The following is a 59,933-nucleotide window of genomic DNA, read 5'->3' on the forward strand; positions in this document are numbered from 1 at the left end:
GCAAAAAAAGCCACTGAATAATAAAAGAGAAACAAAAATATATAAAATAATTTATTCAAGCATAATTCAACTGAGACATAATACTTATGCCAAAAATAATTACATTGTTCACGAACCAATATATCTGAAATAAGTATCGGGAACACTGTCAGAGATTAACAAGCAACACAACCTTAATGATATATAATCATCAAGGGAAAATATGAATTCTCATTCTAGGAGGAAAAGACAAAACAAACATGAAATTCATAAAATTAACGTCATATCAAAAACTTTGATTTATTATACTGTAAACATTTTTCAAAGTTCAGAGGAAATTGAATTGGAAATGAGAGTATTCTCGTAGAGTTAACTTTTCATCCTTATGATTGAATAAAAAGACAAGAAAACTAAAATGGAAAGAAAAATATATAGGAAAGAGTAAATTTAGGTGTTGGAATAGAAATACACAATTAAAGTGCGCTAAAATAGAAAGGCACAATTAAGAAATGTTGAAATGAAAGAGTAAATTTAGGTGCTAAGTTGAATATATATAATTTAAAATTTTGTAATTATCCTATAGGGTAACGGGTATGAAATAGCTATTATCCGTATCCTTACCCATTTGGCTAATGAAAGAAAAATCTTACTCATATCCATACCCAATAAGTTATCGAAAATAAAATCTTACCCATACCCGTCTTATCGAATACGATACGGATCGGGTAAACGGCTAAAAAGGTACCATTGACACCCCTAATCACCATCACAACACAACTAACTATGTTCTACAAAACTACAACCAAGCAATAAAAGTTGCATGCATTTGCAAAACGTGATGGCCCCATTTGCAAGATTCACAACTAATTTGCTTCATGAGCGTGTATCAAATCGGATTTAGTAATTGAGATAATCATAGCGCTAGATCTTAAATAAAAGTGTGATGGCTGCATTTGTAAATAAGTTGAGAATGCTAATAATATAATATATTCCGATGTACATATATTAGAAAAAAATGTTGTTGGAATGTGGGTAGGTTGTAAGTTTTTAATTTCAAAATCATCAATAATTTAATCAATTTTTACCTGAACCAAAATTTATGTATAAAAGTAAATTCAAGATAAAAATTACTACTATACTAAAGAAACAACGCAAATGGAAACAATTTTTGAGTCTAACAACAAATCTCACATAACCTTCCTTCGTCTTGCTTGTGTGTCAGATGTGTACGACAATAGCAACCTCACCTCTACTGGACAAGAACATCATGGACAAAACTATAAAATTGAGATGGCGAAGGGCCAGATAATAGGTGTCAAGTAATTTTCTTTTATGAGAGGGGCTACTAATAATAATTTTTGAAGTAAAACAGACAAGTGCACTAGTTTGTTACTTGTTGCTACGCTTTACAATAGCGTCCCCATTGTGCGACCCTATTATTAAGGACACCTCCACACCTCCAATTTTTGAAGCTATGAGGGAGGCTAATAATAATAATTTTTAATCTTTCTTAAGAAGCACTTGTTTGTTTGCATATAGGATTAAAAATAAAGTGTAAAATATATGTTATAAAATGTAAATACCTAAATGCCCTTACATATTTTCTTCTTCTCATGATTTGTTTGCTAGGAACAGTAACATTTGTAACATTTATAAATTTGGTCTTTTCATTTTTTAGTTGAAAATTATATGTTATAAGTAGATAATTTTACAAATGCACAAAATTAGGCGGACAACCCCCCCTTTTTTTTATAGTGAGTTTGTAACAGTGCAGTTTATTTTATACCATTAATTTGCTACAAATGCACAAAAATGATAATTTTATATTTGTTACATTTTCAGCTTAGTTAATTTTATATTTTTGATAAAAAAAGCTTTGAAATCTAATTATCTTCTAATCTAAAACTTCAATTTCAAATATATATTCTGCACGTTTCCATGTGTCAAGTTAACCGTTGTACTGAACCTTAGCTAGAATGTATAGTTGCAATTATTTTCTTTTCTTTTTTAGGAAAAAATGTAATGCTATGTAAATAGGAATATTATATTAAGTTACGATGAAATTAATTTATATATATTTTAATTATTTTCTTTCTTATTTACATAGCTTAATATAATAAGAATGCAAACTAGCCATCTTGAAAATATTTTGATTGATGCTCGTACAATTGGCAGTTATTTTAAACGAATCAATTTGGCAGTGAAAAACCCAATCAATGAGAATCAATGGTTTAAATAGCGTTTATCGCGAAATAGCGTACGGGTTAAAAAAATCGCGCTATGCTCAAATAGCGGCGCTATAGCGCGGAATAGCGCGCTATAGCGGCGCTATTTGGGCATAGCGCCATAGTTTTTTTGGTCGGAAAACGCTATAGCGCGCTATTTAAAACACTGATGAGAATTGATCTCAAATTGATGAATTAATAACTCCCACAAAAAATAACCACCATGTAACCGTAGATAGCGTCTATTCATCTGACAACTCCTATTAAATTAACAACTTGCATAATTAAAAGTTAAAACCCATGGGTCACGTCTCTCTCCCTGCTTTCTCACAGAAGTTAATTACCATCTCTCTCTCCGCTTTCTTCACAGAAGGAAAGAAAAAGCAAAGAGAACTCTACATATTTTATTCCATTTTCCTTTCTAACTCTCATGGAAACCCAAGCCAAGCCGTTCAAATTAAGGTATTCCAATTTTATATTTAATTCGGGCTTGGTAAGTAGATTAGATAATTTCTTGTATATAATTAGTTGATAAAGATTCCTAAAAAGTTATTTATTTAATAAGATTTCTTATATTTATTTATTTGTTAATATCAAGGTTCTAAATAGCGTTTATCGCGTCATAGCGGGGAGCCTCCAAAAAAAGCTATAGCGAATAGCGACGCTATAGCGAAAGCTATTCCAAATAGCGTTTTTTATTTTTATAAAAATTATATTATATATTTGTACTAAATATCAACATTATTTAGTCTCATAGAACAATAAATAATATCAAATTGATTAAAAAATTATAATATCCATATTGAACCAATACAAAGTCCAAATTGCGACTCAAAATATCTATAGTAATACTAATATCATAAACTATCGATCTTTTTCTATTTAAAATATCTTCAACATCATAACATAATTTATCTTTTTTCTATTTAAATTTCAAAATAACCTAGAAATTGAAAAGAAAAAAAAAATCATACTTCTAGTAAAATAAACAGATGATCCTTGAAGAAATTCTTGTTAGTCCCTAAAATTTTCATAATTTAGCAATTATTTATTTGATTTATCATCAGTTAAAAAAAAACCAAGAGCAAAATGAAAAAATTATTATAGCGGACTTGAATTTGATATAATGTAATATTCATCAAAATTAAACAATATCTTCACCATTTATTTATTTGTTCTCAAAATGCTCCCAAAATTACAAAAAAAAAATTGTCGGAATAAATTTCTTTGTTAATTTTTCTTTTATTAACATTTGTATTAATTATGACAATTAATTATAACAGATAAGGGAGAGAGAGCACAAGGACCAAATAGGTATTTAAAAAAATCTCTCAATTCTCAAAATCACAAATGATGCCCTTAATTAGTATAGCACACTCTCCATAATTTATTGTATTAATTAATATCATCACCCTCATTTTTCTCTCTTTTTCTTGTCCTCACAGTTTGGAAATTAGGGAATTATGTGCATATCGAAAAATGGTTAGCCACAGATCCAATATGTTAAATGCTTATATAATCCTTTAGGTCAGTTTTTTCAAAATCACAATTTTCCAAAATAACCAAATGAATATGGAGAGCATAGAAAATGAACTCCAGAAATAAATCAATCAACTGTCGAATTTGATCCATGATTTATGTTGTCAAATATATATAGCATATTGATCTATAATGATTCAACTATATATATTTAATTTTAGAAATTAACATATATTAATCTTAGCTCATATAAAGTTTATGAGGATTAATTGAAACTTCAAGACGACTTACCAATGAACCGATTAAAAACAAAAGAAAGAGATCAAATTAAAAACCTTAATTAAACCAAATGAAAGTTGCGGAATAAATTTTTCTCAAAATGCACTACTTTCGTAAGCTTATCATATGGCATTACATTAGAAAGAAAGTAAAATCATAAAATTAATCACCTTAATAACAATATCTTAGTAAAGAAATTAACAAGATTGATTAATCCCACAAGGGATCACAAAAGCCTTGCTCTACATACTCTCCAGTACCATAGTAGAAAGAGTTGCATCCTTTTCCTTCAATCTGCCATTGATGATCTATAAGGCTGCTCGGTAAATCCATGCCGATATCCATCTCCACCCAATCGAGCAAATCGTCAACAAGGTATGTCGAAGAAACTGAACACTCATGGACATCTAGACTATACAAAATGTCGTCCAAACTACAATCCTCGCAATCTTCGTGAGCATGTATCGTGTCGGGATTTAGTAATGCACATGCATTGCTGAAAACCAGAAGTTGGTCACAACAGCTGTTCTCTTTCTCGAAAGAACCAGTCTCTGATACGAGTGTTTCTTCCTCTTCGGTGTCGTCTAACAACTCCATGAGGAGATCATTATCGATCTCCGGAATGTCTGTGCATTCATTCACTTTGGAATCCATTGATTGTTCAAGAGAAATGGACTGGAGTTGTTGTCTTGTATGTAGTTTTGTATCCATTTATTAATTGTCCAAATGGTACAAGTTTGTGAAATGGGTGACATGAGGAGATAGAAATGATGGCTTTAAATATAAGGAGGTGATGAGGGTGAAACAGCCGTAAATAAAAAATAACTTTAAGAATGGTAAAATTGCTTTGTTTTTTAAAAACAAATTAATTGGCTAAATTATTTTGATAATGCTATGATTTCTTGTAATTCTTGATTTTTTTTTCTCCAAATAAGTTGAAACTTGTTAAAGGAACTATGATAATACACCACCTTTTTTTTTTATAAACCGTAATAATACTATTATTCTAGTCGAATTAGGGTATTTTTTTAAGAGCATACCAAGTCCTTATTTGATAAGGTTAAGTTCTAAATTTATCATATTAACTTGAAATTAAAAATTCAAACCGTTGAATCAAACTACATCTCAATTGTTGTATTTACATGCAAATCTATAAATTATTGAAATAATTTAGTATAAAGTTAAGCAATATAAAGATGAGAAATGAGGGGCATTAAATTAACATATAAATTCTTTTATTTTACCGATTAACTTTATACTACATTATTTGTGAAGTAAATTGATTTTAAGAATCTAAATTCTTTATTTGAAAGTTAATTTGAAGTTACACTCATCCAGTGTTTTAAAATGCAGCTGCATATGCATATGCAGTTGGCAGCTGTGCTCAAAATGTCATGCAGTCCCTCCTATGCAGTTTTGAGCATGCGGCCACATATGCAGTCCAAATATGCGGATTAAAAACGTAATATGCAGTGCATGTAATTAAAGTCCATATGCATTATGCGGAGTTTTACTATCTCATTCCAAATTATTGTATTTTTTATATACAATAAGGCACTCTTCGTATTGGTTATATGAAAATAAATTCAATTATATGAATATGAATATATATATACATGAATTTTTATTTTAAAATCCGCATATATAGATCCTTATTAAAATCCGCATGCATAAACAAAACCGCATTTAAATCACTGCATTCATCATCAAATGACTTGATGTGCATAAGAATACTCTAGTTCTACGTACTTCTATTATATCATCATAAATAATCTTATTCATTCCTTAATTTTTCTTGTTTAAGCCATCAAAATAGAAATTTGTTTGTCTCAATTTTTAGGAAGGGGTAGGTTTAAATTGATTAATTAATTAGTATAGTGTCGCAACTAATATCATGTGCAACTAACGCTACTTGCACGTCCCACGTGACTGGACCAGGGAACCCTGTAATTAGTAATGTTATCATAGACTTAAGGACATTATATTATACTATATTCTACTGTAATGTACATGTACTGATCGGAAAAGTAAACAGTATATTTGGTAGATTTTCTGTTGTCATTTTGTTGTAGTCAAGACGTAGGATGGATATAATTAAATAGATTAAAAGATAAAATAAAAACTAACATATAGTATAAATTACACTTGAAGTGAGACAAATATGAAAATTCGAACTTTTTAATAAGTCCTGAATGAAAATTTTCGATTTAGACATCTAATTATTTGAGACCTAGAGGTACGATTGAAAATTGGAGCATACAGTTCTTGAAAATCTAGTATGTCAAACTTCTATCGATAACTTAGAAATACATTAGTTTTTATTCCTAATTCTCCTTTCTTTTCTTTTTCTAAATACATTTTTTATTCTAAATCTCTTTGTTCTTTTGGAAGATATGTTGAAATTAAACAGTCAAACGTTTGTACCTTTATCACTTTAATTTTTTTTTTTTGAAGTAGATAAATATTATTCTTGACACCACATTCTTTCCTCTGATGTCAAGGATTTACCATATCAGATCCTGATAGAGAAAGAGGAAGCTGTGTCACTCCTCATGTCCTTAGCAGCCACAAAGGAAGAGGGTTCGGATGTTATTGCTACCATATAGGAGCTTGCTGGGGAGATGGCAATACAGGTCCAATGTCTAGAAGCGCTCCGAGCAGCGAAGAAGATGTGAATTGGAGCGATATAGAAAACTAATTTTATGAGTGTTTTCAATTAGAACAATTATATTAGTCCCCCCCATTCCATCCCCCCACCATCCCCCCACTCTCTCTCTCTTCAAATTAGTTTTTATCGCATTTCAATCTCATCCATATTTCTAATGATCTATGATGAATTTTGCGAATCTAAAACCATGAACGTCTTCTATATAATTTTCTCTTTCAAATGAGATCCATGATGACATACTTTCGGGCACGTTGTTACACATGTATTTATCCACCATTGTGCAAGTATTTATAACTATACTTGCAAATATTTTTTACATATGACAGTTACTGACATATGAAAGTATTAATATCAAGTAATATAAGTATTTATACTGACATATAAAAGTATTAATATCATGTATTATAAGTATTTATACTGACATATGAAAGTATTACTATGAAGTATTATAAGTATTTATCCCTCATTGTGCAAGTATTTATTACTATACTTGCAAATATTTTTTACATATGACAGTTACTGATAGATGAAAGTATTAATATCAAGTATTATAAGTATTTAGAATGATATATGAAAGTATTAATATCAAGTATTATAAGTATTTAGACTGATATATGAAAGTATTAATATCAAGTATAGGTATAAATACTTGCATGATGAGGGATAAATACTTCTGTAACGACTTGCCCGAAAGTATGTCATCATGGATCTCATTTGAAAGAGAAAATTACGTAGAAAACTTTCGTGGTTTTAGATTCGCAAAATTTATAATAGATCGTGAGAAATGTGGACGAGATTGAAATGAGATAAAAAAAAACCATCTCTAAAAAAGTACATGGTCCCCCATGTGATTTGAGATTCCCCCCACCCTCCATGAAAAAAACATGCATGGTCCCCTAAATACTTTCGTGTTTAGGGATAAATACTTTCGTTCGTGGAGATAAATACTTTTGTATGTAAGTATTAATACCTTATGAAAAAAAAATGACAGCTGGAGTTTTTTGGCATTTTGTGCGGGGTTAATTGCGGGGATGGTTTTGCGGGGTTAATTATCACCGTCCTTTCAATTATGCTGTCGTTTTGCTATTATGCCATCTAACTGTTATTTTTGTTATCTCTGACTTTTATGTAGTTGGCTTTTATAGTTTCAACTTTTGCAAGTAAGAACAGATGTAAGAACATGTGTCCTTGTTTTTAGGTATTCTTTTTGGGTACCTTGACAAGTGCTTTCATGGTTATCGGTGGAAATCTCCACTTTTATAAAAAAAAAATATATATATTATTGACATCATTTACCATTTTCACAAAGTACATTTTGAAATAATATTCAATTCCAAACAAATTCACCTGGTGTACTGTGGAAAGTCATGAGTTCAAAATCCGGATGGAAAAAAACTTGTATTATAATAAAATAGTAAGAGTATGAAATTTAAAGACTTTACCTCCATTTTTTTTTATAAAAGAAAAAAATTCACTTGTACTTCAATTTAGAATTAGTAGGTAGATTGAAGCCAGATGGGTATCAAATCAAATTCGGTTCAATGTCCGGTCGAATCCATTCGATTTGCATCAAAATTTACATGAACAGCTTGGTGATTTATTTAGATTAAGTGTATGCACGGATTGAACGGCTCTGACACTACTCTGGCATAGTGGTAGGCCTAGTCTCTCTAACAGCAATAATGCCACAGCCAGGGACGCACAGAAGCCTGGCGCTAAAGACAGAACAGCCTGGCAAAGCACAAGTGTTTCTGTGGGCAAATTCTGGTAGGAGAAATAAAAACAAAAGTAAAGAAAAAAAAATGTGGGGTTTGGAACACATGGACGCATGGAGGAACAAGAGACAGGAAGGATTCCTATTCATTAAATTGTGGGTCACTTGTTTGATAGAGCGGGGATCGATTGAAATTCAGACCAATTAAGCTATCTGATCCCATTAGGACTGTTAGTATCAAGAAATTAAGAGTGAAAGATTAAGAAACTAAGCACTAAGAAATTGATATTTGAGTGTTTTCTGTAGGTGAAAATTCAAAAAGCTAAAGAAAGAAGTATAAATGTCTTAAGATCCTAGCAGAGAATTATGATCCAAACAAAAGTTGACTAAAGGAAGTGATCTTAATCCGAACTAAATAACCAGTGTCCGGTAGAATTATGCCGCTAAGGAAGCTAAATGAAGTGGATTAAGCTTTAAAAAAACTTAATTCCTTAACAGAATAATATCTTGTGCTTGTGCTCATTTTACACGAGCATGGAATGTTTTTTGTTCACAGATTAGTTGTCAAGACATAATCAATAATTGAGGAATATAAAATCTCTAGTTGACGAATGAATGCTTGACTGATTTTATGTTCATTTTAAAAACATTTTGTCGGTTAGACCTATGACTCAAATATCTATGTAGGTAATTAGATTAAGCAGCAAATGAGCAAACAATAATGCTTCATAGATAATTAGACAGCACAATAATACACAATAAAATTCTCAAATGGATAACGTTAGAAAAATCCATGGATTTATTGAAGTTCTTGCTAGGATAAAATCACCATGAAAGGCGGTCTAGTGTTTCCTTTTTTTATTTGCCCAATTTACCCTTTAGGCGTTTATGTCTGATAAATTTCTTTTGATCTGGTAAATAGTTTCTGTTGATGCTGTAAACTCTTGTGACTTGAAAATAACTTTTAAAACTATTCTAAAAAATAAAATAAAATAAATAATCATGATTATGTTACTAACAGGAATAATCAGATTGCACTTAAACTTCTCAGGATCTCGCTATCATATGCTGTACTTAATAAAAGAAAATTACACCTGCAACATGAAATCACCAAGACTAAAACTTGCATGAATATGAAAATCAATAACATTTTTAGGCTACTGGCCTTCACCACAAAGCAAAAAACATCAATGCCACCAGCATGTTCTCTTATAACACTTACCTTTTAGTGTACACTTTCTAGCATAGAATGTATTTTTATCTAAAATAGTTACCCCTTGCTCAACCAAGGATAACCTTTTGGTAAATATTAGATTAAATATTTTCACCTAACTCATCGGTAACCAAAATAATAATCTAATATCTTTTTAGTAAGGGGATTATTAGATTTAATATTTTGATCTAAGAAATTAAATATTACATTAAATATTTTTGCCTTACCCAACCAAACCCAACCAAACGCACCCTAAGCCATCAGTAACCCACCTAATCTAATATGTTTGCCTTAACAAAAAATTACCTTTTCCTTTAAGCAACTTCTTTATGTAATCATTGTCAATCATCTAATAATTTCATTTTGAATAATTTTGTTTGTTCGTGTTCATGATGAAATTAAGCCAACGTATCCAGCAAGTAAAGCCAGGAAGCATGAGAGAACATAGGCTCCACCAACAATTACTGTGTCTTTAAATCCAAATAATTTCAAGCGACTGTGAATGGATCCCACATGAGAAAAGTCCCTTGTATACCAAAAAGCCCTTCGTGTAATCCTCAAGTAAAATACCTGAAAAAATGAAAAATATTTATATTCAAAGGGAGATGGAAATAACATGCTGGTTGAATAGAAAATTTCTTAATTCTTTTTCTTCTATTCAAGTTTGTTTCCAATAGGCATTTTCTGTTGGTTGATTTCATAATTAGGTATGAGGTCAAGTTTAAGTACCATAAAACCTAAATTGTGTTTACTTACAAGTATTACCCATCAGAACCGAACAAAACAAACCAAAGGAGGACTTTAACATTACGAGATGAAAGGATTAAGAACTTAATCTCTGCCAAGGTGGACGCGTTCTACAACTAGGTTTAAGGAATGATGGCTTTTAAGGAGGAAGCTTAGTTAAGGAAAGCATTAAGAAGCCTTGAGGAGGACGTTTGCGGTAACGAAAGGGGCTGGGAATTCATATCAACTAAGGTAACTCAAATTTTGAGTTTAAATCCAGACCGTCTGATCTGCTTTGGCACGAATATTAAAGTGGCCCCGTGCATTCCACCTCAGGCCAAATTGGCCCAGATTCTGATTGGACGGTCCTGATTCAAACTCAAAATTTGAGTTACTCCACGGGGCTGGTGCTTAGGATTGAGCAAAAGGATTTCCTGTTCATCCTGCCCAAGGTGATTAACAGACTATGGAGGCCTATGGATACTTAACTGGAACCCGACCCACCCCGTACCTGACAAACAAAAACTTTTCAACATCCAAACAATCGCTCTGAACCATTCAACATGATCTCCATATGAAAATGTACTTGCAGATCAAATTTTACAATTTTTAGAATTTTTTTACTGTCTTTTTAGATAGGTAGAAAATCACTTGATATAAAAATTCTAGACGACTCGAAAGTAGTGATTTTCTACCCATCTAAAAAAATTTGAAAAAATATTAAATTTAGCCTACAATTACATTCTCATATGGAGATGATGTTGAACGATTTAGATCAATTATCTATACTTTGAAAACGAAAATATTGATCCGTAGTATGGACCAATCCGCGCTATGCACAGTACCATAGCCTCACTCGTGTGAATCTAGCAGCTGAAAACAAGACCAGACCCAAGCCAGTTCCGATGAATTGAACCTGACCTAGAACCTTAACCACATATGAGTAGAAACCTAAACCCAACCCAATAAGACCTCAGCTGTACCTCTGAACAAATTTAGTCAGGATAAGAATCAAAAGACCCAACATGACTATAACAAATATGAACCACCCTGCATAAAACTCTAATAGCCCGAGAAAATAACCTAAAAAATGGAAAAAATGAAGCAAGAGCTTAAAGTTTAAACAACCAAATTTGATCTGACTGAACAGATCCACCAGTTTGCCAGCTGTGAAAATTAAGATCTGGTAAACCTATATGCAACCCAATTACACTGTTGGTTGTTAGCAACAAAAAAAAGGGAACCCCCAAGTTACATGACAGTGCTGAAAAACCATTTGTTTTCATTACTTGCAAAAATGTCCCTGCATGTTAGCTAAGAATTTTAGTACAGAAATATTAAAAATATGACCTCAAACTCAAGAAATTTCTTGATCGTCATTAGAAGCAAAGCATTATGAGAAGGCATTAATTTAATTCACCTTTTACAAGACAAATTGAAGGGACTTTCTCGTAGTCAACAACATGAAAGTAAAATAGCAACCGTCTCATATATCTAATAACAACAGATTTGCAATAGTTTCTTGAGAAAGCAGGGATCTTCTAGCAAATAACGAAAAATAAAGGGCATTACCAATTAATAAAGAAAAAGTACCTGAAATACTATTGAAACTAGTCCAATAACAAAAAGGCCAGTAGCAACAAAGAGAGGAAAGAACATTCCAGAACAAGAAGCCATAGCAGCGAGCGCTGCACCTAGTGCCATTGACCCGGTTTGACCCATTACAACAGAGGCCTTGTACCTGTTGTGAAAGAGAAAACCTATGCACCCTCCAGCCATTGATGATCCAAAAACAGCTAACTCTGCGAGAACAAATGAAAATTAAATAACACTAACATGCTTTCGTAAGAATTTGCTTCCAATTTCTTGGATTGTTCTGCTCCTACAAAAAATTCAAATCACATATGTAACCCTTCCCAAAATATGCCTTTCTCGCCCTTTTATTACACAAAGTAACGCACTTTGGGTATCATTAAGAGAAAATGGGAAACAAGGGAAAACAGACTATGTTATGATTCTAGCATTGAAAGAATGAAGCTATGGTGCTCTGCATAGTACGGATTGGTCTGTACTATGGAACAATATCTCCTCTTTAAACGTCCAAACAGTCGATCTGAACTGCTTAACACAATCTCCATATGAAAATGTACTTGCAGACTATGTTTTACATTTTTTTTAGAATTTTTTACTATTTATTTAGATAGGTAGAAAATCACTACTTTTGATGGTCTAGAATTTTTAGATCAAGCGATTTTCTACCTATCTACAAAAATAGTAAAAAAAATCTAAAAAATAAAAAATTTGATCTACAAGTACATTTTCATATGGGATCGTGTTGAATGGCTCAGATCAATTGTTTGGGCGTTGAAAGACAAGATTCCTTGGCTTAGTATGGCTTGTATGATTTTTCTTGCATAGGCACTCATGAAAAATCCACCAAGCAAAAGAAAATGATACGCGCCTAAAATGCTTGTGTTTATAATGAAAAATAAACTAACCAGGAGACAAAGCAAGGACAGCCCCAGACATTCCCAGAAAGGCAAGAGCAGCAGTTCCAGGGGCCAAACCGTCAATGTCATCCGTCACAGTAACCCCATTAGCCATTGCAAGAAAACAAAATATTGTTGCAATGAAATAGAAGCTTCCAAGGTACTGAAGCCCAAATGGGGAAGGCAGAGGAATCAAATATTTCCTTCAATCGTGAAGAATTAAGATACATGTTAGTAATTTGTAATATGTAATCACAACCTTAAACTATACTATATACACATTCGGTATTCATTTGAATAGAACAACTGACATTTTGAATGCTTACATTTCTCATCCATAATCTTAAACAGTTGGGAACAGTTTAGATATTCCGGGCTTGATTCAATTAATCATAGTCTAAAAACAAAAGGCATTTTACAAGTAGGGTACAAGAATGAAAAATGCTGATGTTGCATACAAACATGCGAAAACTTAGTGTAATTCACAACAGGAAACAGATCTTAAGTTCACATTCTTAAAATTTTCACCATTGTAAACACTATCAGAAACTGTGCATTTTTTGACTATTTTAATATTATTTTCATACAAATTATGAGGATGTACATTGTGTACGGTGTCAACATACTTGCAGAATCGAACCAATAGCAGAAACACAATCCTACAGCCACCTGTTAGCCAAATTGGAAACAAAATTTATTAGTACCATAAAGGATTGCCGTATCAAAAACCAATACCACACATGTAGGTACATACTATAAAAAATCAACGCTGCAAGAAACCTTTTTAAAATATTTTGGAAGTGAGGCTATGGTACTTTGCAAAGCGCACATCGATCCGTACTATGGATCCATATCTTTCTTTTAAACTCGACCTAAATGTTACCACAAGAATACTTACTTGTATTGTTAGCTTTAGCCATCCTGGGAAACCAACATGCCTCCCAGCACCTCTCAAAACATCATCAAATAATCCAACGGCACCAAATGCAAGAGTTGCAATTATAGAACCATTTACCGGTTCTGATGATTTACCTATCAAAACTACACTAACAATTACTCCAATAGGAATAACAAATAAACCACCCATTGTTGGTTTAACCTTATAGGAAAATTGCATATTTGACCTTTCTTTCATTGTAACTCTATGGATCTTCAAAGTCTCCAGCAAAGGAGTGTACAGGAAACCAGAAACTGCTGAGATCACAGTTGAGATTACAAATGGTTGTGTCAGAAATAGAGGTTTGAGAGGAAGTCTGACAATGCGCCATGAACACCAGTCAAACCATAGAAGAAACAATCCAATGAATGTAATTAAACAAAGGTTTAACATCATCCCTTCTCGGATTCTGATAAAAAAGAAAAAGAAAAGCAAAGCAATAACATTTTTACCTGCTGAAACTTGAGCAAGAACCTTTGTGCAAAAATATAGATAAAACAACTTTACGAGATTTGTTGAAGGAACCATTTCCATTTCACCTTTTTTTTAAAATTTAAAGGTGGTTCCTACATTAAGATGATTTATAGCTTGACAAGGACAATATAAATAACAAGAATTAACTGATGAACACGTTTCGAAAAAATGTGGCTCTTGTGAGTTCTTTGGTTATATTGTTAGCAATTGATATTTTGAAATAATGGAATAATAAATTGATGAATTCCATTTTGTTATTTATAGTAATTTTTGATGATTTCGAATGAAGAAAATCAAATGCTGAAAACCCAACTCATAGAAGAAGCTTAATTTTGTACTCCAATAATAAGTATTTTTTTTTTAATTGATGGAAAAGCAGGGATCACTTCTGCATGTGTTGACAATATATATTTTGCCAGTACCCTTTTTTAGACAAAACTGGTAATTTATTCACCTTCTCCTTTTATGGCCATGTTGGTTCCCCCTGAGGCTATGTACTGTCGCTACTAAAGCAGCATCAGGAAATCGTTCTTTTTTACTGGCCGGTAAATCAACATCCATGTAGGGATTGACATAGTAGTCATCATCACTTTCATCTCCATCACTTGTTGAAGTCTGACGGAAAGCGGTTGAAAAATCTGGCTCGTCTTCAATCAATGAAGGGTAATCATCAAAGCACTAGATTTTAAGATCAAATGTCAGAGCACAGTATAATTTCTTATCTTGGAATTGATGATAATGTACAGTGAATGTACCAGTAGTACTGCCAAGCACCAGAACTTATCATTGTTGGCATGACCGCATGAGCTTATACCATATAGCATAAGTCATGATTAATTGATTTACAACTACAGAAGCGTTAACTGTTTTCACAGGCTAATCTGAAAAATTGATGACTGATTGATAAATAATAGGGAAGGAGAAATTAGCATACATCGTCAATTAGTTGAACCTTAACCGAACGGCGGTGATGCGGTTTAAATGGCCAACGATCGAGTTTAAATCCTGACAACTACAAAGAGAAAAACGCGATCAAAATATAGCCTTGATAATCACTACTAATATCTGATCAATTGCTGAAAGAAACACAGTTGGAGTAGGAGAAGCAACCTGAGACCTCGACCTGACATGAGAAACAGAAGTTGATGGTTGTCGCGATTTTAATCGCCTGAGCTCTAGACGGAGGAGGGGGAGACGGCATTGGGAAGCGAGGGAAGACATGGTCGCATTGATAGATTCGCAAATGATCTCGATTGGAGTTGAATATTAAATGCGCGCTAGATTTGATATTTAGTCGACGGAGTATACGAGATTGCGACTGTTAACAGTATTTGGAATTCTTTTTCATCGGGCAAATAGCAAATAGGCCTGTAGGCGTATAAAATTTATTTCACCCAAGGTAACTCAAATTTTGGGTTTGTATCGGAACCGTCCGAGCTGTTTCGGCATGAATATTGAAGGATTCCATGCATTTTACCTCTGATTATTTTGATCTGAATTCTAGTGGACGGTCCAGATATAAACTCAGAATTTGAGTTACTTCAGAGGAGCCAGACTCAGGTTATCAGGTGTATATGGAAGTCGCTAGTTCGGAATGACAATAATAAATTTTTTTTTCCTTCTAATTGCTTATAATTCGTGACTCATTCGTAGTTTGTTAATTAAAAATTTATTAATAACTCGCTTAAATTTACTTATTATCAAATCGTCCGTTATCTTAATGAGCTAAGCATGAGCATACTCTAACTTGCTCATAATTCGCTCACTAAAAATTTGTCACATTCAATCCCTGCCACATTCAATTTCAAATAAATCAATGAATCAAGTTTCTTTAGCACTAAATGAAGTTTCGTTGCCTCATGTCGCTTAAAATTTGAGTAAATGATACGATAAAATCACCAAAACCTAAAAACCGGCATACCAAATTACCAACACCTAAAAACCTAAAGTGCTTAATATGTAACGAAATCTTCTTTTTATGAGAAACTTTGTGAACTTCTATCTCTATGCTATTACAGATTTTTACTTTAAAAAAAAAAGGATTAAATAAATTATGACAATTTGTTAAATTCTGTAGCTCATTACTTGTGACTTGCTTATTAAAAATTTATTACTAACTCGCTCATTAATTTAATGAGCCGAGCATAAGCATACCTCAACTCGGTAGCTCATGCTCACTCATTAATCACCCCTACTTCTATCCAGTTTTTATACGCCTAGGTTAGCAAACAGGCCCGTAGGCATGTATAATTCATATCACCTATGTTTTCTTCTTGTCTTCTATCCAGTTTTTTAAATGGACAACAATAATATTTTTTTTTTCCAAATTCAAAAAATTAAATTTATTTGACTGGCCGTAAAATACATTATAAATCTTCAATTTTTTTACTATAATATACAACAGAAATTATGTCTAATATATTAGATTTGAAATTTAACCAAGTTTATATGAACAATTTGAGTTTTTGAAATCATAACAATAGAATAATGATGACCAATTCTCAACTTACGGAATCAGAAATGCATCATCATTTGTTCAATAATGCATTGATTTACCATAGACCATTGTACTTTGTAAAAGAAAGAAAGTTTTAAATATTTTTTAAAACATGTCTAAGGTAAATTTAGTCATGTAAATTATTTGATCTTCCAAATGTACTTAAATCCTGCACAGTAATCAGCAATTGATTTTCTGGTAATATTTGTTTTTATTGTGAAGGAATCAGCAATTGATTTTCTGATAATATTTGTTTTTATTGTGAAGTTACATCCGTACATGTACAATCTGATTGAAGATGAAGGAAATAATCTGGCTGGACTGGATTTATTTGCTTTATACTGCATATTGAAAAGGTGTGTTATTCAAGAGGTTGGCAAAAAATAGCAAAAAATAGTAGAGGAGATAATGATATTATTCTCTTGCTATATTATACTCATCTTTAAAAAGTCCATAAAAGCCCAAATTATATTATAATGTTGCAAGTTGCAACACACATTTCGGGCCTGTTCGGACGAATCACTATATTTTCAACACACATTTCAATTGAATTTTTTTTTCTACGGAAACAGTATTTTTTAGTTCAATTCCCTTGCCCGTGCCCATTCCCATTTGTTGGCCGAATAGGCCCTTCATAAGCACGTCTCTTTTGGGAAATTTTCCGACACGCATATTGATGCAACAATCCATAGAGATTGCGAACTAACGCATCAGGCCCAATATTTATTTTAACAGACCTAATCTAATAAAAGGCCCAAATATACAAACTTCTCTAGACAGGGCCTTGGGCCTGTTGAATTGCACTCATGATATCGATTTCATTTTGCTACAGTGCTATCAAGATTATAGTTAGCACATTATATTGCTTACCAATCGTTTTTTTTTATAGGGAAAATTCGTGCTAAAGGAAGTGTCGCTGAGAAGACAAATAAGATATTAATATGATGAACTTTTACATCGAGAAATATAATCTTAAAACTAGCACATTGTACCAGTAAAACAAGCAAAACCGTCGTGATAATCGCTTGTCGAACAATCCTTATATTCAACACCTGACAAATGAAACTATTTTTGTTTATGATAGGCCTTTACAATTGGAAAATACATATGCTAAATAAGCAAAAATTGTTTACTAAACAAGGGCTTAAATATCAAAATACGAAGAAGCCCAACAATAGCAGCCTAGAAATTGCAACATGAAACTCAACTAAAAATAAAAAATAAAAATTGTACATCAAACAAAGACAACTTCAGAGAAGAATTGCACCATCCCCCAAAAGTCAAAATGAAAACTAATAGCCTGGGAATAATTCACATCCTCTAATTGAACAAATTGCAATTTCCTAAAGCTATTATACTACAAAGGTAGACATGCAAGATTTTAACTACTAAAAACAACATTGTAAGATCATAGAACTATACTTGCAATAAAAGATAAAAGAAAGGAGTGAACTTCACTGATAATTGCATAAGCAGTTTGTAACAATGCATTATGGGCTTAATCGTTAGTCGAACATGGTAAAATGCCTCTGTTCAGAGCTGAGTTCAGAAACTAATGCTAGATATTATTTAATAAGAAAATTAGGGGTTGGTATGGTTATGCTCCCCTTTGTAGGTCACTGTACACATCATGGGGTCTTTCGGGTCACCATTGACATACTTTCTTACATTGCAGCTCGGCATCTTGCATGAATAGTACCTCCTGTCCATAAATCAAACAGGAGACTTATATGTGGTAATTCAACATCTGATGAAAAAATAAAAAGAAAATTGGGAAGAATTAAGCATACCCTCACTAATGAATAATTGTTTTTAAGAGGCTATGATACTATGCATAGCGCACATTGGTCCTTACTATGGATGTATATCTCTATTTTCAAAGTTCAAACAGTCGATCTTAACCGCTCAACATGACTTCCATAAGAAAATGTGCTTGGATACCAAAATTTACATTTTTTAGATTTTTTTTATTATTTTCTTAATAGATACACAATCAATTGATCTAAAGATTCTAGACCATATAAAAGTATGATTTTCTACCTATTTAAAGAAATAGTAAAAAAAATTTTAAAAATATAAAATTTGGCCTCAAGCACATTTTCATAAGGAGATCCTTTTGAGCGGTTCGGATCGAATGTTTGGACTTTAAAAATGAAGATATGCATCCATTGACAAATCTGTGCTAGATTTTCAAATTATGACAGAAGAAAATAGAAGAAAGGAAATTTTTTTAAGCAAACATATATTGTACACAGAGGACTACAGTATCAAAAGATCAGAAGCAAACCGATAGAAAGGAAAGCGCTTGAGAACATTAGATCCTGAATTCTTCCAAGAATACCCATCGGCATCCTTCAGGGTCATAGTTGCCATATGAGTTGCTTTCTCCATCTCTGCCTTCCTTTATCAATCATAACATAATTAAAGTACTGTTAGTTAATTTTATAGAAGTTCCAAGTGAAATATTGCAAAAATATATAAAATATTGTTGGCTCATGCAGATTCCCCATAATAATTATGCCCCACCAGAATAGCAGTTTTTCTATTTTTTATAAAATTCTTGGTTCCTTCATTTCTTATTTTTGTGAAACAAGTTGCAGTTGTGTAGTAAGCACTAAGCAGAATACCTGGCACTTCCACAGTCATACCAGTATAAGTTTGGTGCGCTTAATTTATTAAAAGGTAATACTTACACTGCGCTTAATTTATTAAAAGGTAATACTTACACTTTCACTACAGTATCCTCTTCACCCTCCATCACTGGTTTAGGAACCCGCAAAAAGGACATATTATCCCTTTCCTCATCTCGTTTAATCCTTTCCCTGACCATGTCAACCTCCGTACCATCTCGGGAGATTGAATCATTACAGGTACACAAAGCAACAGGATTGACAGCCACAACAGATCCAATGGGGCACTCCTGCCATTCAATATCCCAAATGTCTTGTTTCAGTTCCATCAGATGTAAAGGAGACATGGGGCACGAGCTGCGCTGTGTTGTACCAGTATTGGCACAGATTGTGGATCGTGTAGGTGGTATCAAATCCAGTGAAGATACCGCATTAATGATATACTCCTATCAAAAGGAAAAATATACGGTCGCAAGAACCGGTTCAATTGCCTTAATTATGAGTACTATTTTAGAATGTAATTAGAAAATGAAAAAATAGAGCTAGAATTGATGAAATAAATATGACTTGACCTTGGAATGATGATTGAGCTTGACAAATCCATGTATGGAGAGAATCTGCATCATTTAACAAGTCAGTGCTTAATTTGAGAGAGAGAGAGAGAGAGAGAGTTCAAAAAAAGGAGATGGGGGAAGAGGGAGAGGGGGGGAGAGAGAGACCTGATTGAGCTGGTAGACTGTGAGATTGTCAGCATCGCTGTCTCGGATGAAGGAAAGGTAGTCTTCAAATTTGAGTTGCTTTAGCTTAAACGATTCCATTTTTTCTCCCTTTCTGTAGTCTCTGTAAATTTGCACACCCAAACAAGAACAAAAGGAACGTAATAAGGGATCATTAATCTTTATGTAATATACAATTACATTGGAAGAAAAATCAAATTTACCAAAAAAGCACCTGATCGATCGATCGAGAGCGCGCGCGCGAGAGAGACTCCCTCTTTTGTGTTTTCTGACTGTGGCTCAATGCATAGCCGGGAGTAGGGGTGTCAATGACACCCGTTTATCCGTTTATCCTAAACGTATCATTTTCGATAAGTTGCATATGGTTAAGATTTTTTTATCCTTAACTTATTATTAGGTATGGATATGTTTAAGGATTTTTTTTCGTTAGATAAAAGGGTATGAGTACGGGTAAAGGTTATTTCGTACTCGTTGGATAACGGATAATTATATAAAATAAATTATATCATAAGAAAAATATTATACTAAACATTTTAATTTTTTATTTGAATGTTTTATTATTTAGTTAAGAAATTGAATTTGTTAGAAGAGATATTTGTGCTTTTAATTTTTTTTGCTTACTAAAAAATTATTACTTAGAACTAATTGTATATTTATATTTTAATTTTATATTAGTAATTATAATTGCATATGTATGATATGATAAGTTTTCCGATTTTTTTAAAAGTACCCTAAAAAAATGATTTTATTAAAAATAACCAAATTTTAGTCAGATTTTTAAAAATACCCTGGCCGCAGAAATAATCTGCGCTCCGAAATTTTTATTCTGGGCCGCAGAAAAAATTTGCGCTCCGGAATTTTTTTTTTTTTTGAATTTTTATTCCGGAGCGCAGAAAAAATCTGTGCTCCGGAATTTTTTTTTTTTTTTTAGAGTTTGAGTGATGATATCTCACAATTTGTTTGGAGATTTTCAATGAAACTTCACAGTCTTGTTCTACGATGTCAAGACTACATGTCAGTCAATTTTCATAATTTTTGAAGATGCTTTGTTATGCTAACCAGAGGTGCAAGTTTGGAGTCAGAAGCACTCTTTCAGCAGTTCGGGCAATTTTTGAGATATGATATGTCACGATCTGTTTGGACATTTTGTATGAAACTTTACAGTCTTGTTCTACAATGTCAAGAATATATGTCAGTCAATTTTCATGATTTTTGAAGATGTTTTGTTATGTTAATGAGAGGTGCAAGTTTGGACTCAGAAACACTCTTTCAGCAGTTCAGGCAATTTTTTGGAGATAATATCTCACAATCTGTTTGAAGATTTTGAATAAAACTTCACAGTCTTGTGAGATATCATCACTCAAACTCTAAAAAAAAAAAAAATAAATAAATTCCGGAGCGCAGATTTTTTATGCGGCCAGGGTATTTTTTAAAATCTAACTAAAACTTGGTTATTTTTAATAAAATCATGTTTTTTGAGAGTATTTTTAAAAAAATCGGATAAGTTTTGATGGTTTATTTGAAAAAAATAATAAAACTATTATATTTGTATTATTTGTTATTCGTCCACTACCATTTTGTTATCCGCTAAACTTAACGGGTATGAATAGGATAAGGTAAGGCAAATTCTTAACAGGTATGAGTAGGATATGAGTAAGATCAATTCTTAATGGGTATGGATATGAAAATAGTTCCACCCTACTCGTATCGTACCCATAGACACCCCTAGCCGGGAGGCCTGGGAGTGCATATCCTCTAAGGTGACAGAATATTACCGATTAGATACGAACCGTCCGATCAATATCTGGGCCAATCTGACCCGAGATAGAATGCGCGGGAGTCCGGGACCCATTAATATTCATGTGGATTCTGTCATTCTGATCGGACGGTACGGATATAACAATAAATATTCTGTTACCTCAGAGGAAAAGAAGCGTGGCTTTCTACCTGATCCTGGAGTACAAGGATTTACGACTTGACCCCATGGAGCCAATTGAGTATTGATTGAGTGAGCGTATATAGAGGAGTTTGTTTTAAACAGTGAAACAAGATCAGCCAAAAATAATTCATTTTAGGCGGATAATCCAAATTTCCAGAATCGAGCTTTCCGTCATGTTTCGAAAATGCCAGAAACGAAATAGCGAAACAGCCGGATAGAAGTCTTATCACTTTTCCGCTGTTGCTGTTTGGCTAAAGACATATTTGTGGAGTCCATATTCTCTAAAGTAACAGAAGATTTCTGTTGAGATCCGAATCGTCTGATAAACGGAGTCCCTTTAATATACGTGCAGATTCTGATTGAACGGTCCGCATCTAAATAGAAATATTATGTTACCTTACCGGATGTGAACTCATATTTGTGATTTGTTGTTTAATCAAATATTATCATTCAGCCTAATTTTGCAAAGTAGTGAGAAAGGGCAATTGCTTTAATGGTAGGCAACCTCTCAATCATTGAATGGAAACACAGGATTTCAGATAAGCAGCTCACGGGAAAGAAAAGGGGATCATTATTTCAAATATTGAATGAAATCAATATTTATTTTTATGATATATTTTTTTTAATTTCTACTCTACTTTGCGGCTGCATGTTTCATTGGGGGCATCTGATTTGTGAGTACTCTTTATCAAACAGAGAATAATTTAATATAAAATATGCAGATAATTTTTCTTTCCTAGAACAGATGATTTTAATAAAATAAAAAACACTGGTTCAAAATTTAAGTTTATTTTTTTCTTTACTTCCGGAGAGTCATACACAGATCATAAGTTTATATGCAACCAATTATCTTACTTTTTGAGGATAATATAAAGCGAGCACATTAATATGGCACAAGATCCTTGATTCTTTTTACCGTAAGATTAATATCCACCAATCAATGAACTAATTTTGTTTTATCCAAATTTAAAAATGAGATTTTACACATCTTATTTGCTATAAACTGAATAATCAAATATCGTATGGCCTACGCACATTATTTAGACCAGTATCGTGCATGTACGTTACAACTATAATATATTATAAGAGGGGAAAAAAATTCATACAAAATAATATATTTTTATATAAAAAATTACACTAAATAACAAATAGTATTCTTTAAATAACATCTACATGTAACTCATATTTTTTAAATAACATATTATATGATATATATATAAATGACAAATAATATTTTTTTAAATAATGTAAAAAAATAAAAATAATTTAGACATAACTAATTAGTTATTAATCAATTAAAACTATTAAAAAATATTTAAAAAATATAAAAAGTATTAGAATTAATTAAAAAATAATACAATTTACATGTCATGAATATGTATCAGGACATATATATAGAGTAAGGCTAAGGTGTTATGGGTTGCATAGAGACCTACGGTGCTACGGCTCAATATTCAAGTTTTCAAAATCCAAACGGTCGATCCGAACCGTTCATCTTGTTCTCCATATCAATATGTGTTTGCAGACCAAATTTTACATTTTTTGAAAAAATTTTACTATTTTTTTAGATAGGTAGAAAATCACTTGATCTAAAAAAATTTGCACCATTCAGATATTTGATTTTCTACCTATCTAAAAAAATAGTAAAAAATTTTCAAAAAATGTAAAATTTGGTCTGCAAACACATATTGATATGGAGAACAAGATGAACGGTTCGAATCGATCTTTTGAATTTTAAAAACTCAAATATTGAGCCGTAACACCGTAGGTCTCTATGCAACCCATAGCACCTTAGCCTTACCCCATATATATATATATATATATATATATATATGTTATATATAAGAATGAAAATATCAATCTAGGTTTTTCATCCGTTACGCCATCAACCATCAATTTTTCAGGGTCCATCATTCAAAAAAGGGAACATTAATGAAATGGCGTCAAAAAATATCCAATTCATCCTGGCCGCAAAAAATTAAACGGATATTTTAGAAATAAGTTTATTTATACCATAAATTTATGACGAATTCAGATCAAACTTGTCTGATCGGCATCAAAATTACACATATAACTTCAAAATTCGTGCAATTCAAATGTATATAAATCATGATGCCGATCAAACAGTTTCTATCGAACATCGGACTGTCTCCGACTCAAAATATTTTATATATAGAAATTATATAAAAATAATATATATTTTTTGATCTCACATAAGGAATCGGAAAAAAAAAAATTCTTAATTCCTTTAAAATTCGACGTATTAATCAACTGATATTTCTTTAATGAAATCAAAATTTCAAGACAATAATCCTATATTATTTTCAAGAAATTTTCATAAATAAAAAAGTCCGCCCCAGACCTAATCATTTTTGTATGATGTAAGAGTTTTGGTCGTTGGATCCTGGTCAGCTGGTCTGCACGCTTCGGTAACCAGCCAAGCCGCTCCCTGTTTGCCGAACTTAAACCCCTGTGTCGTTTTTCCATATAATCTTTAGTATAGCAATAGAAAACATACGAAATTATGTACTTCAACATGAATGTCAGAGATAATTGGTCACAGAAAATTATAGTGTAAGATGGTGATGCAGAAGATGCGCGTTGTCACGTAGTAGTCATTTCCAAGTTCTCATCTCAAAAAAGAAGAAGAAGAAGAAGTAATTTCCAAGTTCTTAACAAACAATGAGACTCACACTTAACATTGTATGATGACGGAGAAGACTGACCCGCTACGTGAAAGGCTACAAGGTAAGATTCTATAAAGTATTCAGTGCAAATCCCGACAAAATTTAGAAAAATTGGAGAGGACAAAAGAGGGGGATTTTCTTTTATTTAGAGATAAAATATTATTTTTCGTTGGAAAAGAAAGAATTAGGTAGGTTGTTGAAAAATAGTTTATATTTATCGGCAAACTTAATTTTTTACAATTAATTACGATGCATAAATAAAAGTGTGTATTTAAGTTGTGAATTAGTTGATGACAAAGGTAATTAATATTCTATGTATGAGAAATTACAGATTTGAAATTCATATCAATTTTTTTTTTGTGAGATATTAAACAGTGAAGTGGCTTTATCTTCAATTTTTATTTAAAAAAAAAAGTGTACATTTAAGTTAGAGGAATTTTTTTTTTGTGAAATATTAAACAGTTAAGTGGCTTTATCTTCAATCTTGTATTAATTTATATTTTGGCTACTTAAATAAATTTGTTTTGTCCTAATGTTTGCAACACTAATAATTTTGTTATAGCTTAATGTTTCACGTAATGAAACGGATGTAAAACTTTTATTTACATAATAGTTTGTACCACTGTCAAGTGTCAACATTATATATATTTTTTATTTACATGATTAAGAGGAAAAAAAAAGGGAGTTGAAGTGTAACAATATGGAGGAGGGTTCAAATGTTTCTATTCTTTTTAACTCCATTTGCCTTTATTTTTTAGGGATAATTTTTCATATACTCTTGAAAACTCTTATAGTTTCTTATTTACCTCTCAAGTTTTTAATATGTCTTATTTACCTCTCAATGTTTTAAATTGTTTCTAATTTGCCCTTCATGTCATTAACTTTTTAATTAAATAATGAAACTCCTTAATGAATACTTGTTTTGAAGATAAAAGACAAAATTGTTCTTTGTTCTTTGTTCTTTGTTTTAAAGCACATAATGATACCTCTCCCTTGTTTATTTGTTTCGTCTCCTCACTTATTTCTTTGTTGCTCTTGTTGCTGCTAAAATTTAAGATAGGACCTCTCTCTTATGATCTTATCTCCCTCCCCTCCCACCCGGTGTCCCCCCTCCAATTTAATTGCGTTCATTGACAGTCATTTGAAATACATTCTTTATCCACATTTGTTCCACATGTGAATAAAGGGCAGAACATACCCTTGAATTCATAGGCTACTTTCTTTCAACCTCCAACTCCTAGTCTAATTAACGATTTGAATTGCCACACATTGTCTCTTATTTCAAAGGAGTGTCTCTATACTTGCCTAAATTTCTGGTCTTTCTCACGACCCTCTCTTCTGAAGAAAACCCCTCCGATACGTTTGGATGGAAATTAGAATAGTTAAAATAGTGAAATTTAAAAATAACAAATTAGAATAGAAAATAAATAGTGATTTTCATATTAGTATAAAATAGTGCTATTCGGATTAGTAAAAATGTTGTTTGGATTATAAATTTGGAATATTTAATAGCTGTAACCGATAAAGAATAGTGTTAATAAAGTGCTAATTAAGATGAAAGATAGGCAAGTGGGGTCTCAAATGAATTGTCACGACGTGGAGATAATAAAAGAGGTGTTAATTTTATAATTTCGGGACTGTGTTAGCGGAAATCCGAGAAAAAAAACATTTTTTTCTCCCTCTTCACACTTTCAAAGTAGCTATTCCAATATTTACAAAAAATAGATAATAGCAACTATTATAACTATTCCGAATAGCAACTATTATAACTATTATAACTATTACAAGAAAGTAGGTGAATATTTCAATCTCAAATTGCATAAAGCTGAACTTCTAAAATCCTCGTGGATTCTAATCCCATCAGTTACCCATCTTTACTGTATGAATTTACAATAAGCATAAAGCAATTACAATACTTGTATTGATATGGCTGACTTTGGTCATTGCTTAAATCATTGATACAAATCACACAAAATTGTTTCTCAAAAAAAAAAATCACAAAATTTTTTTTGAGTAGCAGCAGCGCTTGTTTACTAAATTTTTGCTATGTGCAATTATTTGTAACTCACATAATGAACAAAAAAAAAAAGACACGGAGTGAGAAGAAAGAAGATACTCGAGGGTATAATGGGAAACATAAATTTTAAGATGTGTGAGCTAACTATAAGGTAAATAAAAAAGAATTTCAGAGTTGAGAGGTAAATATGATATATTAAAGTCTTGAGGGATAAATAAGAAACATAGAAAGAGTTGGAGGGCGCACAGAAAATTAAGTCTATTTTTTTAAATTTTAATAAATTCAAAATTTAAAACTTAAAAAGTCAAAATAAAACTATTGAAAATGATTTATATCATTTTACCTATGTACTTGTAAAAATTTATGGCATTTCAACTTTGTTGTGATTATCATCGAGAGCTTGTAAAAATGTAATAATGTTAACAATTTCTAGACGTCGATTTTTAAACTTATTGATTCACATAGAAACAAAATCGAAATATGTTAACTTTTTGTGAGTATATAGAGAAAATAACATAAATTATATTTAACGGTTTTATTTTGACATTTATAATTTAAATTTTGAGATATTAATATTTTAAAAATGATAATTTTAATTTAAAAATGTAGAAGAGAAACTCGTTATCGTCTTTCCTTTTCTTTTCATTTTCTTTCTTTAATGAGTTAGTTCTCAAGCTTAACCTTATACACTTTCTTGACGGTAATTGTTTACTACAAATTTGGGTACATTTATTAGATCCACAATCAAACTAATCAGAACTGAAATTCATTTTCTAATATAAGAAAAATTCTAAGCTTGACTTGGTAAATGGAGAAATATATTAGATACAAATTTCCAAGCATGTTAGTCAGACGGTCTCTGTTAATCCACGTAAGAAACGGAGAAAGGGAACACAGACCATAACAAATTATCTAGGAATGAACTATGTTACTTTTCTATAAGAAAAACAGCATGCTGCTTTTCTGAATCTAACCGTTTAAATTTATTGAGATTTATGCATAAAAAAGTTTTTTCATAGAGATACGTAAATATAAAATTTTAAACGGTTAGATTCGAAAAAACAACAGATTCATATCCAATTATCTAACCCTTTTACCTAGTGTAGGTGAGGTAGTAGGTATGAACAAAAACCAAAGGAACAAAGATTTGACTATATATGTGACTGACAGCTCTCAAAGATATAATTTCTCAATATTTTATAATATATGTCCATACTCTATAGTCAATGATGTTATCACCAATCCCGATTTTCCCGAATGGAAATGCATAATTTCCTCTTACGCTATCAAAGTGTGATTTTACAAAAGAACCCAGTGTTTTTATGAATAGCAACTAAATTTTCTCAATATTTAAAAATCCATAAAAAACAACTAATGTAAACTTCTGTTTATTGTGGATGCGTTGTAACTTCTAAGTTACTTGGAACATGAATATCCAATACTTAATTTGTTTGATTTATATCGCCAATTTTTTGTTTACAAAATTACATGATGTTTGCGAGTTTTTTTAAATTAATAAAGTTATAGTGTTTATGTAATAAATTTTTAATAGTTTTAATGCTTTTCTGACCTTTGTAGTATATTCAATTGTTATTTTTAAAAATATTATACAAAGTAAAAAAAATAAACTGTAAATTACAACTAAAATTATATTTTTTACATCGACTAAACAGACCGATAATGTTTGCAAAACAATGTTAGTATTAGCGTAGCTGCAAATATGAAAATATAAAGGGTTTGACTGAAAATACAAATAGACATATCTTCTGGTAAAAATTGCATAATTTCCAAACGAATGAAAATAAGTCCAGACCCAGAACACACATAGTTCCATTCTTCCCCTGCTTTCCAGCAACTATAAACAATGAAATCAATCTTAAATTAATTCCTCCTACTTACCAAACAAAACCAGTACTTCTCTCTACACACCATCACAAGTCACAAAACCACAACCATTCAATCATGTCTAGTAATGATGCCAACCCCCCATCGCCACCGCCACTGCCACCACCATCCTCACAGCCTCCAACGCATTATGTAGTCATTAGCCCAATGAACAATGATTTCCCGACTGGTAGGAACTTCCCCAATTTTAACGATAGTTCAGGGAATTCTCCTTTCAACCCCTTCACCAACACCAACACCAATACCTCTTCAGGTAGTTCCAGCAATGGTGGAAACAACTACGCCCGCTTCTTCACCGTAGCCGTGGTCTGTCTCTGTTTAGTCGCTTCTTTAGTACTGTTTCTCCATCTATATCTCCGCTATGTAAGGCGCCGTCACATGCTGCAGCACCGCCGCCGAACAGCCAATCTCCTTCGCCTTACAACCTTCAACCTTGGTACCTCCGATTCCCCCCGACCCGGCCTTGATCGCACCGCAATTTCATCCATCCCATCCTTCCAGTATCAGAAAGTCGAAGCGGATAGTAGTGAGAATAGTACACCAAGCACAGCCAGCGTTGACTGTGCGGTGTGCTTGAGTTTATTGGAAGAAGGGGAGGTTGTAAGGATGCTACCGGAATGTCGTCATGTGTTTCATGTTGCGTGTATAGATAAGTGGTTGGCTTCGAATGCGTCATGTCCAGTATGCCGTGCTGAGGTGAGCCCCGTACCACACGTGCAATCACGATCGCGATCGCGGTCACGCTCGCAATCAGTAGTTGTAGAGGTTCCGGATGCACCGGCACAAGATCAGAGCGCGACGAAAGAGGAAGCAGAGGCGGGGACATCGGTGTCGACACGGTTAAGTACGTCACTTCGAAGGATAGTTAATAGCAATAAGTCATTGAGAAGAGTTCAAGATGATGCAGTGGTGGAAGATTTGGAGAGGGGAAATAATGGAGCAAATTCTAATAATTAGTGTATATATTTTCTGGTTTTTCCTTTTTTTTTTGAGATTATATTTCTTAGTTTTCCTATTCATTTGGCATGGATTATCCTATTGAGTATATACAGCACGCACTTCTATGTATATATCTTTTAAATAATTTGCAGTTTTGGTTTATGTTTATGCTTAATATAGTATATTGTACTTTCGAGTAGAGAACTGATTTTGTTTTTAATTGGCAATTAACAAAATTGAAGTGCAACTTTTTGTTAGATCTCAATTGGAAGTTTGTAGCAGAAGTAGCATTTTTAATTGAAAGGTCAATGGAATACGTCGTTTACATGCGATTTCGTGTTAGACCAGCTAATTAATTAAAGAGCAGCATATATAACTCAAATTCGTGTAAGCCACGTAACATAACAGAGCTGTACGAAAAGAAAGAAAAATGTTTGGGATTGATAGTTATTTATTGTCATCAAGTGAGATACGACATGTATTATTACCAGCGACTGAAAATTTTGTTTTTATCATCTTAAAAGAAAATCAAATAATCAACTTTTTTTTTCTTCTGAAAATTTAATTTTTGTCCTGTCCGTAATTTGAAAAGGCAGATCATATATGTGTCTGAAGATTTAAACTCCAGACAAGATAAAATCATTTTTTTTTTTAAGATGGTAAAAATAAAAATTCAGGTACCAGCGACGGCTGTGGAGTTTGACATCTTTCTTATCTCACAAAAAGAAAAAGAAAAATCAAAATATCTTGCCATGCATATTTTCATTTTTATTTATGTGCTATATTTGGGGGCTAAAATCATTTTCAAATTTTAATAGAAGTGTCAAATGTTCTGTTATATGTTCCTGTTTATTTAGTCATTTTGTTATCAAAATTTTAAATAGAGGAAGAATTTTATGTATACCCTCAAAAACCTCAAAAATACGTGTTTTCTCCTCTAAAATTCATAATATCATATTTGCCCTTCTATATTTAAAAAACTCACAAAGTTAGTTAATTTATTGACTTTATGCAAGCTGATCCCAAAATGGTTTTAGCTCTCAAATTACATCTTATAGCTTTTGAAAATCTTTCTGGGATGAAAATCAACTATGCTAAATCTGAGATGGTTGCCCTTAACTTACAATCACATGAAGGGGATCAGTTGGCACAGCTCTTCGGTTGTAAGGTGACTGGTTTGCCTATTACCTACCTTGGTTTGCCTTTACATTATAAAAAACCAAGCATTCTTGATTGGCAATCAGTTATAGATAAAATTGAATCTCGGATTCAAGGTTGGAAAGGTAAACTTCTCTCTTATGGTGGTAGGATTACTCTTTTGAATTCAGTTTTGTCGTCTATACCAATCTATTGGCTATCTGTATTTGTTATGCCAGCTAAGATCAGAATGAGAATTGACCAATTAAGAAGACGGTTTCTGTGGTATGGGGGTAATGCTGTTAGGAAAAAATATTGCTTGGTGTTATGGGAAATTGTGTGTAAAAGTAAAAATCAAGGTGGATTAGGTATTATCGACTTAAAGAGACTTAATCAAGCCTTATTGGCCAAGTGGTGGGTACGATTTCATGATTCCACTATTGTTGGAAAATGGAAGTCTATTGTGTTGACTAAATATGGTCCTTATGGTTTTTCTTCCACTTGTTCACCTTTTTGGAAGGGTATCCTTAAAGGAGCACCTGTAGTTGAAGTGGGTTTCTCTAGAAAATTGGGAAATGGTTCCACTATTCAGTTTTGGCATGATCGATGGATTTCAGAACATCCACTTGCTAGTTTATTTCCTAATTTATATAACATATCAGCTGATCCTGATTTGTTGGTTATTGAAGCTTTTCCAAATAATTCTTTACATCTTTCTTTTAATAGACAACTAACTGGTGTGTTATTAAATGACTGGAATGCTTTATCTTCCTTATTGATTGACTGCAAACCCGATTCTAGCCTACCAGATTCATTACTTTGGAGATGGTCCTCTAAAGGGGCATTCTCTGTACATTCTTATTATCTCTGGCTCGAATATGGTGGTATAGTCAATAATGAATTTACTTCAATCTGGTCCTCCAAAATCCCCCTCAAGATTAAAATTTTCCTTTACCTTCTTAAAAGAAACAAAATTTTGACTAAGGAAAATCTCATATCTAGAGGGTGGACTGGTGATACTTCTTGCTCTTTTTGTGGTGCTTTTGAATCCACTGACCATCTTTTTGTTCATTGTCCATTCACTATTCAAATTTGGAAATGGATTGCAGCTCACAATAATTTTATTTTTGATGGCTACTCAATGGACGATGTTTGGTTTCTTAATGCTGCTATCCCTCTCAAAAACAAGCCAGTCGTAGAACTGGTTAGGGGTGCTGTACTTTGGTGTATTTGGCTTGAACGTAACAAAATTTGCTTTCAAAATCATTCTTTGCCAACATTGCAGGTGGTTGGTTCAAAGATAATCTCTTTAGCATCTTTTTGGTCTAAGACTCTTAATGATGGTTCTATGTTGCACTTATCTTTAATATTACCTCTTCATACTAATGACATGCCATGCCAGGTCATGATACCATTAGGGGCAGAGGTGGATTCTCAGGTCCGAGATTTGGCACTAATTTCAGAAATACAGGATCCAGAAGATACAATCCCTATGCGTGGGATAGAGTTCCTCAATAGCTGATGCCTTTCTACTTTGTTTTTTTTAGCTTAGTACCAGTATTGGTTCTGTGCTATCTTTAGTTTTAGTGTTGACTTGTATTTTCTTTTCTTGTTAGCTTTTGGAGTATGGTTGACTTGCCTTTGTTTTTGTTACTGGAATGATTCCAGTTTGTGTAAACTGTGCTAGTTCTAGATTTTTGGAGCTGGTTACAGTAAGACTATATGATTTCTAATGAAATCGGTGGGAAAACCCACTTTTTCAAAAAAAAAAAAAGTGATCGAATGAAAAATATGTAGTATGTTTAAGAGAAATATTTAATCTTATAGTTGGTCGGTTTTGAAAGTAAATCATTCATTTTCTTAGTTGTGACACATACACAAGTATAAGCCTAAATACTATTATGTATGCATCGCGGGCAGAGAAATGAACTATTTGTCCTCAGATATTGATTGGTTAGAAGACAATATGGTCAATATACTACATTTTTTTTTAATAAGGGTACAATATATACTTTATAATTTTCAAATAAGTTTTAATAGAAAAGTTAATAAATTAGATAAAATTGTAGTTTTTAAAATTAAAAAGATAAATATGATATTATGAATATTAGAGAGAAAATACATTTTTTTTATAAATATACATAAAATTCCCCCTTTAATAAATTCCGGTAATAATCCCCTGACTTCTTATTCGCGGAAAACACTGTAAAGTAATCCTCCTTCATTCTCCAACGTATCACATAATTCCAAATGGAAACACACGACCCCTCAACCGGATTTTGAGGATTACTAAATAAATATGCAAAAATAACATAATTCCCCCAACCTTATATTATGTAATATATAATTAATCATTCGATTTGTGTTAAAATTAACTAAATTTATAATACCATATTCTAAAACGAGGAGGGTTCAAATGCCTCTATTTTTTGTACCTCCACCATGTCTCTATTTTCAAAACGTTAATAACTCAAAATTTCAATCATAAACCTTAAAATAAAACCGTTAGATGTGATCTATGCTATTTTATCTATGTGCTAAATTTTTTTTATCACATTTCGGTTTTCTTTTTATGTGATCGATTAGTTGAAAAATCAATGTCTAGAAATTATTTACATTAGTACATTTTTACAAGCTCTCGATGGCAATCAAAATAAAGTTGAAATGCCATAATTTTTTACAAGTGTATAGATAAAATGATGTAGATCATATCTAACGGTTTTATTTTGACTTTTAAATTTTAAATTTTGAGTTATTAAAGTTTTTAAAAATAGAGACATGATGGAGGCATCAAAAATAGAGGCATTTGAACCCTCTTCTAAAACAGATGCGCAAATTTTGACGCGGATCAAACCAGTCCGATGTTTGAACCGGATCGTTTGATCAACGTTGAAATTTGTGTAAAAAATTAAAATTATAAGTTGTACTGTGCATTTTTAGAATGTGCGAATCTCGATGCAAATCGAAGGACCCGCAATTCATCTGGTAAATCTAAACGGATGTGCGAAGCTCAACAGTCTAACACAAATCAAACAACCCAGATCAAATATCGGAATGAATTTGATCAATATCATCCCTAAATTAGATCCGTGCCCCTGGGTATCTGAAAATCTCTGCATTACCTCACTGTTTGAGTTTGTATCCGGACCAAATGACCAATCCAATTCGGAGCTATAATACATGAAGTCTTTAAGATTTGTGCTAATAAATAGCGAACGGGCCAGATTCAAACTCAAATGGTTAGGTGATGCGCAAAGGGATGAGGCGAGTGGCGACAAACACGGGACTTTGGTCTCAATTTGACGGTCAATGTATTAATTCTTGCACCAATTAATTTCTTGGAGAAATGTTGACTTTAGCCCCTACTCATGTTGATGTTTTTTCGTTTGATGATGAAGTGCGCGACTACGATAAGTCCAAAGTCTAAATTTTGTGTATAGGAATTAATTAATTTAATTATTTTATCAAAAGTAAATTAATTTAATTTAATTATTTTTTATCAAAATTTTATATTAATAATATGCTTGTCAGAACTTGTGAACTTTATATATCTGTATTGAATAATTTGTCTAGGTAAATATCAATAAAAACAACTCTCCATATCCCTTTTTTTATTTTTCGGTTACGGATACGGAACTGATATTAAATTGATACAGATACGGATACGGATACGAATTCAAATCATATTGGATATTTATAAAAATAATATTAAAAATATTAAAAGTTCGTAATATTTTTTTAATTGTAATGATGAATAGCATAAATTTTTCATAATATATATTAAATTATATAGTATATATCTACTATTCGGATACGGATAATTAAAACATAAAATCATATCAGTATCCTTATCCACACGGATATTTAGATATCGGATATCTACATCTAAATTTTAGAATACATATCGAATACATATCATATATTATCTATACTGTTTTCACCCCTAGATAGATCCAGATAGATGTATATTAATTTTTCGTAAAATGGTCAAAAATACGGAAGACCTTATTTAAAAAAATTAATATTTTTGAGGAAATTTTTTAACATTACTATTTGTCTATATTATAATAAATTAATACCTTGATATTAGTTAGTATTATTATTTTTTTCTTAATAAACAAAACGTTGTATCTGACTATCTTCTATGTCCTTAATTATTCGTGCTCCGACAGACCGACAACTGGATCCGTATCCAAATTGGACAGTTTGGACATGACTTTAAATAAAATTTGTCCAAAATTCTTTTGAACTAGATTCCACTCAGAAAGCCCTTGAAAGTTTAGGCTGAAGTGCTGGGTCCCGAATGGCAGCGAATTGCCATACCGCTTTTCCCATTTTAGTTTGTAACACTAGTATTCAGACATAGGGAATCCGAATTTGTCAGCCTTTTTTTCGAATTAGAGCCCAGCCCAGTCTCCACACATCCGAAATTTCAAAAAAGAAATTAACATTTCGCGGCTAAATAATTATTAATTAAGAATCGATATTTTAAATCACCATTCAAGTAAACACTTGTCTAACTGGACGTGGGCTCCACACATACCAGAATCAAGTATAAACCAAATATGGTATCAATATCAATCAGGTACCAGCATCAAGTATAAACTGAATCAGGTTACAGCACATGCTTACAACAAAATCTATACTATCATAGTTTAATCTACAAAACAAAGGTATTCAAACTGAAAAGACAATGTAACGTCCTCATTACCAATTGAACTAGGATTGTTGCAGTTTTCAAATTGAACACATGAATTGGGATTGGATAAAATGAGAATACAAAATGGATACTGGTAAAGGGTGAAATGAAGAGACAAATTTCAAATTCTTATTTTATTCAAAAATTGAACACAGGAATTGAGATAATTGGATAAAATGAGAATGTGAAAATGAGCCCAACAAAAATGCCAATGGCTAATTCACTTAACTAGAAAATTAATTTCAAAAATAAAATAATCGATCAATCAAATAGAAATAATGAGGGATAAGAAGAGGTATTCCTACCTGGTTACAGAACCGCACAAACTGCTTAGAAGGATCTTGCGTGAACTCGTGAAGTTAAATCGCGATAGTCAGGCTCATAGGACTCCCCCTCTTCGTCCTTGATGTATTCAGAAACTAGTATAAGGAAAAAAAACACTCGACTGAGAACGAAAGGTTGCAAGGGTATCCCTGGAAATAAAGAGTGTGTCAGTTTTTGCGGAATGAATTTTCGCCGAATCTCAACAATTTTCACGAATAAATTTGTTATTTTCTGTGCTCGCTACTTTGCAGACCTTCGAGCATGCGAGATTAAATCATAGCCATCCAATTGTATGAATGTTCTAAGATTTTGCTCACTCTTAAATAGCAGGTACCTCGGATGATATAAACTCTATATATGTAAAATTAAACTATTCAGCAGTACAAAATTAGACTTAGTTTTGGGTGTATGTCATAGACCTTTTGGTCCTGCATGCCAAGTAGGGATGCACAAAATAACTCATGATTCATATAACTCAGTTCGGAATCAACTTGGATTCAACTCACCAACAATTTGAGTTGAAACTGACTCGAGTTTATTGACTCAGTTGTCTCATGAGTTGAATCTAAGTTGCCTCTAACTCGGTTGACTCATTAACTTGGTAAATTAATTTATTAGACTTTGTATTATTTAGTAATTTAGTAAACTGTGAACTATATCATGTAAAATTGTAAACTATATCATGTAAAACTGTGAACTATAAACTGTAAAACTGTAAACATTAATAATAATAGATACTGTAAAATGATGCATACATCAAGTAAAATATCATGTAAAACTTTGAACTATATTATGTAAAAATTGTGACTATATACTTGTAAACATCAATAATAATAGATATTGTAAAATGATGTATATGTCATGTAAAGCTGTAAACTATATCATATAGAATACTCTGCATAACATTTAAATATGATCCATATATACTATTTATATATACTATTTAGACACAGGAATCCGAATTTGTCGGCCTCTTTTGGAGCTGAAATTAAACATTTGGCGGCTAGATAATCAAGAATCGATTTTAGATCATCTGACTGGACTTGGGTGCACACGATTACGTCTCGACCAGTGATTTTGGCGTAATACTCCAGGCATACTCAAGGTTTTATAATAGATCTTTATGACACAGCATAAGGCGGTACTAGCTGCTCGCCTGCACCTATAATCGACAAAGAAGGGAAGCGAAAAGAGCGTGATTCTGCATTGATTTTTCTCAAACTGCTTTAGGTACTCCTAACCGATTGTTTCTTTTGTTCAAAATCGATCTAAATTCTAGGTCCATGGGGGGCTGAAGTAGATGACGGTTTCCCTTTCCCTTCAATTTGGGACAATATCTCGGATTTTATAAACGCAAAGACATTATCTGAGATTAACTTGTGCTTTCTTTCGATTCTTTTTTGTTTGTTTTCTGGTAATAACGATGTTCAGTTTGTGAACTAAAATCAATCGTGTAGTATGGAATGGTCGTCTACCGCATTTCTATATTTCTTTCTTTATAGATTGATTTATATTTTTGGAGGTGCTTCAGGAAATCAGCCAATCTGCTGCTTTTCTTCTGTATAGTCGGTTCCTTAGTTTAGTGGAAACAGTTTGGTTTGAGTTTTGAATTAAGAACTTGCCAACACCGTTGGTCACAATGTCAGGGTTGTTCTTTCATTCTTCTTTTGTAATCTCGCGTTTTGGATCACACTGTTTAGTCCCAGTGACAAGTTTTCTCATAAATTGGATTCAATATATTATAATAGGTCGATAATGAGAAGGATCTAAGATTTCTAAGAATGTACATTTGGAAGAGTTCTTTTTACTCATTATGTTTCAGATATTTTCTATTTTCCAGTAGAACCTGCTCAGTTATGCTTTCTTCTTTCTAATTTTTTTTATTAGAAATGCTAACAGTAGAATAACATAATCACCTTTCCAAACCCAAATGTATGAAATGAAATAAAGAAGTGATTTCTATGTTTAGTCTGATTCAAACTATTTGTAATTTAGCTGCAGCTACAGATGGACCAGTACAAACCGAAGCAGCTGAAATTCGAAGACTACCTTTCCTTCTTTCAGGACCATCGTGTGGACAAACTAACCTATAGCCAGCTCAACCAGGTCTGTCTCTGTCTCTCTCCCTTCCCCCAATCCCCTGTGTTTGTCTGTGAGTCTATTGTTGCTGTGTTTATGTGCTTTGTACACAAGTGTGTGCAGATATTAAATTGATCTCTACCTGGTTTCCCGAAGCAGATTCTGTTCATGCATGGATTTGTGAAGCTAAACAACCATACTAAGGTTAGATTACCAGTACCTTTCTTATTAATTTAAATTGGGTAATGCCTATTTTAAGAGTGCTATATTGGCTAGTAAAATAATTATAGTATCATTGCTCTCTGGTGGAGTCAACTCATATTTGTTGACTAAGAAATATGGCAGTATGTATGCAATGGATATTTTAAGATAAACAACCATTTTAAGAGCAGATTACTAGTAAGCTCAACATTGGCTAGTAAAACACTGATAATATCAAATCCACTGGTGCTCTCTGGTGAAGTCAACTCATATTGAAAGACAAAGAGAATATATCTGTATGGCCCTTCCAAAATTTCAAAGCCTAATATAATCGATTGAAGGAACTAATTAAAGAGTTCTCTTTTAAATGATTATCGCTTCCCTTTAAATAGGAGGAGACCATGAATGCTGTATCTTCACTTGATCTTGTGATGCCTACAAGGTCAACAATCACTAGCAGTATAGATAGCCCCATGTCGCCTTTATCCCTGGTAGAAGTGCAACTTAACATACGGGAAATGGAATGGGAGGAGTGCCCCATTGGATCTGTCATGAGCTTTGAACCAGCAGGCTATTGTGCTGCCTCTGGCAATACAAGCTCATTGTTGACAGTGGTCAGTGAGTTGACGGGAATACGTACAGAGGAGAAGAAAATAAAGAAGGAGAAGATATATTACACTACTGCTGGTTTAGTTGCTGAACCGTGAGTTAATCTTAATTTATTTCTTGACTTATTGAGATACTGTGTTGTTAAGATTGTGACGTGCTTTGGTAGAGACGATAGAGGCTAACATACTATTTGTGGAAAAGACTCTGAGAATAGCTTTAATTTGATTCATTTCCTGATCTTACTCTGTTATTTATTTTTTCTCTTCTTCATCTCACCTGAATAACCACGCCAGCAGTGTAGAAAAATAATTGGTAGTAGAATTAACTCAGTGACTTTGATTAAAAAGTAGGTTGCCAGTGAAGAAAACAATGCGCTTGCCAGTAGGTAGTCTGAAAGACCATGATGTCTACTCTTGGCATGGAAATGGCACAAAAAAGAAAGAGAATATTGTTTACAGGTATGTGTAATCTGTTTTATTATCCTTCAAATGATGGTGCTGAACAGCTGTGCTAGTTTGGTCCAGACTCCCAATACATCATCATTGAAAAAAAAAAAAAAAAATTAAACTGGTAGAGTCTAAATCTTATATTTGCTATTTTGGAAAGGTGGTACTATCGATGTAAAACCAAGAGCTGCCCTGTCCGCAAGACTGTTTTTAAAGACCCAAAGGACTCGTCAATGTGCTTTATCACCTACACAGGGGAGCATAATCACAGCATTCCTTGATATATATATTATGTAGGGATTAGTACTCAGAGTTTGACCTAATTGAGTTCTAATTTTTGGTTTCATTACGCTGTTGAATTGACCTATATTTGTAATTGCAAGGTGTTGTCACTTTTTAGACTGGACACTAAGACGTTTACAGGTTATTGATACTAATACGTGATGGATTCTCTAAAATCGTTAACAATTGATAACTACTGCAATGTTGCTTCCTATCTGAAATTTCCAAAATAGAGAAGATGAACCTTTGTGTGAAGTCAGCTTAATTAAATCCAATGTGGGAAAAGAAGGGTTCATGATTTCTCTTGTACATGAGAAAACTACGTACTTACCGTTTTGCTTCTCACAAGCAGAATCAAATTAGATAAAAAATGCCCAACATACTACTGAAGGTCGTGCAAATGGAATAAAATTAAGAGAAATTTGGAATAACTTCAGCTTACTATATGAATTTTGTGCTGGTAATAGAAAACAACAATAGCGAGCAAATTAACGAGTGTTCTTGTATCTGTATGTAATAAAGCATTACGAGGTGAAATAATTCAAAGTTTCTAATTTTTTTCTTCTGTTATCATTTTCTTTAGACACTGATTTGTTAAAGGAAATTACATTTGAAAACGATTACACAAAAGCATCTCATTCTTTCATTCTATAATTTCTATAATTCTTTATGGTGTGCAAATTATATTAATACTTTTGGTGCTTCTAGATCTCTTGACATAATACGTCTTTATGTGGGTTTTTTTTTTTTTTTTTCTTTTAATATCATTCAATCTCTTCTTTTGCACTATCATCTACCAAATTTGTCCGTCTCTTTTATAGTTTCCAAATACCCTTAAATTCAACGGTTCTCAATTTTGTAACTGCGTGGAGTGAAGTTTACTCTTGCATGCATTTGTAGTATTTCTTTATTGGATAGAAGTATTATAGGATACGATAAAATTGTTCGTTGTTACGGAATCAATGCTTATTTTGTTGTGTCCGAAATGAACCTAAAATTCTCCTTCGTACACAGAGCAGACCTAAAGTAACACTGATAGCTCACATTTCTCAATATCAAATGTTAATTGCTGAAATCAGTGTCCATATATTTTTTTTTTCAATTGACATTGTTTTTAGGAAGCGTCTAATTGTCCACAGCCTTTTGTCCACCATTTGTCCACAGCTTTGACTTGCGCGAATACTGTAAAATTACTTCTACATGCTGTATAATTATACAATATATCACATAAAAAATATCAGTTAATCACAAAACATCGAACAACTATTTGAAGTGGTCCCATGATAGTTAGAAAAAGATTCCAACTTGCACAATATGACAAAATAAATGTACTTTCAAACTGTACTTTCGAAAATTGCAGTTATAGGAAGTTATTGGCAGTTAGAGTTAGTTATTAGCGGTTATTGGCAGTTAGAGTTATTAGCGTCTGCACTGGGTTGAATCTTGTATACTGTAAAATTGAATTTTGTATACTGTAAAATTGAATCTTGTATACTGTAAAATTGAATCTTGTATACAGTAAAATTTTCAATTGAATCTTGTATACTGTAAAATTGAATCTTCTACATAGTAAAATTTACAATTGAATCTTGTATATTGTAAAATTGAATCTTGTATACTGTAAAATTTTCAAATAACACTGTAAATTTTCAATTGAATTGTCTATACTGTAAAATGTAAAAAATGTAAAAAATGCTACATTTCAGTTTAAACTACAACCTGCAAACAATCATGTATACTGTAAAATTGCAAAATATAAACCATAAAATAATACCATGTATACTATAAAATTGCTAAATCTATACATACATCCATCATCACACAAAATCTGTTCACCACAAACAACATCTGTTCAACACAAGATAAAAATATTCACTGCAACATTCAAAATAGCATAATAGCAATAAAAAAAACTATGGACAAATAACTTTTACATTAAAAACCTCATGTGTTCATTGTTCGGATGAATAAGAAGCCTCATCACAAGAACAACACGTTCTTTTGAGATGTCATTCTGCATAATAATAAAATAAACAATGAAACAAATTCGATTTATAACAAATAAGAATTACAAAATAATCTTACAAGTTATTTACCTAACTGAAAAGCATATGCAGTGTAATCATGCATACAAACCTATATCATACAAAATAAAACGCATTAAAGAGTACTCAAGTATTTCAACAGCAAAAATAAAAAGATACTTACAGACAAATAAGGATTAATGAAGAACCATTTATCCTTGACAGGTGTCTCAAATTGCATGACACTCAGAACCATTTTAACCAACTACAAAACAAACTATCAAAAACATTCAAATCAAAATCAATGATGTATCAAGTAAAGTAAAATTACTTCATATATCCAGTAAAATTACTTCATATATCAAATTACTTCCTGTATACTGTAAAATTACTTCATGTATCCAGTAAGGTAAAATTGATTCATATATCCTGTAAAATTACTTATATATCCAGTAAAATTACTTCATATATCAAATTACTTAATGTATTCTGCAAAATTACTTCATATATCTAGTAAAATTACTTCATATATCTAGTAAAATTACTTAATATATCAAATTACTTCATGTATCCTGTAAATTTACTTCACGTATCCTGTAAAATTACTTCATATATCCAGTAAAGTAAAATTACTTCATGTATCAAATTACTCCATGTATCATGTAAAATTACCATAGACAATTGAGCTGCTACTACTTGAAAATTACCAGAGACGATTGTGCAATGTAATCAAACTTGAAAATCTTTCGAAATTTGTAGTAAATTTACCAGACACGATTAAAAATAGATCTCCAATCCCATTGAACTCAAAAATTCGTGAAGAGCAAAGGTAAAACAAACAACAAATTGATGAAGGGAAATCAATGATTGAGGCTGCTGTTCCTCTTCGTTTGTCACCTATGCATTAATTAGGAAAATCAAAATTCAAAATCGGTTTGATCAAAAGAGAAAAGAACTGCATTTAATTACCTTGAGACATATATAAATCTATCAAAGGACGTGTAGATCAAATCCGGATTCGGATTCAGACCGCGATTTGATCTTTAACGGCAAAATCAAAGCCGTGTAGATCAATTCTACCTCCTTTCTTGCCCCGAAAAGCAACCCTCCAGTTTCAGCCCTAACTTCCCTCTTGTAAGTATTAGTACCAGTAGCAAGAGCAAATCCAGTCTCTGCCCCCACCTGTCGTATGCTCGTACTCCGTTGCTGCCACCCGTTTGGCGCTGTTAGGACCTTGCTTGAAAAGGATCAGTGTTAGGACCTTGCTGTTAGGACATTGCTTAAAATAATATAATAACAATTTTTAAAACATAAATAAAAAGTGTCATTTCACTTGCACCAATCTTGTAAAATTCATCATTCAATGCTGTAACTTAAATAACAAATCTTATAAAAAATGTCATTCAAATTTTCAAACATCCAGAAACTTTCAATATGCACCAATACTGTAAAATTCATCATTCAATGCTGTAACTTAAATAACAAATCTTATAAAAAATGTTATTCAAATTTTCAAACATCCAGAAACTTTCAATATGCACCAATACTGTAAAATTCATCATTCAATGCTGTAACTTAAATAACAAATCCTACAAAAAAATGTACTTCACATTTTTAAAATATTAAAATCGCAAATCTAAACTGGAAAATCACAAAATCGTAATATTTCAGAAAGAAATTTGTCAAAATATCATAAATCTATAGAAAATTATAAGAATAAGTGTAACCTTGAATATGTGGATATCTATGTGCTCCCAATGATACTGGTAGCCGCTTTATTGATGGAAGTCTTATTCCCATCCCTTCCTTTGTCGCTAATGGACTTCAACACCAGCGCCTTCTTCATCTTGTCATAGGCGGTGTCGTGTAGATCTGGATCGAATAAGGGGAATGAGAGATCAGAAAGAGAGATCAGAAAGAGAGAAAGAAGAGAGAAAGAGATATTCAATTGAAAGAAGAGAGAAAGAGAGAAGAGAGAAAGAGAGAAAGAAGAGAGAAAGAGAGATGAGAAAGAGAGAAAGAAGAGAGAAAGAGAGATCAGAAAGAGAGAAAGGAGAGAGAAAGAGATGAGAAAGAGAGAAAGAAGAGAGAAAGAGAGAAGAGAGAAAGAGAAATCAGAAAGAGAGAAAGAGAGAAGAGAGAAAGAGAAATCAGAAAGAGAGAAAGAAGAGAGAAAGAGAGAAGAGAGAGAGATCAGAAAGAGAGAAAGAGAGATGAGAAAGAGAGAAAGAAGAGAGAAAGAGAGATCGGAAAGAGAGCTCGTTAGAAGAAAGTTGGGGACCGACAGCTAGAATGGAAGTTGGATAAGGTTGTGGACAGATGGTGGACAAAACCCAGTGGACAGAAACCTTTTCTCTTGTTTTTAATATCGAATTATTAGCTAGGTAAAGAGGATAGGTGTCGTAAGACAATCAAGCTGCAAACACCAAGATGCGCACCGCATATGTGAAACATTGAAGTTGATGAAATATATCATGTTCTTTCCTCTCTTTATTTTCTCTTATTTTTAGTACAAGATTTTTTAAATTTGGAGCATTCATTTTTGTTTTCTAATAAATTGCTAAAGTCTTTCTCAGCTGACATAAAACGAGGAGTAAAAATAGAAGCTGGAGAAAAATCTGAGTTTGTGGTGTCAGTTACTCTATCTCCTAACCATTTACTTATCTAGTTACTTCTCCAGATAGATTAATTTAAATCATGACTCAAGTTGACAAGCAAGACGTAAAATGTAAAGAATAAGATATAGTAAGCAACTGAATCTTTTTTTTTTTTTTTTTTTTTTTAATTTAAGCAGCAATCATAGGTCATGTTTAAGTCACAAATTTTTTTTTGGAAAAGTTTGATTCACAATTTAATCATTATATATATTTTTTAATGTCCGTCTTGCTTTATTCATAAACCTTAAAGTATATATCGTGGTTGATGTTTTTTTTTTTTTTTTTTTTTCAATTATATAGGTATTTATGCAAGTTTATCCTGAATGATCGTATGAATATGTGAGCTTCATATATTTTTAAGAAATTGGAGTTCGGTTCGAACAATTCAACCTGCAAGGCTGCTGAAAAGATATCAACAAGATATTTAAACTGGATTAAAATTGTCCATATATTTAAATCATTGCAGATGTTGTGCTAATAAAAAAATAAGTAGTGCTAATATGCTTATCTGGAAATCAAGCATACTTCACTAGAGATGAAGTGCCGGCTTTTTTAGCTAAAATGCATCATTTTTCCTTTCTTGTTAATTCTTACATTAGATGCGAATTGGCTGGGAAAAGTTTAAACACGAAGATCATGTTTAGTTGTCGTACAATAAGAGGTAAAGCTCTTACCTCACATTTAAGTTGTGAAACAAGATATAAAACCGGAGAAGAGTAAAATGAAATTACAACGGAATAAGTTCAACAAAGAGGTAGATTAATTTACTCCACGCTTATTTTGCCTGTAGATCTTACCGTCATAGACAAAGATTTATTTCTCAATTTCTCTCTCCTTCAGATCGACTAATTTAAGTCATGACTTAAATTATCAAACAAGATGTAAAATAGAAATAAGATGGATTAAACAACTTAATCCTCTTAAAATTTAAATAGTACCAAATATGGCCGATAAAAGTTTGACATTTTTAAAAATACCAAATTAGCAAAATATTTTAATAATAATAACCAGGTTTTAGATATAATTTTAAAAGTACCCAAACCGTGAATTTTTTTCACGGTTTCGAATTTTAACTACTCTTATATGATTTGAATACGACTTGCAAGTTAATTATAACTACTCTTGTATTTCCTATCTAGGAGAACGATTTGTACATGTATAATATATATGTTGTTAATGCATGCCTATATGTTGTTGATGCCTATATGTTGTTGATTATATTATATGTTTGAAAAATGACTAGACTAGCTCGTAATACAAGAATCAATAATAAAAGATAATAATTACATATATATCACCATCGGTTCAGATATTAATAACTGCTAGAAAACTAAGATCTGCCAATGCCAACTCAAACAAAACAGATGGTGCAAGACACTATTACTATCGGCTATTAAAATTCATTAGACAACGTCAATCACATTTGTTATTGGTGGCAAAACGAAAGCGATGACGTTGGGTTTGTCAAACCTGATGATCAAACGTGCGCTATTGATGGTATATTGATTATTGCTATTGGTTTTGAGCCGATAGCATATGTATGTACATTTTCTATCGGGATGAAAAGTAACAGTTCGGAATCCGATGGTGGAACGCGATTTCAACCAATAGTAAAGTGTTTTTCTCTACTAGTGATTCAAATTAATTTTGAAGGTGGAAAGTTGAACTAAGAAAAAAAAGAGAAAAAAAGGGGCCCTGAAAAGGAAACATCTGTGGAATTTGCTGTCCCCCTTTGAAAAAATACAACGAAATTGGATTTGTTTATAGCCTCTGTTATCAAGTTCTGGGGCAGGTTTGATCTATCTTTCCGAAAAATAACAAATTAGCCAAATCAATCAAGACAAAATATTTACGTCAGATCTTCGAAAAAGGACCTAAAAAAAAAATAAAAAATTCCTATCACACTCAACTACTAAGTCATCTTATCTTACGAAATTCCTTCCTTCAATCAATTAGAGAGAGAAATATTATTTGTATATATATACACGAACATATCCACGCCATTAGCATAAGTAAGTTAACCTTCCAAAAGAAATCAAAGAAATGCCTTCTTCTCATCTCTTTCTCATCACCAGTGGCACTACTAGTCTCTCTAACATCCTCCTAATCTCAATCTCACTCATCTCTCTATGCTTCTTTATTCCTTCAAACTTAGCTGCCACTACCACTACCAACGCAACAGAAACCGACCTCCTCGCGCTTCTCTCCTTCAAGTCTCTCATCTTGAGCGACCCCTCTGGCATATTGTCGTCATGGAATGCCTCGCTCCACCACTGTCTGTGGCCAGGCATCAGCTGCGGCCGTCGTCATCCTGACAGAGTCATCGGTCTCAGTCTCGATTCATTAAAACTGGCCGGTCGGATATCTCCTTCTTTGGGTAACCTCACATTCCTTCAAAACTTGAGCCTTTCTATCAACCACCTTTCTGGGAACATTCCGGAGGAACTCGGACGATTGAGCAGATTGCGGCATCTCAACCTCAGCACTAATTCTCTCCACGGAAGCATTCCCTCTGTCCTCGGTAATAATTGTTCCAATCTAAAAATTCTTTGGCTGGCAAATAATTATCTTGGAGGAACCATACCTTCGACCCTCGGGAAATGCCGAAATCTTAGGATCCTTAATCTTGGAGCAAATTTTCTCGCCGGAATCATACCGCCCACCTTAGGAAATCTTACTAATCTATTGGTTTTGTATCTTGACTCAAATAGCTTTAAGGGTTCCATTCCGGATTCGCTTGGTCAAATGAAGTCCCTTCAGGAATTTCTAATAAGTGATAATAAAATTTCCGGCACAGTACCTCATTCTCTTTACAATCTATCCACCTTAATCGCATTTGATGTCAACACAAATTATCTCCAAGGATATCTTCCTCCTCACATCTGTGATACATTTCGGACCTTAGAATATCTAAGCATGTATACAAACCAATTTAAAGGGCAAATTCCTTCTTCTTTGTCCAATTGCACAACTCTCCGTGTGATTCAAATTCATTATAACAATTTCACCGGTGTAATACCTTCCAGCTTAGGAAGCTTGCAACAACTTTATTTACTTCAAGTTCAAAACAATCAACTAGAGGCGAAGACATATAGTGATTGGAGCTTTATTCATGCTTTGAGCAATTGTACGAATCTTCTATATCTAATAGTTGAAAACAATCAACTCCAAGGCACGATACCAAGTTCTTTAGCAAACATTACCAGTCTTAAGATCCTATCATTAGCTGGGAACCCTATTTCAGGATCTATTCCTGCAGAATTAGGAATGATGACTAATCTAACCGTCCTTAAACTTTCTAATACACTTCTTAGTGGCAAAATCCCAATAGAAATTGGGAATCTTTGGAACTTGCAAGGGTTATCTTTTGCGAAAAACATGTTATCCGGTGAAATTCCATCAACTTTTGGTAACCTTACTAAGATGAATAAACTCGTACTTAATACTAATGCAATTGAAGGGCGTATACCACCATCTTTAGGTAACATGCGATCTCTGGAGGGCTTGAATATTTCAAACAACAAATTGGTAGGTGAAATTCCAAGAGAAATTATGAATATTAATTCTCTTTCAATTGCCCTAAGCTTGTCAAAGAATCATTTAAACGGATCAATACCAGCATAAATCGGTCAGTTAAGGAATATAGTCGAAATTGACTTGTCGTATAACAATTTATCTGGTCAAGTTCCTAGCTCTATAGACGGTTGTCAGGTTCTACAATTCTTTCATCTAGAAGGGAACTCACTCCATGGGCCCATTCTCTCCTCTTTGAGCAACTTAAAAGGGTTGCAAGTTCTTGATCTCTCGAACAATTCTTTCTCTGGTATAATACCTTCTTTCATTAGTGCAATGAAACTAGAACTTTTGAACATTTCTTTCAATGATTTTCAAGGAGAACTACCGAACGAAGGTGTTTTTAAGAATGTGACAGCAGTTGATGTAAGAGGAAACCCTAAACTTTGTGGTGGATTCCCTGATTACCATCTGCCAAAATGTATTTCTGATTCCCATGAACAGAAGCATCATTCTGAAAGTATCAAGACAATACTTGTTTGCATAGGAGGTGCATTTCTGTGCATAAGCATCATCACATGTTTCGTAGTTGGTTGCTATTGGAGAAGAAGATCTCAGAAAGATCCACAAGGTAATATGACCATGACATGGGAAAACAAGAAAGTGTCCTATAATGACCTTCTCAGAGCTACTAACAGTTTCTCTGTGGAGAATATAATTGGAAGTGGTTCTTTCGGAGTTGTGTATAAAGCTTCTATGAGTTTAGGAAGTGCCAATACCGTTGCGGTTAAGGTACTAAACCTCGAGCAGCATGGTGCTCTAAGAAGTTTCTTATCAGAATGTGAGGCCTTAAGAAATGTCAGGCACCGAAATCTTATCAAGATCCTCAGTGTGTGCTCTAGCTTAGATCACGGAGGTAAAGATTTCAAAGCATTGATTTTTGAGTTCATGCCTAATGGTAGCTTAGAAACATATGTACATCCGAACACACGTAGGGATCAGCCATCCGAAGGCCTAACCCTATTACAAAGGATGAACATAGCAATTGATATTGCTAAGGCATTGGACTATCTTCATGATCACAGGCCAGCACCACTTATACATTGTGATCTTAAACTGAGTAATGTGCTTTTGGATGATAACATGACTGCACATGTTGGTGATTTCGGGTTGGCTCGATTTCTAGTTCGATCTGATACCGTGCCTGCTCAATCAATAACAAGCACCGCTGGAATCAAGGGTTCTATTGGCTATATTCCTCCAGGTACAAGCTTAATATTGCTGCTCATGATAATTTTTCTTTTCTTGTATTACACCTTTCATCTATTGACTCTTAACAACTTGTCCTCTTTGTTTCCTTTAAGAAACTTTTTAATGAATCTCAATTGGTTAGATTAGGATCCTCTTGGCCTATCATAATTACTACAAAAATCTAGTCATTGCAACGATCATGGATACATATTATTAAATAAATGCAAATTCACCAAATAAAAACAACCATGACCAATTAAACAGGTAAAGTATAGAAATGAAGAAAGAAGACGGTGGTCACATCCCATTTAATTAGTTGCAATTATTTAGTATTTGCTCATCAGTAGTTGGTAGTTCAAACAAAATTAAATAGGTATGTCATGACACTAGCTTAATTATATTGATTGTTTTTTTTTTTACTCATCGAAGGTAATAAAAAGTTATCTTATATATATGTTTCACTGCTTAGAATATGGAATGGGCGGCCAGGCATCCACGGAAGGAGATGTTTATAGCTACGGCATCCTTTTGCTGGAAATGTTCACTGGAATTAGCCCCACTGATGAAAGATTCAAAGATGGCTGGAGCCTTCACAAGCATACCGAGATAGCTTTTCCAGCTCGAGTCATGGACATTATTGATAACAAATTGTTCTCGTCTGATCTGGGGAATGAGAACACATTGGTACCAGAGAACTCTCGAGAATGTTTGGTTTTGGTGATTCGATGTGGACTCCTGTGTTCCAAGGAGTCACCAAAAGAGCGCATTGCAATGAAAGATGTTGTAAAAGAGTTGAATTCAGCACATTACAAGTTGCTAGAGTAAGGGAGATTCATGAACATCATCGTATTGTGTTTAGAAACTATATTTTAGCGGCAATAGCCCTTTGTAATCTGTTAAAATAGGAAGTAGAGCAATGGCTAATTAGGAGATTGTTCTCTCATTCTTTATGAGTTTTAATATAAAAAACAATGAAATGGGTAAATTTGTAAAATTTATAAATTTAGAGGGGAATATATATAATTTTGAAGTTAAGAGGGGAGCAATACGTAATTTTGATATTTTTGAGGGGTATACGTAGGGGTGGCAACAAACCGAACTTACCTTAGGTTTGAGTTTGGTTTGAATTAATTTTGAACTGAACCTGGTTTGATTCGTTTTGAATCGAACCCATTTCGAATCGAATTAATTGCGAACTACACATTTTTCGAATCGAACCCGAATCAAATCACGAACTAAATTATTTTTTAGCAGTCCTAGTTATACCGGTAGTTTATACATTAATTTTTTCTCGCGGGACAATTCACATGGCTTCCTTTTATCGGTATGAACTATGAAATGAGTGTTTTTAAGTTAAAAAATTGTTCATGAAAAAATACATCAGAGACGGCTTTCCTGGTATAAACTATGAGAGACGACCGAAGAGAGAGGAGAGATAGTCATCTAGGCTGGAGAGACAGCCAGTCGCCGAGAGCGTCGGCTAGATTTTAGAGCTAGAGGGAGAGTGAGTTAGTGAGAGGTGGAGAGAGAACTAGGTTATTGAGATTTGAGAGCGAGGGAGTGTCGGCTAAATTAAATTATGACTCTCTATCTTGGATTTTAATTTCATCAGGTAAATGAACGGCCAATGTTATTATGAGATTCGAACCATAAAAATGATCGAACCCATTTCGATCGAACCAGGCTAGGTTTGAGTTTGGTTTGAATTAATTCCGAACCGAACCTGGTTTGGTTCGTTTCAATTCGAACCCATTTCGAATCGAATTAAACTCAAATCAAACCCGAATCGAATCACGAATCTCGAATTTTTTTGCCAGCCCTAGGTATACGTGAAAATCCCCCTTTAATATATATGAAATTCTAATTCAAAATATGCAGCGATCTAATTTGACTAATAAACGAAATTAAGTGTAATGTTGAGTGTCTCCACTTAAAAATTCCGCCGATATTTCCCGCTTCATAATTATGATCAGTGTTGTAAATAATGGTATGCAGTTATCAATAGTATTGTAAATAACAATATGCTGTTGTCGGACGACATGGTACTTCCAAGCGATTAATCAAAAATTATCAATTATAATCAGAAATAATCAATTGATTAGTCGGGAATATTCCTAACAGTTTAGTCACATCAACGACTAATTGATCGATTAATCGAACGTTTTTTACAACACTGGCTATGACTTATTAATAATAGAACTGGTCAACAGAAGTGGTCAACTGTTTGTACTTAGAGTTAGTTACTGTACTTACTGTTGTATATTGTATAGAGTTAGTTTCATAACTGAATTAGTTTAGACAGTTACCAACAGAGAGATAGCAATTATTGTAATTCCCTTTACTTATGAATAAACGAGTTCAAATATTATGTGGCACAGACTATATTGCGTTACATAACAGACATTTGGAACGCACGACATTTTCTGGAACCAAGCATAGTGACAAATGAATTATTCGGGTTCGGTTCGGCGAGGTCAAAAATTTGTGATTCGGGTATAATTCGGGAATGATTCGGAATTATTCGGATCAGAAATCTCACTCCTGCAAGAGAGCAAAAAAAAAAAAAACCAAAAAAATAATTGTCCTTGGAAAAATTCAAGAAAAATTCGTGAATAATTCGTAAAATTCGGGAAAAGCTCGTAAAATTCGGGAATTATTCGGGTTTAATTCCGTCAAAATTCGGTCAACCGAATAATTTGACGTTCGGTTCTGCATCACCCCAAAAAAAAATTAAACGGGTATAATTCGGGTATCTTGTCACTATGGAACCAAGTACTCGACTCAACGTAGAGGCACATGTCAGTTATCGGCCACACGATTTGGCTCCTTAAACATTATCCAGTAAAAAAAGGCTTGCGGTCTGCAGAGTAGTTCGCAAAAAGTATTGACAAGTGTGGGACCCGTATATGGAATCGCTAGTTTTACTTGTCAGTGACTCAGTGGTAGCATTTAGGGGCGGCAAAAAAGCTCGTAACTCGTGACTCGTGACTCGTATCTAACTTACTCGTTAATAGCTCGCTTGTTACTGGATCAAGCTGTTAACGAATTAGCTCGCCACTAGCTTGGTTCTGAATTTATGAGTTCAAACTGAAGCCTAGCTTACTCTTTAGCTTGCGAGCTAGCTCGGCTAGGTATCAATTTGTGAATTTGTATGAATTTGTGTGCATTTTATATTATCTAGTTCAGTTCAATTCAGTTTAGCTCGATCCGAAAAGTTCGTAGAATTTATTTTCTTTTTCAAACAAGATCCACTTAGCTCCGCGAGCCAGCTTGTCAGCTTGCGAGTTAGCTCGGACTGACGTATCACGATTTCAAGATGAGATTTTAGCTCGGATGCCTTAGATCCAGTTCGCTCGGTTGTAGCTCGGTCCATAATTAACAAGCTAAGCTAGAACCTAGCTCGTTGCCACCGTAGCGATATGCTGAATTCATTTTACCAAAGGTACCTCGAAATTTGTAATTTGGATGGAACCGTCCGATCTGTTTTGGTACGCATTTTAAAGCAGACCCGTGCATTCCATTTCCACCACGGATCGGATTGGTCCGGATTCAGATCGGACGGTTCGGATATAAACTCAAAAGTTTGAGTTACTTTAGAGAAACCGAAACCCCAGGTGTTCCAATTTTATACTTCCCTTCATTTTCGTCTGTAGTAGACTAGTAGGAAGCTACTGCAACTCTGCAGGAGAAATGGAAAGCTAGAAGCCTAGAAGAGCGAAGCGAAGAAAAGAGATGCAACACTGTTGATCGATCAGGTACCATTGGGAAATTTAATCTAGTTTTCGATTATCGAACCTGTTTGAAATCGTGTTTCGCTAAGGATTGGGTTAGATTGTATGTACAAATGAAGAACATTTTTCCCTAATTCGAGACTGGTTCCAAGTAAATCTGGAGATTTGTTTGATATGATTGATCCAGTCAAAAACACTTATATTTGATAAAAACTAAATTGTTCTATTGCGTTTCAGTGACAAGCTTTTCAAACTATATCGAACAGTTATAGTTCATCAAAAAAGAGAATAAAAAAAAAAGAAGCAAAGGGATATTTGTAACATACTAACATCTATCCATCATTCCATCTACAATCAAATCAAAGTTGTAGTTCCTTAGCTAACATCAATCCATCATTCCATCTATATTATTTTGCTTTGAGATCGTGCAGCAGGGGTTTGAACGGTCCAGATTTTCCTCAACTCAAAATTTGAGATATCTCGGAGATGCAAATTCGGCAATCAATAGATCATATTTAGCTTATCCAGTATCCTCTCTCAATATTCTTTGCTTAAATGCAATCTAGTTTGCTTGTTTTGGTCTAATGTGATTACATTCTTGTCACTGGGATTAGAGGTGCATACTAAATGGGGCACTGCAAAGATAAGCAGCTGAAATTTGAAGAATATCTTTCCTTTTTTGGCAACCGTCAGGCTCACAACCTCACTACCCACCAGCTTAATCAGGTTCTTTCTCTCTGCCTCTTTTCCTCCCTCACTTTGTGATCAATTTTTCACAATAAATCACATTTAATGAAGCAGATATTATTCTTGCATGGATTCCGGAAGCTAACAAACAGAAGTTATATTGGACTAACTAAGGTTTGACTTTTCACATTATTAATTGAGACTATTTCCTATTCAAGCAAGGAGAATGATTTTTGCTGCCAAATAATTGCCAAAACTGGCAGAGCCTACTCTTCTTTCCTTTCTCAACACCTTTTTTGATCCAATATACCTTTTTTCATAAAATATATATATATATTTTTTTTATCTTGTAGCACTGTTGATTCAACAGTTCTTTTTGGTGCAGTCATTAATCTCCTTGCATCACTGATATTACGTTACATCTGTTTGGATAGGAGGAGATCATAGTTGCTTTGAGTTCACGTAATCTGATCCCACCTGTTAGATTCGGTATGAGTGATTGCAATATACTCTCTGTCACCACTTCCATGTCAGCAGTATCTCTTGAGGAGGTGAAACATGACATGCGAGAGATCGGCTGGGAGGAGTGCCCGGTGGGATCAGTTCTGACAATTAACCCTGCAGCTGCGGCTGTTGCAGACAATTCGACCTCAATTCTAACAAGTCAGAAGAAAAGGAGAGGGAAGGCTAACAGGAGTAGAAATGATGAAAGAAGTGGTTTACAATCCTCTGTAGCAGAGGAAGGCACCAACAAGGATGTCAAAGAAGTGTAAGCCTACCTCAATAATTCTATGCAAAGCTCTTTTTTTTTATGTCATGTGCAACAAAAGGTCTTTAATCAGGGAGTTTAATCTCACACTTGTTTTGCTTCATACGTTGCTTTTCACTTCTTTTGGCTGTTACAACAAGCCTTTGTATCCTAATTTTCTATAGCCATCAGAAGAAGTGAAACTCAATTGCTGGAGGACTAAATTTATTCTGTAAAATGCAATTTGAATAGGTGCTTGGTCTGACTACTTTACTACCTGTATTGTGTAATTTGAAGTACGTTGTTGGCCTAATCCAGAGGCTCTGTTGGATGAAGTTGAGCAAACAGGGGAATAACAAGTAGGGTTGTCAATGGGCCGGGCTGGGCCACATTTTAAAGAACCTTGTCTGGCCTGTCTTTATCAAATGATTGGCCGGGCCAAACTCAATCCGGTGCATAAAGAAACTGAGGGGGGGCGCTTTGAGATTCGTGTCAAGTTAAAATAACGGTCCAGATTTACTTATTGCACCTCTAGTACCTGGGGGGATCTGAATTCTAGACTGTGAGTCAGGACTTCTTGATCTGAATCGACCAATGAAAAATTCAAACCATGCCAGGACTAGATCTTTTTTGTTTTTTTGCTTTTTGTTTTTTTGTAGTTGCCATTGTTTTTCACTCATCTATAATACATATTTTCAATATTTCTTTATGCAATGAATACTGCCTTGTGAACATAGATTTTATCTAAAAGAATGTTCCTTAGTACCATAGATTTTATCTAAATCAATCAATACTGCCTACTGAACATAGATTTTATCTAAAACAATTGCCCCTCCCCTTGGTACCACACACTAACCGTCCAATTACTGACGTCTGTATCATTACAAGTTATATACAGGCCAAGCTAGTATTGCTATCCCTATATATGCTTGGTTTGTGGTCTATGCGAGCAGTACCCGCATAGCTGGGGGAATACTTTGGGTGAAGATTTTTGACAGAACAGCTTTTAATTCATGCAGCACGGACATAGTCAAAACAACACTGTATATGACTCGTGCACTTTTTGAATCAAAAGCTGCTTTGTCAAAATGTTTACTCTATACTTCCGGTATGTGCCATTTGACCGACTTCAGTATGTAACAGCATGGTGACAAGGTTATTATGGTTGCTAAGACCCAACAGAGCCATTACCAGTGTCTACTATCAAGTACCAACAAAATCAGATAGTAGAAGGGGAAAGGCACTTCATGATTTGTGATCTTTTCATTGAGCTTTTCATATAAAAAAATAGGATCTCTGGGGAAATTGCAACAATACAAGTTCTAGCCAAGAGCTCAAGAAATGCTGATCCATACACTTGGCGTGCAAGTGGTATCATGAGGATAACCGGTCTTCCTTATAACCGGTTAGCTGTTTTTGTTTTTAAATAAGCTATGCGTAAATTGCCACATGTTTCATTTTACTGAAACAAAACTGTCTCTATAAAGTTTGCATAATTACGTAAAACTAAGAAGAAGAAAAACCTATCATATAGCCCCCTTGGCATATACAAAACTACCCATTTTATTTACAAAACAAATTCTGAACCGCATCAGTACATAAAAGTCAAAAGCCCGCCGGACATTTTCAGGTCAGCTCAGGTTAGCTTTTGTTAGATTCCCAACAAAAGATTGCCAGCCTGGTATCTTTGGGTCTTGTCTAAGCTTCCATCACTTGTTATTGTCTAGTATAGCTTAGTTTGACATATGATACTTCTTTAAGGGAGCCTTTTCGTGTGTGTGTTTTCTTTTTAAAATTCTCATGATTATTCAGGTGATCAGCTTTAGAATTAAATAAAAATTGCTTCAATGTTACTTACTCGGACACTGATATGCACTGTTTGCACTGTACCGGTAAATGCTGACATAACAAAATTTGAAGATGATGCATTTCTCTCTTGAGTCTTGGTTTCCACAAAATTAGCGGGTTCATAATAAATTGCCAATTCTTTATTGAGTATCCTTACTGTTAGAAGTTGTTATTATAAGTATTACTTTTTCTCTGTTAATTTAAGCTTCTATTGTGGGGCAGGTTGTATTCTAATCTAACACCAGCATTTTAATATAATAGTACTGAAATTATGAATAGCACTTATATTATAACAGCCATTTCTTTTTGGGAAAATAGTGCCCACCTGTTCCTTTTCAATCCACCTAAAATTTATATAAATTCTAATTCTAAACTAAATATTTGTCTCCATTCTCAGGCGTTATTACAGGTGCAGCGAAATGGGCTGCTTTGCCAAAAAGCATATTGATCGGGATGCAAATGATCCTTCAATGTGCATCGTCACTTACAAGGGCCAACATAACCACACAATTCCATAATTGTTGTCTGTTGTTTATATATGTTTGCAGACACATGGATAGTGTTTGCCTCTATCTTTTCTTTCATATATTTCTTGTCTTATTGTAATCTTTTTGTCTGCAAGGAATTTCAATAGCTTGTGCATATCTAGAATTCAATATATCTACTTGTAGTGCTCTACTGGTATAGTTGCATTTATATGTAACACTACTACCATTTATTTTTCTCCTTCAGTATAAATTTCACATTTATAGCATCTTATATTGTGGTCCAGTACTTCAATGGAATGAATGAGAGTAAAGAGAAGCTGAGGCCTATTTTTTTCCCCTTTTCGAGTACCGGTAATTGTGGATGACAAGGTACCTTATCTTTTATTTTTTTGACCAACTGTATAAACACAGAGACTAGTATTGGATAAACGAGTGTCAGAAATTATCTGAATTGGACAAAAATTGAGAAAAGAAAGTATATTCTTGGTAACTTAACAGGTTCATTTACAAGCAAGGCGGATGATATTGATCAAATTCTTAACAGCTACAATTAATATTACTCCAAAGGATAACAAAACGGTATTCCCTCTCCTCACAACAAGAAACAGTAATTAGAAAAAAAAAAAAAAAAAAGCATTTTTTTCTTGTTTGTCCAGTTATTCTCTGCACCTATCACAAAACAGCGACACTACTTAAGGATTTTTTTTTAAAATAGAATTAGTTTTATAACTTTCCACAGAACAAGCCCCTTTACTCGGTTTTTAGAAAAATAGCCTCCACCGATCCCTAGGATCGGTGGAGCAAGAAAATCCATAGCTACACTGATCCTAGGGATCAGTGGAGCTAATTTTGACCCATTTTTGCACCCAGGAAAGGAAAGCCACAGAAAATCTCATTTTTGCACCCAGGAAAGGAAAGCCACAGAAAATCTGAATTTTTTCTCTCTACACGGATCCGTAGGATCAGTGGAGGGGCCTTTTTAAAAAAAAACAATCCGACGGGGTCTTTTTTATTTTTTCCATTATGTTTTTTCCTCTCTACACTGATCCACAGGATCGGTGTAGGGATTTTTTTGGGGCTACACCGATCCTGTGGATCAGTGGAGGGTTTTTGTGTGGCCGTCAATGTGGCAGGTGGTAAAATTGCTCCAAATTTTAATTATTTTGCTCCACCGATCCTAGGAATCAGTGGAGGCTATTTTTCTAAAAAACGAGTAAAGCGTGCTTATTCCGTTGAAAATTTTAAAGCTAATTCTATTTAAAAAAAAAAATCCTACTTAAGAACTAGTTACCTTGGGAATGCCAGCATCATAGATATTTTTGAGAGCCATGTGGTACTTGGCCTCGCCGATAAAAAGCCGGAGTAGAGAATTTTTGTTTTTTGTTGTTAGGAGTTGCTCTGGAGGCAGAGGAATTAGAGTCTCCATCGTCACCAATGGAGCGATTGGGGGTCTTGCACTTAATTTTGATTATAAATAATACGAAAACACATTAATAAAAGTACATTAAACTATTACATGTTTTATTGTTAATTAGTTTTAATATTAAATATATTAAATAAGATGAAGAGTTGAGAATTAACTTATTGAGAAATGTAGAAACACTATTATTATATAATAAAATATTATTTAATTATTGTCCCTAATAAAAAAAATTAGAGGAACATCGTGATATTACCTACATATTATTTCATTTTTGTACAAATTAAACATATGAGTCAAGATTAGATGAGAAATTGAAATAGATACATATATTTTCATAATAAATTAAGATTTCCGACAAATAATTTCACGACATAGCCGAATACTCATTTCAGTATATTCCAATAATCAATTCCATGCGTGCATGTACCGATGGGTTCACACATTTTGGAAAATGAATTCTCATTCTTGTCAAATCTAATCCCGTGTAATCCCGTGACAAACAAATACGTCCTTACTAGTTTTCTATGTCATTATTCGGATTTTGAAACTGATGACCAATAAAGATGCATCTTTTTTGAAAAAAAATTAAGAACGAAGGACCTGTTATGTAATTACAATTACAATTTAATTTTGCATGTTACTGTATGAGAAATAAATTGTTAAAAGTGAAGTTGATATGTGGAATTTCTTTTACAACTAAGTTATTATTCAATTTAGAGTTAATACCGATAGTCTGAGACCAATAAAGATATAAAGTACTGTTAATACGTCGGATGTAAAAAATACACTAAAAAACAACTTACTTTGACATCGCAATTTCCTCTCCAGTAGAGCTATCAATTGATAGCTAGGATAATGCAGGAAATTAATTACATACAATCAAACAAATCTTATCTGATAGTCAAATCCAAATAATTTAGCAATTCATTTAACAATAGCCTTATCAGATAATGATTTTTGCAGATTTCTGTTATATTCTGCAATTTGTAAATGTGCTTCTCTCTGTTAGACTAAAACCTTTGTAGTTAAACTTTTTTATTAATATATTTATTGGCGGTAATTCGCCGCCAACCTTAAAAAAAAAATTACAGAAGGATGAAATTAAAAACTGATAAAACTACTAACAATTGCTTCCATTCCATCGCAATTAATCCTTAGTTCGGACCCCTCTACTTCATTGAACCGACTTCAGAAAAGGAGAGGAAAAAAAAAGTTGTTAATATGAAATCATCATTCAAATAGGAGACAACAAGCGGCAACTAATGGGATTCGCGAATCTATTTTAAACGGCATAATATAATTGAGAATCTATGTCAAGATCCACAACGACCACACATTGTAGTTTGTAGAAAGAAAGAACGAATCCAAAATTACGATGAGAATATATATCTTACATAAGATGAGGGTCATATGTCTCTATTTTTTGTATTTTTATTATGTCTTTATTTTTAAGAACTTTAATAATTCAAAATTTAAAGCTTAAAAATCAAAATAAAACCGTTAAATATAATATACTTCATTTTATCTATGTACGTGTAAAAAAATATCATTTCAATTTTATTTTGGTTATCATCGAGAACTTGTACAAACATACTAATGTAGATAATTTTTAGATGTTTATTTTTCAAATGATTGATTAACATAAAAACAAAGTCGAAAAGTGATTTTTTTTTATGAACATATAGATAAAATAATATAGGTCATATCTAACGGTTTTATTTTGACGTTTATAATTTTAATTTTAATTTATTAACGTTTCTAAAAAATAAAGGCACAAAGCATAGTGGAAGCAAAAAAGGAGATATTTGAAGCCTTCCTCCTTACAAAATACATAAATAAAAACTATGGCAAATAAGATATGTTGTCCTCTATTTTTTCTTCTTCTAATTTTGTAAACAGTACGGACTCTTTATAAGCGTCCTATATAAATTTGAAGCCCGTAGCATAATAATTAAATATTCTTTAATAAATATCAGATAGTTATAATTCATACTCTTATTAGTAAATGAATATTTTTGTTGTTATACGTGTATCGTTTATCTGATAAGTCAATAAAAAATATTTATCCATAAACATTTATCAAATATAAATAAGATAATTGGATAAACAATTTTAATTAGAAAAATGAGGTCCGGCTGTGTCCAGGTGGATTGTACATAATAATAAGTTGCTGAGGTTGCAAATTAAATTGGCTAATAATTAGTCTTATATAGTTTGACGTTTGCGCTTAAACAAGGTGTATTCTACTAATA

The 59,933-nt window shown here is 33.1% G+C and overlaps 6 protein-coding genes across 10 annotated transcripts; 4 read left to right on the forward strand and 2 right to left on the reverse strand.

Annotated features, from left to right (window-relative positions):
- Positions 1 to 9,355: 9,355 nt before the first annotated feature.
- TRANS11 (translocase 11) lies at positions 9,356 to 15,452 on the reverse strand. 3 transcript variants are annotated; one of them, XM_078295562.1, is made up of 8 exons: positions 15,294 to 15,452; positions 15,118 to 15,195; positions 14,638 to 14,798; positions 13,671 to 14,118; positions 13,377 to 13,441; positions 12,782 to 12,975; positions 11,877 to 12,085; positions 9,356 to 10,127 (listed from the first exon to the last, which is right to left on the reverse strand). In XM_078295562.1, the coding sequence occupies exons 1-8, from the start codon at positions 15,402 to 15,404 to the stop codon at positions 9,945 to 9,947; spliced, it is 1,449 nt and encodes a 482-aa protein (XP_078151688.1). In that variant the 5' UTR covers positions 15,405 to 15,452; the 3' UTR covers positions 9,356 to 9,944. The 3 variants fall into 3 exon arrangements, with proteins under 3 accessions (XP_078151688.1, XP_078151686.1, XP_078151687.1); XM_078295560.1 differs by having other exon boundaries at positions 14,638 to 14,861; XM_078295561.1 differs by having other exon boundaries at positions 14,638 to 14,861; positions 15,118 to 15,188; positions 15,294 to 15,446.
- A 2,663-nt stretch (positions 15,453 to 18,115) lies between these two features.
- On the reverse strand, positions 18,116 to 20,358 carry LOC144546805 (uncharacterized). Of its 2 annotated transcripts, none has more exons than XM_078295367.1 (6): positions 20,262 to 20,358; positions 20,030 to 20,150; positions 19,883 to 19,927; positions 19,407 to 19,753; positions 18,968 to 19,081; positions 18,116 to 18,382 (listed from the first exon to the last, which is right to left on the reverse strand). In XM_078295367.1, exons 2-6 carry the CDS (start codon positions 20,126 to 20,128, stop codon positions 18,262 to 18,264), a joined length of 726 nt encoding a protein of 241 aa, XP_078151493.1. In that variant the 5' UTR covers positions 20,129 to 20,150; positions 20,262 to 20,358; the 3' UTR covers positions 18,116 to 18,261. The 2 variants fall into 2 exon arrangements, with proteins under 2 accessions (XP_078151493.1, XP_078151492.1); XM_078295366.1 differs by having other exon boundaries at positions 19,407 to 19,756.
- Positions 20,359 to 28,538: 8,180 nt separating this feature from the next.
- LOC144547061 (uncharacterized) lies at positions 28,539 to 29,667 on the forward strand. Its single transcript, XM_078295671.1, has one exon. It carries the CDS (start codon positions 28,653 to 28,655, stop codon positions 29,550 to 29,552), a length of 900 nt encoding a protein of 299 aa, XP_078151797.1. The 5' UTR covers positions 28,539 to 28,652; the 3' UTR covers positions 29,553 to 29,667.
- Positions 29,668 to 36,831: 7,164 nt separating this feature from the next.
- LOC144546842 (putative WRKY transcription factor 14) lies at positions 36,832 to 39,554 on the forward strand. Of its 2 annotated transcripts, XM_078295414.1 has the most exons (6): positions 36,832 to 36,924; positions 37,690 to 37,800; positions 37,933 to 37,977; positions 38,367 to 38,677; positions 38,934 to 39,041; positions 39,190 to 39,554. In XM_078295414.1, exons 2-6 carry the CDS (start codon positions 37,702 to 37,704, stop codon positions 39,308 to 39,310), a joined length of 684 nt encoding a protein of 227 aa, XP_078151540.1. In that variant the 5' UTR covers positions 36,832 to 36,924; positions 37,690 to 37,701; the 3' UTR covers positions 39,311 to 39,554. The 2 variants fall into 2 exon arrangements, with proteins under 2 accessions (XP_078151540.1, XP_078151539.1); XM_078295413.1 differs by lacking the exon at positions 36,832 to 36,924 and having other exon boundaries at positions 37,608 to 37,800.
- Positions 39,555 to 47,755: 8,201 nt separating this feature from the next.
- LOC144546997 (putative LRR receptor-like serine/threonine-protein kinase At3g47570) lies at positions 47,756 to 49,664 on the forward strand. Its single transcript, XM_078295598.1, has 2 exons — positions 47,756 to 48,769; positions 49,226 to 49,664. The coding sequence occupies exons 1-2, from the start codon at positions 47,842 to 47,844 to the stop codon at positions 49,579 to 49,581; spliced, it is 1,284 nt and encodes a 427-aa protein (XP_078151724.1). The 5' UTR covers positions 47,756 to 47,841; the 3' UTR covers positions 49,582 to 49,664.
- Positions 49,665 to 52,416: 2,752 nt separating this feature from the next.
- Positions 52,417 to 56,962, forward strand: LOC144546565 (uncharacterized). The gene is made up of 6 exons (XM_078295101.1): positions 52,417 to 52,511; positions 53,102 to 53,213; positions 53,289 to 53,348; positions 53,609 to 53,943; positions 55,214 to 55,327; positions 56,168 to 56,962. Exons 2-6 carry the CDS (start codon positions 53,115 to 53,117, stop codon positions 56,286 to 56,288), a joined length of 729 nt encoding a protein of 242 aa, XP_078151227.1. The 5' UTR covers positions 52,417 to 52,511; positions 53,102 to 53,114; the 3' UTR covers positions 56,289 to 56,962.
- Positions 56,963 to 59,933: the final 2,971 nt, after the last annotated feature.

This window comes from Carex rostrata, chromosome 30 (genome assembly GCF_964058835.1).
Source record: "Carex rostrata chromosome 30, lpCarRost1.2, whole genome shotgun sequence".
NCBI lineage: Eukaryota > Viridiplantae > Streptophyta > Magnoliopsida > Poales > Cyperaceae > Carex > Carex rostrata.

Bases quoted from the DNA above. Each gene is read 5' to 3' on its own strand.
- TRANS11 (XM_078295560.1), bottom strand. From the start codon at position 15,404: ATGTCTTCCCTCGCTTCCCAATGCCGTCTCCCCCTCCTCCGTCTAGAG. The intron at 15,196-15,293 runs GTTGCTTCTCCT...TTCTCTTTGTAG, and splicing joins ATGTCAGGTCGAGGTCTCAG to TTGTCAGGATTTAAACTCGA. The intron at 12,976-13,376 runs GTACATCCTCAT...TCACGATTGAAG, and splicing joins ATGTTGACACCGTACACAAT to GAAATATTTGATTCCTCTGC.
- LOC144546842 (XM_078295414.1), top strand. From the start codon at position 37,702: ATGGACCAGTACAAACCGAAGCAGCTGAAATTCGAAGACTACCTTTCC. The intron at 37,801-37,932 runs GTCTGTCTCTGT...TTCCCGAAGCAG, and splicing joins CCTATAGCCAGCTCAACCAG to ATTCTGTTCATGCATGGATT. The intron at 39,042-39,189 runs GTATGTGTAATC...TATTTTGGAAAG, and splicing joins AAAGAGAATATTGTTTACAG to GTGGTACTATCGATGTAAAA.
- LOC144547061 (XM_078295671.1), top strand. From the start codon at position 28,653: ATGTCTAGTAATGATGCCAACCCCCCATCGCCACCGCCACTGCCACCA.
- LOC144546805 (XM_078295366.1), bottom strand. From the start codon at position 20,128: ATGGAATCGTTTAAGCTAAAGCAACTCAAATTTGAAGACTACCTTTCC. The intron at 19,928-20,029 runs GTCTCTCTCTCC...TAAATGATGCAG, and splicing joins CAGTCTACCAGCTCAATCAG to ATTCTCTCCATACATGGATT. The intron at 19,757-19,882 runs GTCAAGTCATAT...TCCTTTTGATAG, and splicing joins AGCTCAATCATCATTCCAAG to GAGTATATCATTAATGCGGT.
- LOC144546997 (XM_078295598.1), top strand. From the start codon at position 47,842: ATGAAACTAGAACTTTTGAACATTTCTTTCAATGATTTTCAAGGAGAA. The intron at 48,770-49,225 runs GTACAAGCTTAA...TTCACTGCTTAG, and splicing joins TATTGGCTATATTCCTCCAG to AATATGGAATGGGCGGCCAG.
- LOC144546565 (XM_078295101.1), top strand. From the start codon at position 53,115: ATGGGGCACTGCAAAGATAAGCAGCTGAAATTTGAAGAATATCTTTCC. The intron at 53,349-53,608 runs GTTTGACTTTTC...CTGTTTGGATAG, and splicing joins GTTATATTGGACTAACTAAG to GAGGAGATCATAGTTGCTTT. The intron at 55,328-56,167 runs GTTAGCTGTTTT...CTCCATTCTCAG, and splicing joins ACCGGTCTTCCTTATAACCG to GCGTTATTACAGGTGCAGCG.